The sequence below is a fragment of the Magnolia sinica genome, chromosome 4 (assembly GCF_029962835.1).
Source record: "Magnolia sinica isolate HGM2019 chromosome 4, MsV1, whole genome shotgun sequence".
NCBI classification, from domain to species: domain Eukaryota; kingdom Viridiplantae; phylum Streptophyta; class Magnoliopsida; order Magnoliales; family Magnoliaceae; genus Magnolia; species Magnolia sinica.
Genome location: NC_080576.1, coordinates 83174755 through 83246843, shown reverse-complemented (window position 1 = coordinate 83246843; position 72089 = coordinate 83174755). Strand labels below are relative to the sequence as shown.

The 72089-nt window shown below is 40.7% G+C and overlaps 1 protein-coding gene and 2 long non-coding RNA genes across 4 annotated transcripts; all 3 read right to left on the bottom strand.

Annotated features, from left to right (window-relative positions):
- Positions 1-19843: 19843 nt before the first annotated feature.
- Positions 19844-40961, bottom strand: LOC131244197 (uncharacterized). Its single transcript, XM_058243843.1, has 2 exons — positions 40446-40961; positions 19844-20614 (listed from the first exon to the last, which is right to left on the bottom strand). The coding sequence occupies exons 1-2, from the start codon at positions 40959-40961 to the stop codon at positions 19844-19846; spliced, it is 1287 nt and encodes a 428-aa protein (XP_058099826.1).
- Positions 40962-44888: 3927 nt separating this feature from the next.
- On the bottom strand, positions 44889-46292 carry LOC131244576 (uncharacterized). 2 transcript variants are annotated; one of them, XR_009170401.1, is made up of 3 exons: positions 45558-46292; positions 45352-45418; positions 44889-45172 (listed from the first exon to the last, which is right to left on the bottom strand). It is a non-coding gene; the product is annotated as an uncharacterized LOC131244576 (long non-coding RNA). The 2 variants fall into 2 exon arrangements; XR_009170402.1 differs by having other exon boundaries at positions 44889-45121.
- Positions 46293-46360: 68 nt separating this feature from the next.
- On the bottom strand, positions 46361-48555 carry LOC131244575 (uncharacterized). The gene is made up of 3 exons (XR_009170400.1): positions 48375-48555; positions 47042-47135; positions 46361-46539 (listed from the first exon to the last, which is right to left on the bottom strand). It is a non-coding gene; the product is annotated as an uncharacterized LOC131244575 (long non-coding RNA).
- Between the last annotated feature and the right edge of the window lie 23534 nt (positions 48556-72089).

Here is a 72089-nt window from a genome sequence, read left to right as displayed (position 1 = left end):
TGTATGAGGTCCAATGCGATATGCTATGAGGCCCACCCAGATGTATTTGTGGCCCATTGATATGACCCACTTGATGTATATGAGGCCTATTGGTAAGGACCATTGTGGTATATTTATGGCCCAGGTGCCGAGGCCCGTTGTGACACATATGTGGCCCATGGGATGAGGCCCATTATGATGTATACCCGGCCCATGTGTTGGGGCCTGATGTGATGTATTTATGGCCAATGTGTTGAGGCTCATTGTGATGTATATGCGACCATGAGTGAGGCCCGTAGTGATGTGTATTAGGCCCTTACATGAGGCTATAGGCCACTATATGTTTGGCTCTATTAGGCCCCTCCTTGGGATCAATGATGGTTAAATGTCCACATTGATGTGCGATGATGGTTAAACATCGACATTGTGACCCTCCCTTGGCCGAGTATCGAGGCCAATTCTGATTTGTCGAGGCTGATTGTATAGGCCGATTCTGATTATCGGGGTCAAGGCCGATTCCGATTGTCGATTCTGATTGATGTAACTGATTTGTCGATTCTGATTATCAATCGATTCTGATTGTCGTGACCGATTGTCGATTTCGATTGACATGACCGATTTATCGATTCTGATTATCAATTGATTTAGATTGTCGTGACCGATTGCTGATTCCAATTGACACGATCAATTTATCGATTCTGATTATCGATCGATTCCAATTGTGGTGACCGATTTGCCGATTCTGATTATCGAATGATTTCGATTATTGTGACCGATTTTCGATTCTGATTATCGATCGATTCCGATTGTTGTGACAAAAGTTTTGGATCTATATAAAATTTATTTTCCCTCTTAATCCAGGTCTTTGTAACCTTATGACCAGATTGTATGGAGAATATGGTGGGCCCTACCTTGATGTATTTATGGCCCATCTATGGGGCCACCCGGATGTATTTGTAGCCCACTTGTAGATGGTGCGGCCCATTGGTGTGGTCATAAATGCGGCCCACCTTGATGTATCTATGGCCTATCCATGAGGCCCACTTGATGTATTGGTGGCCCATCCATTAAGGCTCGCCTTGATGCAATTGCGGCCCATTTGATGCGGCCCATTATGATGCATTTCCGGCCCATTTGGTAAGGCCCATTGTGATGTATTCGTGGCCTATGGGCAAGGCCCATTGTGATATGTATTTGGCCCATGATGCATGGCCCATTTGATGTATTTGAGACCCATGTGTAGGGCCCACATGTCATGTATTTGAGGCCCATGAGTAGGGCCCACCTGTTGTGTACATGTGGCCCTTGAGTAGGGCCTGTTGTGTTGTATATTAGGACTTTGTGTGAGGCCGTGGGCCCATTATATGTTTGGCTCTATGTGGCTCATTCATTGGGGGCAATGTTAGTTAAATGTCCACATTGTTGAGGTCGATTGTTAATGCCAGTTATTGATACCGATTATGAGTATGTGACAGCATAGCATCATGATACATGCACATACGCATCATCTACATGTTTGTTATGAGGTGTGGTTGACCATTACATATGTCATTGGGCAGGTTGTTATGAGACTCCCTGATAGGCGAAGGTTATCTCACATGAGCGCACAGTATGCGAAGGATTGACGCATGACTAGATTGTGTGACTCATGCATCTTGCATTGTGTGTTGTGATTACTATACGCCCTAGTGACATCAGGGTCGTAGCCTCCACACGCATATCGTGGATGGCCAGATGGGACACCGAAAATATGTTATTAGTATCGAGTTACCATAGATGACCCTAGGTGAAAATCCCTAAACCTTCAGACCAGGAGACGCCCCCACGTTGAGATCGAGTGAATACATGAGCGCCCGAGTGCCGAATACTAGGAGGCCGCGTCTCCCACTATGTCGTGGTCGGTTGGGAGGGGGTGTGGCCTTACCCGCCTGAGGGTAGGGGGCATAGCTAGGCTGAGTTTGATGAGCTCATAAATGGGTCCACTATCGACGTGCCGGATAGATATTGGTAGACTATTGGCTAGGCGGATAGTGAGGTTTCTTACGCTCACTTGGACTGTGCTGCTGGGAGAGGGGCAGTGACATTTGGAGTGTACTAAACTCCGATGATGATCCCAGAGATGAACAGTACTGATATATGGACTTATTGAGCAGGAGTTGCATACTCATTCATTCATTCATTCACTATCCACTTGGGCTGGTGGTGCGCAACTATTGGTTACATGTACCTTTGCAATGGCTAGGATTTCGGTTGGGGCGCGCGACTAAGTTGAGATCAGGAGTTTACCACATTGAGTCTGACCATCTAAATTTAGGTATGAGACTGGTTTGGATAGAAGTCCCTTGTGATGGACCCCCATAGCCTGCGATACTATGTATTATCATCCCGACTTCACACTCCAGCATGGTCATTCCATTCGCACCGCATATTGCATTACATCCACGACACATGACATTTTGGGTTAACTGTCTTTCTGCATTTATATGGTTTAGATATGGCTGACGGTATTCGTGAACTCATCAGGAATTGTATATTGCATTGCATCCTTGATATTTGATATTTGGCTCATTTGTATAGTTGATCTGTATTACGTATTCTGATATTGTTTGACTGATGGACTTGTCAGTATTTTCGCTTACTCTGATAACGTATGATTCATGATCTTGCATCTATTTCGACATTATATGATTATGTCATTGCATTGAATACTTGACACTTACCTTGTGCACACACTTCACTACCCTCTAAGCTTTCTATAAGCTTATGTACGAAAAATGCGTACAAGTGATGTTAGGTTGCAGTAGTGTGGAGCTTAGAGTATGTAACTGACTTATGTAATTTTTACATATGTATTTCCCTTTCAGCATTGTATTCAAATGTTTATATTAGTGGATATGTGATGATGATGTTGCCTTTATGATTTGGGTATACTTGTGGTTATGCACATTAGGAGTTAAATGTACATTGAAAAAAAAATCCTCCTTATAGGATCCTAGGATCGGAATCTGGCGTATGGACGCTAGGAGCCGAGAATGGGTGACTATAGAGGCTGTCAGCATCCGATTCGGCGATCGAAATTCCTGTGAATCCGATTTACGGGTTAGGGGTGTGACACCAATCGTGGAGGACTCACGACCGGTCGTGAAGTGCCTACGACCAGTCGTGGAACGGTTTTATCCGATCGTGTTCACAATTTCAAAATGTTGTTGGTTCTACGACTAGTTGTAGTGTCCATAGGACCAGTTGTAGATGCGATTTCTGTAACTATAAATAGAGCACGATTTTCAGAGTTTTATATCGAATTCAAGTAAAATCAAGGCATCACTCTGAGAGATAAGTTTGTGATCTTCTTAAGCTAGATTGTGCATATTTAATATTCTCTTTTGTTAGCTTTTTATATTTGATTTTGTTTCTACATTCCAATCTGATTTGAAGGAGGAATTGTGATATTCCACATCTTGGGATCAAAATCAAATAGAGCTAGCCCAACTTGATTTAATTTAAAATCAATTAAAACCTAGAACCATTTCAAAGTGAGTATTGGACATTGAACTTCTATATTCGAACTTCTACTCCGATTTGGTTCTTCCGGGCTGCAACAAAAGGAGAAATCCAAGTATTTTACATTTGTGTAAATCTTCTATGTTTTTAGTTTCTTTGAGATTGAGCCAGAAAAATCTCTAAGTGTTGGTTATTTGAGGAGAGCCTCAAAACTCAGAGTGTGGGGTTTTTGAATTATGTAAGCCCACTAAAAAAGACACAATTGTGAGGGTTTTAGGTAAACCTGAGAAAAACCTATTTTCATAGTGAAACGCTAATATCCACTGTGTGAGGATATTAGGAGTGGAGTAGCAAGCTATGTGGCTGTTGTTTAACAGTTGGTGAACACACAGGCAAACCACTATAATTCTTTATGTCTTGTGATTTGAATGTTTGTTTATTTACTATATCTTTTATCACTCAAAGTTGTGGGAATGTATGTGTGGATGTGAATGTTGTAATATTTACATTTCAAGCATTGTGGGGAATGTTGTAATAGTTTAGACTTCCATTCTTGCTATTTACTTTTTATTCCTCTTCAGTTTGAGATATTGATACTCAAACCATTTTAGTAAAGTTGTCCTGCCATAAACTCTTGATTTTTATGGTGTAAGGTTGTCCTTAGAACTACGTTTATATTGACCTCTCAAGACTGGAATTTTGAGGTTACTTTACATTTTCGTACTGTGATTTGTTTAAATTAAGTGTTATCTTTCCTTTATTCATTTAAATTCCACTGTTAAAGTTTTAATTTGGCATAGTCCTATTCACCCCCCTTTAGGACTCATAGCTAGGCCTTTTCAAGTGGTATCAGAAGCTAATCACTTTTTCTAATTGTTATTTTTTTGGATTTAATTTCTGAGCTAATCGATCTAAGCTATTTATAAGATGCCAAATTTTGATAGCCTTTCAGTCACTAGGCCTCCACCATTTGATGGCCAATTATGCCTATTGGAAAGCCAGGATGAGAATTTTCTTAAAATCCATGGATGAGAGCGTGTGGCAGCCACAGTGACTGAATGGACCCCTCCTACCATTGAAGTAACGGTATCGATGGATCTAAATCTATGAAAATCTCACCTTATTTTTCTTGGACCACTCTTCAGAAAAATAAAAGTAGTGCCAATCCAAAAGCACTAAATGTGATCACTTATGCACTATCACCAGATGAATTTAAAAGAATTATATCCTGTGATACTGCAAAGCAAGCTTGGGATATTTTAGAAATGACACACGAGGGAACATCAATTGTCAAGAAATCTAAAGTCCAAATCCACACAACCAAATTTGAGGAAATACATATGGAGGAAAATGAAATATTCATGGACTTTTATACTAGATTAAATGACATTATGAACTCTATGTGGGGTCTTAGCAATAAAATCCCAAAAAGTAAAGTGTGTGCAAAGATACTATGCTCACTTCCTGAATAGTTCAATTTTAAGGTAACTGTGATCCAGGAACTTCGTGATATGGATAATATGAGGGTAAAAGAACTAGTTGGCTCTTTACAAACCTATGAGTTAAACTTTAAAGCTCCTAAAGGTAAATCTATTGACCTTAAATCTTTTTTAAATGTTTTTCAAGAAAATAATAGCAATTCTGATTTAGAAAACTTAGAAGATGATATGGCGAAAAAGTTTTACAAAAATTTCAAAAGTAAAAAGAGGGTTGATTTTCAAAAAGCTAGTGATAAGAAAAGATCTAATTCTAAAACTTGGAAAGCATTAAAAGACAGTCAATGTTACAACTACCAAGAATATGGGCATTTAGCAAACAAGTGTCCTAAAAAGGACAAACCCAAAAAGAAGAGTATGTTGGCTACTTGGGATGAATCTTCCAGTTCTGAAACTTCTTCTGAATCAGAAGATTCTGAAACTGAGTCAGACAATGAAGTCAAAGCCCTTATGACTCTAGCCAAGTTCACTTTTTCAGATAACAATCATTTAACTAGTGAAGAAAATCTAAACAGTAATCATGAAAATGAAAAAGATCTTCAAGATGCTTATAATGCCCTTTACAAGGAAAGTTGTAAAATTGCTGTTAAATTAGAACTTCAAAAAGAAAAGTTTTTAAAGCTTAAAGAAAATTCTCTTATTTTAGAAAAATCCTATATTTCAGATTGTTTTAAAAAATGCAAATGCGATTTAGATTTCAAAACCTCCCTTATTAAAAATCTTAAATCTGAAAATGAAAAACTTAAACTTGAAGTCTCTTCACTTTTGAGTTTAAAGGACATATGGAGGTTTGCCCAAGGTGATCCAAAGTTAGAAAAATTTTTATCTGGATCAAGAAATGTGGCGACCGATCCGGTTTGAGCTATGATAGAAATATTCATCCTAAACAGAAGAATACTCTTCCTAAGTTTGTAAAAGGATAATCCTCAAACTCAAAAGAGAAAAGTTCTAATAAAAAGTTTTCTAAAAATATCCAAATGTTTCAATCTTTTAAACCTAAAAGTAACCATATCAACTATAAAATTCAGAACCAAAACCCTTTAACTGAGAAATTAGTTGATTTACTTAAGGAGCTCTTAAAATATAACTCAGTGGGTCATTCTTACAACAACTACAAACATAAGAAGACCAACTATACTCCTAAACCCAAAACATTTATGAAATGGGTTCCTAAGGTTACTTTCTTGGTTGCCCACACGGCTTTCAAAGCTACAAGTCATTCAAAGTGGTACTTAGATAGTGGATGCTCAAGGCATATGACTGGTGATAAAGGTCTATTCACCGATCTTAAAGACATAGCTGATGGTTCAGTCACATTTGGTGATTGTAGCAACTACAGGATTATTGGCCAAGGTATGGTTCAACTTTCTAACCTCCCTGTATTTGAGAATGTTTTATATGTAGAAGGTTTAAAACATAACTTGTTAAGCATTTCTCAAATATGCGATAAAAATCACAGTGTAAAATTTTCTAACCTAGAGTGTGAAATTTTAAACAAAAATGGTTCTGTATTATTAACTGGTTGTAGAACTTCTGAAAACTGCTATATTGTTAGTAATTCTAGCTCATCTAGTCAATTGTGTTACATGGTCCATACCAATGAGACTGAGTTATGGCATAAATGCCTTGGACATGTACACTACCGCAATCTATATAGATTGAGCAAAAGAGAACTGATAAGAGGTCTACCTAAATTACAGAAAGTAGATAAAATATGTGGCAAATACCAGATTGGCAAGAAAACTAGGAGCACTCACAAAAAAGTGAACTCCAATGCCATATCAAAATCGCTCGAGCTTCTCCATATGGATCTTATAGGACCAACTAGGATGGAGAGTCGAGATGGCAAAAAAATATACTGGTTATCGTTGATGATTATACCAGATTTATCTAGGTAGCCTTCTTAAGAGATAAATCAGAAACCCTTGATGAAGTAAAATGAGTTCTCAAACGAATCTAAACAGAAAAAGGTTCTCAAGTCTGTAAGATCCATAGTGATCATGGATCAAAATTTGAGAATAACAATTTTGAGAAATTCTGTTGTGATAAGGGAATATCACATGAATTCTCTGCACTGAAAACACCACAACAAAATGAAATTATTGAAAGAAAAAATAGAGTACTTTAAGAAATGACAAATGTAATGTTGAATAGTATGAAGCTCCCTAAAAATCTTTGGGTTGAAGCTATAAATACTGCATGCTATATAATCAACCGGGTTTATATAAGTAAAATAAATAATAAAAATGCTTATGAAATGTGGTTCGATAAGAAGCCTACTGTCAAATACTCTCGAGTTTTTGGCAGCAAGTGTTATATTTTAAGTGACGTGAAAATCTGGGTAAGTTTGACACTAAAAGTGATGAAGGGATCTTTTTAGGGTATTCTTTGAACAATCGAGCTTATCAAGTACTGAATAAGAGGATCGGTGTTATTCAAGAGTCCATTAATGTGGTCATTGACAATAACTTAAATACACTTGCCTCAAGTTCTGATAATGATGAAGTTCTTTTAATTGACAAACCAAATACTTCATCAAATCAAACTAACTCTGAACTGAGGACTATTAAAGATCATCCAACCACTCAAATTCTTAGAAACCCTCTCACTGGTGTGAGCACTCGTAGACAACTAGAAGATATATGTAATTACGTGTGCTTTACATCCCAGATAGATCCGACTATCATAAAAGAAGCTCTTACTGACAAAAACTGGATAGTTGCTTTGCAAGAAGAGCTTAATCAATTTGTGAGAAATGATGTTTAGTACCTAGTTCCTAAACCTAAAGATAAACATATTATCGAAACTAAGTTAGTTTTCAAAAATAAGTCTGATGAACTTGGTAATATGATTCGAAACAAGGCTAGACTGGTTGTACAAGGGCACACTCAAATTGAAGGCATCGATTATGATGAAACCTTTGCCCCAGTAGCTCGTCTTGAATCAATCAGACTATTTATATCCATTGCTTGCTTTAGAAAATTCAAAATTTATCAAATAGATGTAAAGAGTACCTTCTTAAATGGTGATATGCATGAAGAAGTTTATGTTGAATAACCAACGGGTTTTGAAGACCCTAAGAATACTAATCATGTCCATCGCTTAAAAAAGGCTCTGTATGGTTTGAAACAAGCTCCCAGGGCATGGTACGAAAAATTGACTAAGTTTCTACTAAGTCATAATTTTCAAATGGGTAGTGTTGATAAGACTCTTTTTGTTAAGAAATATAACGATCATATCTTAATAGTGCAGATCTATGTTGATGAGATTATTTATGGGTCTACCTGTACTAACATGACTATTGAGTTTGCAGATTTAATGAAATCTAAGTTCGAAATGAGCATGGTTGGGGAATTGAATTATTTCCTAGGGTTGCAAGTAAAACAACAACCTGATGGTATTTTTATTTCTCAAACCAAATATGCTTTGAACTTAATTAAAAAGTTTGGATTTGAGAATGGAAAAAATTTTAATACTCCTATGAGTACAACACTAAGACTCTCAAAGGACTCTACATGTAAAAGTGTGGATTCTAAATTTTATCGTAGTATGATTGACAGTTTACTTTATTTAACTGCAAGTAGACCCGATATTGCTTTTAGTGTTGGTATTTGCGCCAGATATCAATCTGACCCTAAAGATTTTTAACTGTTGTTAAGCGGAATATGTGATATGTTACAAGTTCAGCTAAATTGGGTCTCTAGTATCCATATGATACTAGTGTTCAGTTGGCGGGGTACACAGATGCTGATTGGGCTGGTAATATTGATGATAGAAAATCAACCAGTGGTGGTTGTTTCTATATTGGAAATTGTTTAGTTTCTTGGTTTAGCAAGAAGCAAAGTTCTGTATCACTCTTAACTGCTGAGGCTGAATACATTGCAACTGAAAATGTATGTACTCAGCTTGTATGGATGAATAGAATGTTAAGTGATTACGAAATTCACAGGATTCAATAGTTTTATATTGTGATAATTTCAATGCGATAAATATATCTAAAAATCCAAACCAACATTTATGAACCAAGCACATTGACATTAGATATCATTACATTCGTGAATTAGTGGAAGAAAAAATAATTTCTTTGGATTACATTCCAACCGAGACTCAACTTGCTGACATTTTCACTAAACCGCTCGACAAAAGCAGGTTTAATAAATTAAAATTTGATCTTAGTATATGTAATTTAAATTGATTATTCATGCATTTCTGTATTATAGTTTCTATATTTATTAAATTATAATTTTAATTTTCAAAATTATATGAAAAATGCATGTTTTTGTATTTACACGACCAGTCGAGGATGTACTCGACCAGTCGTGGCACGACCGGTTGAGGACATCCCACGACTAGTCATGTAGCGCGCTGGATCTTTTAATTTAGGGAAAAAAACCATTCTTCCTCATTTCCTCTTTCTTCTCCAATGGGCCGTAGCATGACTAGTCGTACCCAACCGTTTGATTCATCAAGGTTAGTGCATTATTTCAGTCATTCTTGTAGATTCAAGCTCTAATTTCTTCATTTTTTTCCTTGGAGTGCTTGATTTCATGTTTCCTAGAAGATTTTGAGGTTTTCTTCTCCAAATTCTATTTCGAGAAAACCCATTCCACATCTTTTGCAACTTCTTGCTTCTTTGATTCTCTTGTTGCAAATGGATGCTAGAGAGAAAAAGAAAACTTCCCGTGGTGCTTCCTCATCTAGATCGACTCCTTTAATAAGGTGTCTTCTTCGGGTGACCGAAGATGATCCCTCGTATGTGTGGGATTTACGATTGTGCAACAGGGTTCTTCATCAAATATTTATTTCAAATCTGTATCCACATTCTGGTAACAAAACAGAACTGACTTCCTTTATGGTTTAGGTTTTCCATTCTATTATCTCTACTAATCAAGTTTATCTTCCATCTTTGATTTGTCATTCTATCTTTCAATTTCGTCTCCATCTTGGATACAGTGATATTCCATTTGCTTATCTTATGACTGTGTTAGCTAATCACATGCTAGTTGATATGCTGTTGGAGAGGCTCCTATTCATCACCTTATTTTTAACAATTCAAATATAAACAAGATAAAATTAGAATTAGCACTTGGACAAGTGGATGTGGGTGGTGGTGGAGCTGAAGCAGGGAATGTAGAAGGTGGTGATCTTCCTCCTAATGATATCAATATGGATGACATTTTTGATGAAATCGAATCAGACTCTGCAAATGATCCTGACTATGAGCCATCCGATTTTGATGCTCGTCTTCGTGCTCTTGAGGAGAAGGTAGAGAACATGAATGTTGCCCATGATTTACAATTTAAATATATGCGAAAGTATCTTAGGCACTTAAATAAGGGCCTTCATCAACTTGATCCTACTATACCTGCTCCTTCTTCAGGATCTGATTAAGTGTTTTTATCCTATGGTTGTAATAACTCTTATGCAACTTTGCTTTCTTTCAGTTGTGAGACTGACTTTGGTTGACTTTGGTTTATGTTGGTAAATGTAATGTGAACTTTGAATTTGCTTATATATCTTTCACATCTTGCCTAGTTAACTCCTTTATTACTCTCTTGTTAGTCTACCTCTTCCATTTTTTTTTGCTTCCTTTGTCATATTGTGACAAAAAGGGGGAGAATATTTCAAGTTTTAGATTGATTGCTTATGGATATGGATTGTGGGGTAGTAGTATAATTTTTATGGATTTATGTGTGCTACTCAGGGGGAGTAAGTAAGGAGGTGTTTTGCCTACTTCATGATGATGTGTGCTAAGATTCTTTAATCAGGCTATAACTGGTTTTTCTTTTATAAGTGGTGCATGATTCTTTATTGAGATGCTTCTCTTATTCTTATTGAGTATGTTTTGTCACAAATTTGACAAAGGGGGAGATTGTAAGTGTTATGGTTATTTGCGCCTTTGATTGTCAAATTTTGTGGTGCCAAAACCTTAATTTGTGTCTTGTGTAGCACAATGATATATATGTTCAAGGCACTACATCTCATGTACAAGGACTACTTCAAGTCAAGAACTAAGATCTACTTCAAGAACTACAAGATCAAGTACATTGTTCTCTTTTGTATGCTTTAGTGTTTTAAATCTACATCGAAAGATAAGATCTTGTTCAAGACTCAAGGTAAAGTACAACTCAAGAACGACAAGTTCAAGGTTCCAAAGATTTCAAGCTTCATAAACTTCAAAGATCATTAATCATCTGAAGAAAAGAATGTTCAATGTTCATACATCATGTCTCAGGTATGAAAGACCTTAGATTGACCTTAGGGTAGGTCATTTTGTATATATAATTCAAATTGAATCACTTTATATGTATTTGAACTATTCTAAGACTAGTCTTGAACCCTGTTTGACTAGTCCTAGAACTGGCTCGACCAATCTAATAAATTCCAAGACCAGTCCTAAGTTGTTACAAAATTTTAAAATTTTTTGGTTTAGCCACGACCAGTCTTGGAGTCTGCTCGACCGGTCGTGTGAACAGTGCACGACTCGTCCTCGACCAGTCCAGCAGCTACGACTCAAACTCCAGCAACTATTCCTGACTCTTCACGACTAGTTGTGGATAGGTCACGACCAGTCGTGGAGGTCTCACGACCAGTCATGGATGGCCTACGACCAGTCGTGGAACGGTTTTATCCGATCGCACTCAAAATTTCAAAACGCTGTTGGTTCTACGACCAGTCGTAGTGTCCACAGGACCAGTCGTAGATGCGATTTCTACAACTATAAATAGAGCACGATTTTCAGAGTTTTATATCGAATTCAAGTAAAATCAAGGCATCACTTTAAGAGATAAGTTTGTAATCTTCTTAAGCTAGATTGTGCATATTTAATATTCTCTTTTATTAGCTTTTTATATTTGATTTTGTTTCTGCATTCCAATCTGATTTGAAAGAGGAATTGTGATATTCCACTTCTTGGGATCAAAATCAAATAGAGCTAGCCCAACTTGATTTAATTTAAAATCAATTAGAACCTAGAACCATTTCAAAGTGAGTATTGGACATTGAACTTCTATTTCGAACTTCTACTCCGATTTGGTTCTTCGGGCTACAATAAAAGGAGAAATCTAGGTATTTTACATTTGTGTAAATCTTCTATATTTTTTAGTTTCTTTGAGATTAAGCCAGAAAAATCTCTAAGTGTTAGTTATCTGAGGAGAGCCAGAAAACTCAAAGTGTGGGGTTTTTGAATTGTGTAAGCCCACTAGAAAGACAATTGTGATGGTTTTAGGTGAACTTGAGAAAAACCTATGTTCATAGTGAAACGCTAATATCCACTGTGTGAGGATATTAGGAGTGGAGTAGCAAGCTGTGTGGCTGTTGTTTAATAGTTGGTGAACACACAGGCGAACCACTATAATTCTTTGTGTCTTGTGATTTGAATGTTTGTTTATTTGTTATATATTTTATCATTCAAAGCTGTGGGATGTATGTGTGGATGTGAATGTTGTAATATTTACATTTCAAGCATTGTGGGGAATGTTGTAATAGTTTAGACTTCCATTCTTGCTATTTACTTTTTATTCCTCTTCAGTTTGAGATATTGATACTCAAACCGTTCTAGTAAGGTTGTCCTGCCATAAACCCTTGGTTTTTATGGTTTAAGGTTATCCTTCGAACAACATTTATATCAACCTGTCAAAACTAGAATTTTAAGGTTGCTTTACATTTCCGTACTGTGAATTGTTTAAAGTTCTATCTTTCCTTTATTCATTTCAGTTACACATTTCTAAATTGGAAGGGTAGAATAATAACATGAAAGAGCACACTCAAAGCTGCACATTAGTTTTTCTGACTACTAATTTGGTAGGTCCCATCATGACCATGCCACCATCTAAAAACCCCGAGACTTGGTGATAATAGTCACTCCTACCCAGTCATGAACCAGGTGGATCCCAATAAGAAAAAAAAAAACTCAATTGTCTACAGGTGTATCTTAATAACACCAAAAACTTTATCAGATGGATTATCAGGTGAATAAAATTCTATACCTCACCATATTCTACTATAGGAAATGTTAGAGTAAGGCAAAGCCTACTGTATATGTAGGTTTGCAATCACAATAGGAAGTAAAATTTTGTAACTCATAGTTGTAGAGTCTTTAGTATCTTCTGCATGGCCAAATGAAAAGGCATTATATGCATAAGTACCCCACTTGGGAATCAACACCAAGACTTTACTTTAGTATTGAAATGAGGTTATCTTCACTCAGTCTATCACTTGAGCAATGGATCATTGTAACTTTTTTTTTTTAATTTTTAAAGAAGTGGGCTCTTGCCACAATATCATTAATCACAAAAAAATTTATAGCCCTTCGAGTGCGCCTTAACAAAAAGATAGAGGCCACACCTATCGTGTAAAAGAAGCTACAAAATGCAAATCTAAAGGTGTGCTAGGCAAAGGACCCACTTGACTAAGCTGCCACCAAATGCCCCTAGCATGACCCCATAGCACCAACTTTAATATCTCTAATCGCTCCTAGGCCCAGCTTGTCATGGAAGATCAGACCCCTAGACTAAGACAGGAGGCTATCTTTATCTACAAAGATCGAGAAGGTTTGGTTCCCACTGCCTAAGTAGGTGAAAGAATCAGCAAGCGCATTACCTTCTCTGAAGATATGGGTGATCTCCACTTGGGCTGAAGACATAAGAGACCTAATCCTGAAAAACCATGCCCTTCACTTCCAACCTAGATTTGCGACACCCGAAATGAAATTTATGACCAGTTGAGAGTCCAATTCCACAATTACCTTTTTCATACCTCTGGCCAAACATAAATAAAGACCGTTGCGAAAGGCCCGAAGCTCCGCATGGACATTAGAACCTTGGCCATATCCAGCTGCAAAAGCAAAGAGAAACTCCCCTTTCTCGTCACGACAGATGCCCCCACCCGCAGATAATCCTGGGTTCCCCATGGCCGATCCACTGACATTGATCTTCACCCATCTAGCCCTGGGCTGATTCCATCTCACTACTTTAGCGACAGTAGCGGAGGGAGGAGAAACAACAGACCTATTGAACGGATGATGGAAAATAGGGGCCGGCTAGGGCCTAACGTGAGTAGCTGCCACGTTCTGGCTTCTTGAAGGACTCTACATCCCAGTAAAAATTTACAATGAATGAGCAGCTACCCCATGGTCCAAGGAAGCTCTAGATCACTAGCAAATCCACGCAATGATGTTGGAGAGAGAGGGACGCGCACCATCAAACTTCGCTAAGTTTCTAGCTTGCCAAAGTTCCCAGATGATGAAACATGGGAGAAGCTTTTAGGCCACTGAATCGGCCTTCCTAGTCGCAGGGATCGACCACCACTGATGTAGCCTCTGCTCCACCGAGGAGATGCTCTGCACTCTGATGCTGAAATTTGTACCAAAATGAGCCCAAGTTGCTCTGGCCAAATTGCCTTCAAGAAACAGGTGGTTTACAGTCTCAAGATCATGGCTCGGATGGTCAGACGGAGGATTCATATCACAGCAATGATACCTCGAGGCCAGGTGAATACCTTTAGTTTGCACTGCATCATCAACCGGGACTGCTTTCATCAGGATTTTCCAAACTAGCTGGGACATCTTTGGGGGTATATCTGCATGCCAAATCCTCTTGGCCCATCCCATATGCTCTGATCTTATTCTGCCAAGACTCCAAGCAAATTTAATGCTGAAGAGGCTAGACGCAGTGAATGGCCAAAATTGAATATTAGGGCCCGAGCCTACACAGAGACCCGCTTGAAAGATGAAGTTAATAACTTGTGAAGGCATGTACAGTAACGCCACTAAAGGGGGAAGAGGACCTGATGGGTTCAACAATTGATTTATCTTGTACTGTTGTAGATTTTCTGGAATCTGACAGTCTTCCATAGATTGTAATGGGCCCAAACCGGTCTTATTAGAGGTCCACAGGTTGCTCTCTCCATTCCCAACTTGGATTTGAGAGGATGCCTCTATTTAGGGAAGAAGATGGAAAATTTTCTTCCACATAGGTGACACATGGGCTTGGGGGGGGATGTGTTAAAATCATATTTAGCCCACATGAACCTTTTTCAAAGGTTAGAACTCTCCTTGTTGAAAATGTTCAGGCCATCTTGAGCTGGAAAGTTTTCATAACTTTGAATAATCTTCTAATCCTGAGGCCCCCTTCCTCTTTAGACAGCGCTATTACTTTCCAACTTCTCCAATGGTGCTTACTTTTACCTTCTAACTAGCACTAGAAAAATCGAGCAAAATGATTTTCCAGTTTAACTAGCATTTACGTCAGGATGTGAACTGCCACAAGAGTGTGAACTGGAATCCTTCCTAGCACATGTTGGATGAGAACAGTTCTGCTAGCTTGGGAAAGGAGTCTCACTTGCTAGCCTGCTATTCGGGTCTCGATTTTCTCCAGGAGTGGCTGGAACAAAGTTGCTTTCTGCCGACCCATAGAAAGAGGCACACCTAAATACATGAAAGGACTAGTTGCTCTCTTAATTCTGAGAGCATTTTCGATGGCCCTAACTCTCCTAGAGGGCATATTGGAGGCACACATGAAAGAACTTTTTCTGAGATTAATGGATTACTGATTTGTCTTGGTAGGAATCAACAAAAACCTTCATGGCCTTAACTGAAGTAATTCCTCCGTTGAGGAAAATCAGCGTATCATCTGCATACAGTAGATGAGAAATCTGGAGACATCCTCTGCGCAAAGTGAAAGGGATCGTCGAACCCTTTTCCATCAGGTCTTTCATACAATGACTAAAGACCTTTGTAGAGAGGATAAATAGAGATGGGAATAGAGGGTCTCCCTAATGCAGATCCCTAGATGCTTTAAAGAATCCAGTCGCCTCCCCATTTATAAGCACCGAATACCAGACCGTTTCCCAACAGCTTTTCACCATGCACACCCACTCTTGGCTGAAGCCGAAACGAAGCAAGACGCACTTTAGAAAATCCCAGTTGACTCTATCATATGCCTTTTCCATGTCTACCTTAAGCACAATGTTCCCACTCCTAGTTTTCGTGTTTATATCTCTGAAGAGTTCCTGGGCAAGAGCTATATTTTCTACAATGGGCTGACCCTGGATGAACGCTCCCTGCTCCAGGGAGATGATGGAGGGGAGGATGGAGGCTAACCTGGTGGCGATGATTTTTGGCACTATCTTATAAAGACAGTTGCAAAGACTTATCGGTTTGAAGTTTAAGAACATATTAGGTGAGGCAGATTTTGGAATTAAGCATATGAGAGATGCATTCGCTGCTCTCGGTATAACCCCTCCCTGAAAATATAAATTGTCATTCGAAGGATGTCCTGTGCTATTGTGTCCCAACAGCCCATATAGAAAGCAGTTGAGAACCCGTCCGGGCCTGCTACCCCATCCTTCAGGATATCCAGAACTGCCTGATGGACTTCATGCACTGTCAGAGGGGACATAAGCAATTCGTTTTGTTGCTGCGTAATAAGATGGGGAATGACATCCAGTAGAATAGTCTCCGTCGTGCCTGAGGAAGCTGTGTACTGCCTAGAGAAATGCTCCATTATAGCTCTCTTAATTTCAACAGGATCCTTGGCTCTGTCCCTTGATTATAACGTAATGCTGCTAATTTCCACTCTTCTGTGTTTTTTCGAAGCGGCGGCGTGGAACAAGGTAGTGTTTCTATCATCCGCTTGCAACTAGTCGACTCTGGATTTTTGCTTCGAAAACATTTCTTTCATGAGGTCTAATTGACAGGGCTTAGATGAACCATCGTTAAATTTCCGCTGCAGATTGATGTTTAGCTCACGGTCCATAGGCCCATTTTGCATTCTAGACTTTATATCTGCCATGACTACTTCAGCCCATTTGACCTGCTCAAAAATATTTCCAAACGCCTCTTTATTCCACACCTTCAGGGCCTTCTTCATGCACTTAAGCTTGATCAGCATATTGAAGAATGCATGATCAGCCACCTCCGATTGCCAGGCATCTTTCACGACTTTCTGGAAAGAGTCGTGAAGGAGCCACATTTACTGGAAACGGAAGGGTTTTGGACCCCCGAAAAACTGAGTAGGGAAGTCCAACAATAGCGGGGCATGATCCGAGTTCAGACGCGGGATGTGATGAACCTGAAAAGAGGGGAATCAGGTCAACCACTGAGGGTTAGTGAGGACCCTATCAAGTCTAGTCCAAACATGCGTCGAGCCCCCTTGGTTGTTACACCACATGAAACGGTTACCAGAGCATCCAGCGTCAATCAGACCTGTAGCGTTAATGGCATCCGTGAATTCCCTGGAACTGTTTCTGTTTGTGGCACGCCTACTTCTTCTTTTCAACACCATCGAGGTTGCATTAAAATCCCCACATGTAGCCCACGGCCCATTGACAATAGGGGAGATGGAGTCCAAGGTGTTCCAAAGAGTTCTTCTCTGGCCTGGGTCACAGCTAGCATAGACAATTGTCAGGAAAAGGGGGTTGTTGATGTGTGGGGTAGATGCATAATGTTGGAATATCTTGTATGTATCCTCATGGTTGCAGTCGAAAGGGAGGTTTGCCACGAAAAATGTGAAACCCTTATTCGTAGTAACTGGAGTTGGGAGCTCTGTCTTCTTGCTATGCTTATTACCGTCGCCCAGTCTCCCCCAAGTGGGAGCTTCCATGATTGACGGACGGCCTCTTAGCTGGCTAGGGTTTCAATTCCATAGGACTTCACAGACGATGAGAGAAGCAGAGGTTAAGGGAGGCTTTTCAATTTCATGATCGTTGTAACTTTAGCATGACCTTATCAATAAAAAAGCATCATACGCACTTGACAAGCATGAGCCTTAAATGTTCGTTTGATTGATGATAAATAGTTGTAATCAGTGCTTGTGGATGAAGCCGTCCAAGCTCGGGGCATTCATTTAGAATCAAAATGTATGTCCTGTGTTGTGGCTCAAATCAGGGCCCCTTTGGTGAGTCAATTAATCATTTATTTCTAGAAAGTGATCTGGCTGTGACCTACTAGAATCACTTCGGGGTGGTATTTGGTATCAACGTTATGTCGGCAGCTTCAATTGAGGCGAGGCTTATGCAATGGTGGAGCTCTCCCACTGACAGGAAGAGTTTTCCACTTATCCAGAAACTGGTCCCCAGTTTGATGATATGGGAACTCTCGAAATCCATAAATGCAGTTGTTTAAGATGGAAAGATCCCTGCTCCATCTTCTCTTATTGCTCGCGTCACCTAGTGGATGTCCACAATCTACGTTTCTAATAGCGTGATCCACAAAGGAGCTGCAACTTTTCGCAATACTCTTCCGTCAGGTGGAGATTCGGCATCGACAAGGAAATCCTTTTAACCTTCAATGGTTAAATGGCCAAAACTGAATAAAGATTGGGTTAAGGTTAACGTCGACGGGTCCTCTAGAGGTAACACTGGTAAAACTGGCGGTGAAGGCGTCTGTAGAGGTGAGGAGTTGCTCTTTGCTTTCTCTGATGGTTATGGGGTGGGCTCGAATATGTATGCCGCGCTTCGAGCGATTCATGATGGGCTTTCCTATTGCTTCTCCATGGGATATTCCAAAGTGGTGGTCAAATCTGACTCTCAGCTTGTGGTGAAGGTCATGAACGAGTGCGCCCTCTTGGGGTGGAAATGGAGATACTAGCTCACCAAGATAGAGAGACTTCGACACAAAGGTCAAGTCGAGTTTCGGCATATCTTCAGGGAAGGTAACGCCCCAGCTGATGTCTTAGCGTGCCTGGGGAGCAATAGCCAATCCCCTTTTTTCTGTCTCCCTAATGCGGATCTCCCTCCCCATCTCAAAGGGCTACTCTTCCTAAACAAGGTGGGATTGGGGGCGATAAGGGAGCCTTAGTGTGGTGATTAGCTCTCTCTCAATCTTTCAGTTGCTTTTTTTTTTTCCTGTTCTTTGTTTTCTCCTTCCCGAGCTAGTCATGATAGACGTTCCCCAGGTCCTTTTTCTCTCGGGGAAGTCCGAGTGTAAATTTTGGTCTCGTCATTTTGAATAGAAATAGCAATTTCAAAAAATAAATAAATAATGGTTGTAATCGGTGGTAAATGGATGTACATACATGGACAAAAACTATAATTTGGTCCAAGGTAACCAAGAGTAATTGAAAATTAATGTGAAATGGAATGCAACAAAATTATGTAAAATGTAGTCCTCTCAAAAGCTTGAGAATTGAATGAAAATGCCAAAAGCAATTAGATTTTTGAAAGTAGGCCCACTTTGATAGCCCACCCTAGATTCATAATTTTTTATTTTTATTTTCGGCCAAAGTATATATTTGAATGGGCTTATTATAGTTATTATCTCAAATATCACATCTATTAATTTTGAATATTAAAATTAATTTACTTAATGCATTTAAATTATAAGCATCCAAACACAATTTTTTTATTTTTTATTTTTTTATTTCCAATGTACTCTAATAACAAGCATCCAAACACAATTTTTTTTTTCTTTTTTATTTCCAATGTACTCTAATAATAAGCATCCAAACACATCTGAAAATACCAATTTACATTAATTTCATTTATAATATGATTTAAATTTCAATATATTTTAATTACAAACATCCAAATGAGCATAACTATGGTAGGAATGTTTACTTTTCACAGTAATCCCAAATGTGTTACCCATTCATGATGCTTCTTCATCCATGGTAAAGAACTCTACATCGAGAGCACATTAGACGTAATCCGCATTTCCCTTCACTCCGTTACTTGCCCCTCGGTCATTGGAACTCTACCTAACATGGTACAACATGACCAAGTGTAGGATTTTTCTTCCATTCATGGTTAAGACCAAGAAAATAAGGCAGGGCATGGTCCCTCCACCTACAAAAGTTCAACCATACCCAACATATCGAAGAACCTTAACCATCTCCATCCACATTAATCTAGGACAGGAGAAGATGATTCTACCCTCCCAACCCCAACATGCAAATCTCCATGGACGGTGGAGCGTCCCACCTTTCGGTCCGTCGCCTCATCTTCTCCATATTCGCAACGCACTGTGCCATCCCCATCGCCCCGACCCGCTTCCTAACGGCCGTGAGCTTTGGACCCGCGATCCGATCGAAGATCCCCTCCCACCCTCTCTCCCACGGCCCATGCGCGTCACACAGCTCCAGGCTCCCGTTCTCCCACTCCGTCCAGCTCCACTTTCGATTCAAGCTCCCCGCAACGTCAGCAACGCAGGGCCCCACACATACAGCCGTACACGGCCGGCACTTGGCCCCGCTGAGCGGGCCCGGGCTCCCGATGGATGCCACCGGCACACCGAACTTCGCAGGAGGGAAGCCGTAAGTGCGGTCGCTGAGGACGCAGAAGGGCAACCGGGTGAACTGGTAGTGGATCCGCTGAGTGGAGAGCTGGGCCATGAAGGCGGTCTCGGAGTTGAGTTTACGGTAGCCCGCGGCGTCAAGGGAAGGGATGAGGGAGAGGCGAGAAAGGGCAGCGCGGGAGGTGGGGAGGTCGCCTATTCCTAAACGGTCGTTGAGGCCCCCGTATTGAGAGCCAGATGGAAGGATGTACTTGGAGGGGATGAAGCTGTCAGGGGAGAGGGGTGCGGACCAGTAGCCGTCTACTCTGGTGCGGACCACCCAATCGTAGGTAAAGTTGTGGCGGGTTTGGTAGGCCGTTATCATGGACAGGCAGCCTTCCACCAGGTTGAAATATTGCAGCAGCCCCTGCCACGAGAAGCAAACAACATCAGAACAAATATTCAAGTGAGCTACACCACCCAAGAATGCCTACACCGTTGAAACCTTCTCATCCTCTTTAAATGCTGGATGGAATTGCACTGGACCACCAGCATGCATTTGGAGGGAAACGGATTGGCTACTCCCCCCGCCACCAGCCAATGGCTGATGGTCGGTGCTCTGTGAGCCCCACCATGATGTATGTGTTACATCAATGCCATCCATCTATTTTTCTAGATCATTTTATGGCATTACACAAAAAAGGTGAGGTATATCCCTATCTCAAGTGGACCATATTACAGGAAACAGTGTTAAATGAATGTCAACCATTAAAAACTTTTTGGGGCCCATAAAAGTATTGGATCAAGCTGATCTTTGTTTTTTCCCTTCATCTGGGTCTTTATGACCTAATCAACAGCTTGGATGTCAAATAAACGGTAAAGTGGGCCTTAGTAGGATTTAAATGATGGGTATCCAATCGCTATTGTTTTCCTGTGGTGTGGTCCACTTGATATTGATATTCCTCTCATTTTTGGGATAAAGCCCTAAAATGATCTTTAAAAATAGATGAATGGAATGGATGAAATACATATATCATTGTGGGGCCATAGAGCACCGACCACCAGCCACGGGGATGGTGTCAGGGGAGTAGCCAATCCGTTTCCCATACGGAGAGAATGGGAAAGATTGGGATTAGGTGGGGATAGAATTGCGTTTAGTCCCATGGAATTCCAGTTGGTCCCTGTAGGATTTATGTGAATTTTGAAATCTACTACACATGTGGCCCCCACATTGATGCATGGGTTTATCCATGCCGGCCTTCCATATACACCATTTACACGTAACATCTGGTTATATATGTGTACAAGTTAACGACATCTTTTTTTGAATGTAGTCCGTTGACTACAATTTTATACTCCACCAAACATGATTTTGCTTAATCCGGTGTTTTGCATACCAAAATTTTTATGGCTAGAATGCCATGGCAACAATGATGTTAATCCCATCTAATACAATTCAATACCATTCATTCAACTCCAAGGACCAAAAACGCCCTTTTGTGTCGTCTAACCTGTTCCTAAGTTGACTCCCACCATGACAAAGGGAATTCACAAATATCAGCCTAATCAAGATGCTCTTTGTATCCCGTGAAGGTATTAATAATAGGCATTCAATCGGTTTTGTGTCTAAGGGTGTAAATTTCTATAAGCTTTAACCTGAGTTGATACAATAAATGAGAAAGAAAAACTGAGCATACACGGGCTTTGTACTACGAGTTTTAAGAAATCTGCGTCCATCTCTCCACCATTGATAGGAGGTTGATATATCATGAGCTCCTGCACTTTGGTGGGGATGGATTAGATATCTTTGTTGCTTTGAGGGCCACTGACAGATGAATGAATGGATTAAATATCTTTATCAAACTATAAGTCATCGAAGTTTGGGCCTGGTAGATGGATGGACAAGGCCCGGTCGACGACAGAAGTAATCCGGATCATCGGACCTTAGATCGGGCATATCTGACGTAAAATATATGATTTTGGGGTAGAACGAGCTACTTTAGCCAACCAACCCTGCTACGCCGGGTTGCGCAGCCCGGAATTGCGAAAAACCCCTTGATCGACGGTCGTTTTCCTGTTTTAATTTCGTTTTTACTATAAATAGTAAGTTTTAGTTTGATTATAACTCTTCATCCGTCGGGCTTTAGGAGTTGCGCCCAACGTGAAAAGAGCTTAGAATAATTAGGAGAACGGTTTGGTGAAGCCAAATAGGACACTTACTATTTTTGGCTAAAAACCTTGCGCACTAGTAGACTCATGATCGTCTATAAATAGTAAGTTTACTATTTATAGTAAGTCGCGAATTCTAGGAGTTTTAGTTGTAGTTTGATTCTGATTTCTTTGTCATTGCTTAGTACACCTATTTAAAGGATTGTGAACTCATTTTTATTCATTCATCAATTAAATTTCGAATTATTAAAATTTATTTCTATTTTCTTGCTTTCTTGCCTCTTGGATTCGAGAAGTCTCTGTGAGGAGTCCAGAGAAGCTCCGTAGATTCAGAGTAGTTATTCCCTTGAGGAAGATGGTGCTCGACCTCACGTCCTCCCCTGCGTCATTTATCAAACTATAAGTCATCGAAGTTTGGGCCTGGTAGATGGATGGACCTGATTGACGTATCATCATTGCATGTGTAGTGTTGAGAGATTGTTTTTAAATATTTTGATTCTTTCATTCCCCTGTTTAATTTTAAAATCAGAAAGAGTTTCGGGCTGTGATTATTTCAGAGCGCAAGTGTTCTCTCTATCCAAGCTAGCTGAATCATGATCCCTGCTTTAGGAAATTCGGCCCACTGATATATGGACGGTGAAGTGAAGGGTCTATATATAAAAGGAAGCTCACCATGCAGACTTCCTTGCCCACAGCATCGATGATAAGAAATGTACAAAAAAAAACAAAAAAAAAAAAAAAAACAAAAAAAAAAACAAAAAAAAACCAAAAACAAAACAAAACAAAACAAAACAGAAGGAAAGTAAAGAAAGCAGCGATGGCCCACAAACCTCTTATAAAATGGTACGATTAACACTTGTCAAGCAGATAGGGGCATTCACTCACTTTTTAAACTGTGGCCTACCTATGCGATGATCAGGTGTCGTTTCGCAGAATGGTTTCAAATCCTAAATTTTAGACCTTGGATATTAAGTTATATTTAGTAGCCTACATTTTTGAAATTTTGAAATTTAAAAATTAGGTTTGGAAACTTTTATTTTGACTTTAGAAATTATTGAATTTATTTTGTATATATTCATAAAATAATAAATTTAATAAGGTAAATTATTTAAAATAATTAGAATTATTTTGTATATATTCATAAGATAATAAATTTAATGAAGTAAATTATTTAAAAAAATTTAATATCACATGCTATTTACAATACGTAAGATACTCATTCTATTGAGCCCATTGTAAGATTTTGTTATAACTTGAAAATAAGGCAATTCTAAGCACCAAGTTTCCCCCAACAGTGACTCACTATTTTCATAATTGAAGTAAAAGTTCATATTTCTTTTTAGGTAATTGTCATTTTTTAGTAAAATATTAATGATTGCATGTGAAAATATTTAATGATTTGAATGAGTGTGAATGCATTAAAAAAAAAAAAAAAAGGAGAGGATAATTATGATATTCTGATATGATTTGAAATGCTAAATTTTATAACAAATGGTTCTTTTTTTTTTCTTTTTCTTTTTTTTTTTTTTTAAGATTTAAAAAAGGTTCTTTTTATGAATTTGAAATTTGGTTGAAATTGAAATCTAAGATTTTCAGGAGTGCCTATGATTAGGTTAGAAAACCAAGGATGCAAATTCATGCTCTCAAAATTCAAGAGTCGTTTAGCTGGGAATTGTAATCCAGGGATCGTGGGCCAAACCAAGCAGGGCTTTTAATGGGAAGACCATTGTGACCCAGTAAAGAGTTAGCAAACAAAATTCGATAAACAAAAATCAACTGAAGAAGTAAGCTCCTCGGAATTATCCAATAAATAGTTTTTATAGTAAGTGATGATGGTGTGGAAGTCCCTTGGAAAGGCTTTAGCAAAATAAAATATCCGCCTCACAGTGGTAATGGGTGCTGATTATTTCTTTGCCTCATAGTGGTAATGGGTGCCGATTAATTTTCACCTAATGCCGGTTTCTCCGGTTTCCTTCTTTATTTCAACTATCGTAATTTATTTTTAAAAAATATTTATCATCTAACGGATGATGAGAAAACACGACTCACCTTATTATAAGGGTTGTATGCAGTAGAGGGCATAGTACCATTTCCATATACAGTAGTGTCAATGCACCCCAGAAACCTTACAAGTCCAATTTTCAGCCTGATCTATAACCCTGGTGGGCCATGGCAAAGGAAAATGCAAAACCAATGGAGAAAACTATTTCCTTTTTCAAGACCCACTAGAGTTTTGTATCGGGCTGAAAATTGGGCTTGTGAGGTTTCTGGGGTGCCACATAACATGGTCTGTTGAAATTTTGTGCCCATGACACGTGTACTACAGTGCGCATGGGTGCTCACATAAGAAGGTGTGTCGCTGATAATATATATATATATATATATATATATATATATATATGGGAAAAAAGGTTTTATATGGTCGAGCTCATGAGAACCCCCCATGAGGTTGAGTTGTGTGGGCCCCACCATGATGTATGTCGAACATCAACACCATGCATTTGATGGGTCCCCTTTAAATTATGAGATATCCCAAAAATCAACTGTATACGGAACTTCGGTGGGCTATACCATTTAAAATCATAGGAAGACATGCCTAAAACATATAAAAGCACTTGGTGGGGCCCACCTGAAATTTGGATGTGTCTAAAACTTGGTCTGACCCCTCATCCAAGTGGAACACACATAATGGATGAGCCGGATTTGTGAACCACATCTCGGTGGGCCCAAAAAATGATTATGAATGTTTTAATGGAGGGTAACCACTCTCAACATTTGTATGTGGTGTGGCCCACACAAGTCACAGATTGACTTAATTTTTAAGCCTGAGGCCCACTATAGAATGGTTTATCTCACTGATGGGGTAGATGTTCGACACACGTCATGATGGGGCCCACACAGCTCAACCTCATGGGGAGTTCCAATGAGCTTGACCAAATAGAACTTTTCCATATATATATATATATATATATATATATATATATATAGAGAGAGAGAGAGAGAGAGAGAGAGAGAGAGAGAGGAATGCTGAGTTGCACACCAGTTCTCATGAGCTCTCCTTAGAACTTATTTTGGGGGATATGAATCGAAAATCTGAGCCGTCCACCTGATGCACCACCCCATGAAACTCCTAGGGCTCAACTTTTACCTTGATCTAAAACTTTGGTGGTCCATGGCAAAAGGAAATAGTTTCCTCCCTTGATTTTTCTCTCTTTCATCATGGCCTACCAAAGTTTTGGATCAGAATAAAAGTTAGATCCTAGGGGTTTCATGGGGTGGTGCATCAGGTGGACGGCTCAAATTTTGGGCTCACATCTCCAAAAATAAGTTCTAAAGAGAGCTCATGAAAATTGGTGCGCAGCTGAGCATTCCCCTCTCTCTCTCTCTATATATATAGTTCTTATGAGAACCTTTTCAGAACTCATCTCCGTGATAGCACCCAATGAAAATTTCGGAGCCAACTTTTACCCTTATCCAAAACTTTGGTGGGCTATGGAAAAAGAGAGACAAACCAAGGGAAGAAATTGTTTCCCTTTACCATGGGCTATCAAAGTTTTAGATCGGATGAAAGTCATGCTCCAAGGATTTCATGGTGTGCTACATCACGTGCAAGGTTCAGATTTTGCGCTCGTAGTGAGAGATGATTCTAAAAAGGTTCTCACGAGTTCTCGTGAAATCTCATGCACTGGTGAGCATTCCTCTATGTATGTGTGTCATATGTAGCATGTTATATATATACAAAGGTAAGCCATACAATCATGGTCATAGACATGAAAGTTAAGATGTTCCTTCCATAGGAGGATAAAACATCAATGTTATGACTTAGTGTATTAATGTGGCCAACTTAATGAGTGGATTGTCCTAATTTTCATGTGTGATCATCCTCATGTAGTTCAACTTTTTTACATGTGTGTGTGGGGACCGAAAATTGGGCTGTCTCTAGTAAGGTCAAGCTTGTTATTCATGTGTCAAACTCTCAAATGGACGTACATTCACAAAGTGAATTCCCTAATGACTGAATCACTAGTGACCTATTTTGGTGGAATTTGATTTAGCCATGTGTTGCTATGAGAGTCCATCTTTAGCACATTGCCCAATCAAAGGATTAGTCTATAGCAAAATATGCACCAATCAATTCCCACCATGATGGTCCCAGGATGTCTCCAGCCAATCAACTTCCCTTGTTTGGATTGAGCAGGCTCAATCTTAGCAGGGCTATGTGAAGCCCACCGTGATGTATGTGCTTTATCTACGCTGTCTATCATTTTGCCCAATCATTTTAAAGTAAGAGCCAATAATATAATGAAGTAGATATAAGGCTCACGTGGACCAAGTAGTTGGGGATTAAACACCCACCATTTAAAACTTATCGAGAGTTGTACAAGTTGGGATCAATCTGATATTTGGGTTTTCCCTCCATCCAAGTCTTTGTGATCTTAATGAACACATTGGATTACAAATAAATATTATTATGGCAGGTCGTAGGAAGATTTTGACATTAGGCATCATTACCACCGCTGCTTCCCTTGGTGTGCTCTACTTGAGCCTTGGATGAGACTCATTTTTGGCCTATGCATTAACATCATCTGACCAAAATAGATGGGCTGCATGGATAAAAGACATAACTCAAAGTGGACCCACATACATCACCTGCCAACCCAATCCGGGTCAGTTATCCCAGTGATTGCTGAGACAGCCCTGGCGCAATGCATGCTCCGTGGCAGAGACGCATGCAGCGAGACATCTGCCACGCCGCCCATCTTTGAGAAAATTTTCAATACTTCGGCAGCCCTTTAATGGTTAAGAAGCATCAAGCATAAAGGCTTCTGAAGTGACGTGGACTTCGGGAGTGGCTTGGATACTGAACGCTTCAGTAGCCTCTTGGCTACTAAAGTTACCTGGCAGAATGGGATCGGTGGATGCCAATAAGCTGTTTCCTTCTAATAAATGCTCTTCCAACGGAGAGATCCGTTAGTGGATGCTTTTCCGTTTAGGCCGCTAACGTACTTGGCCACACACGGGTAACTGTTTATCTTGAGAAAAAAAGGACGTGGATTTCCTGCCAAAGACTTTCACAGTAAGTTACACCGCGAACCCAGGTGAGGCCAGCCGTGATGTTTGTCAAAAACCCTCTGTCCAATCCTTTTTTTTAGTTCAATTCAGAACATGAAGCTAAAAATGAACCGTTTCTAGAGCTCAAGGAGGCCAAAAACAAGATAATTGAGCCTCGACGGTTAAAATATTCATGGGCCACAGAAGTTTTGAGTCATGCTAATATTTTTTTATTTTAGTTCATCCCAATAGAAATGAAGTTATTAACAGTACGGATGGCTTGTGAACATCATTGTCGAACCCAGATAGATTTTAACGGTAGGAATTTCCCTGACCACATTTTCCTTTAGAACGGCGCACTTGAGCTTTGGATATGGTTTATTTTTGGCATCATGTCTTGAAATGAAATCAAAAAACGGATGGAATGGGAGAGTTTCTCAAAAACATCACAGTGGGCCCCACCTGGGTTCCAGGAACTTCCCCGTCTAGATAAAATGTACGTGTAGTTTACCTAGCGAAGGGAAGGGGATTGCGTACTGAGTAAACTACGTGGACGGACCCCACCGTGATTTATGTATTTTATCTGGTCTGTCCATCCATTTTAAAAGATAATTTCAGGGCCTTAGCTCAAAACCTAAGCATATAAAAGGCTAAAATCAACCACACCTAAGGAAACAGTGTGAATTGAATTTATACTGTTGAAAAATTCTTGGGAGCCACAGAAGTTATCGATCAAGATTATATATTTTTTTTTACCTTCATCCATGTTTTTTGATCCTTTGAACAGTTTGGATGAAAAATAAACATCACTGTGGGGCCTGGAAAGGTTTCAACGGTGGAAAACATTATTTCCACAGTTTCCTTTGGTATGGTTCACTTGAGATTTTTATAAGCTCCAATTTTGGGCTCAATGCCTAAAATTAGATGGAAAAATAGATGAAAGGTGTGGATAAATCACATAAATGCACGGTGGGTCCAACTGAATTTTCTCAGTATGACAATCCGATTTCACGGCCGAGTGGGTGCACGGCGGAGACGGAGAAAAATCCGTTAACGGATATAACGGAGTAGCATTTATACATAGGGAATATGCCATTAGTATCTAACCAATGGCGTTTTGCCACATCACTTCAGTAGCGTTTTGGCCACTGAAGCGTTCAGTATCCAATCCGCTCCCCCAAACGCTTCCTTGTGTGTAATTTTCGAGATGTACTTAGTACCACTGGGTTTAACGATTTGGACGTTCTGGATTGCCATAAATGTACGAGGAATGTTCAAGGCTTGGTAGAATTGTGGAAGTCCACAAGGTCGATGCATGGCTTTGTCTCTTAAATGAGGCTGTTCTAATAATCAGGTGGGCCAATGGACAGTGATGCTAAATTGATGCACTATAATATGGTCCATAATTTCCGACTGCTGGGCCAATGGACGGTCGATTGCGTCCTACCCTGCTTGGACAGAAATCGGTCTACACAGGTGCTATATGGGCCACCATGATGCATGGGTTTATCCACTCAACTCATCTGTTTTAGCATATCAATTTTAGCATTTTAGGGTATGAAACCACAAGTGAGTAGATCAAAGGTTCAATTGGACCACACCAAAAGGAAGCAACCATAACAATGACACCCATGGTTGAAACCTTCCTAAGGCTCACCTCAATATTTATTTGCCATCCAACCTGTTCACAAGGTCACATAGACCTACACCAAGGGAAAACACAAATGTCAGCTTGATTCAAAACTTCTTCCCCAAGATGAGTTTTTATATGGTCAACTTAAGTCTTTGATCTACCTCATTTTTGAAATCATACCCTAAAATAATTACACACACACACACACACACACACACACACACACACACGAACTATGAGGTCCGTCTCATAGAAACTTCCCATGGGGTTGAGCTATGTGGGCCCCACCGTGATGTGTGTCGAACATCAAGACCATTAGTCGGATATGCCATTCCATGGTGGACCATGGGCTTAAACATCAAATCAATCCATGACTCGGGTGGGCCACATCTCATGCAACAGTTGAGAGGGGTTATCCTCCCATTAAAACATTCATAATAATTTATTGGCCCCACAGAGATGCGGTTCAAAATCCAATCCATTCATTGTGTGTGTCCCACTTGGATGAGGGGTCAGACTAAGTTTCAGGGCATCCAAAATTCAAGTGGCCTCCACCAAGTGCTTTTTTATGTTTTAGGCATGTCTTCATATGGTTTTAGATGGTATGACTAACTTAAGTTCCCCATTAAATGCACAGTATTGATGTTTGACCCACATCATGGTGGGGCCCACACACACACACATATATATAAATGGGAAATGGTACTATAAGGTCGACCTCATGGAAACTTCCCAAGAGATCAAGCTTTGTGGGCCCATCGTGATGTATGTTGAACATCTACCCCATCAGTCAGATGCACCATTCCATGGTGGGCCTAGGGCTTAAAAATGAAGTCAATCCATGACTTGTGTGGGCCACACCACATATAAAAGTTGAGAGGGGTTACCCTCCCATTAAAACATTCATAATCATTTGTTGGGCCCATTGAGATGTGGTTCACAAATCCAAGCCATCCATTATGTGTGTCCCACTTGGATGAGGGGTCAGACCAAGTTTCAGACACATCCAAATTTTAGGTGGGCGTCACCAAGTGCTTTTATATGTTTTAGGCATGTCTTCACATTATTTTAGACGATACAGCCTACCTAAGTTTCACATATTACTAATTTTTGGGATATCTCATAATTTAAAGGGGACCCATCAAATGCACGATGTTGATGATCGACACACATCACAGTGGGGATAAAACCATTTCCAACACACACATTACATTTTCGTCCAACTAGCTATGCATTTAATGAAAAATTTCTTCTTGATTAATGTAAGTACATGCTTCCATTTAGGGCTGTACATCGAGCCGAGTCGAGTCAAGGTGGGTCAAACTTGGCTTGGCTTGTCCGTGCTCTCCTCGAGTTCGAGCTCAAGCCCAAACTAGGCCTCGAGCTTACCATTGGACATTGGCTTGTTTGCCAAACCTTTCGAGTCAAAATCGAGGCGAGCTAGTAGATTAAGTTGAGGTGAGCTTACCTCGAGTCAAGTCGAGCTCGAGGCGAGCTAGTGGATTAAGTTGAGGTGAGCTTACCTCGAGTCAAGTCGAGCTCGAGGCGAGCTAGTGGATTAAGTTGAGGCGAGCTTACCATGAGTCGAGTCGAGCCTGCTCCCAACCCGAGCCAACCTAACACCCAACCTGCACCTGACACAACTCAACAACTTGACCGAACTAACCCAAACCCCAAATCAAATATTCAATTACTAATATATATATATATATATATATATATATATATATATATATATATATATATATATATATATATATATATATATATAGAGTCATGCTCCCCTGCGCACCTACACACGTGCGCACCTTTGTACACGTGTCATGTGTGTCTAATCTGAACAGTTCATGTGATGCGGAATCCCATGAAACCTCATGTGACAAATTTTCACCCTTATCTAAAATTCTGGTGGGCCATAGCAAAGAGAAACGCAAATCAAGGGAGGAAACTGTTTTCATTTTTCATGGGCCATCAAAGTTTTAGATCAAAGTAAAAGTTGGACGCGGGGGTTTCACGAGGTGCTGCTTCACATGAACGGTTCAGATTTTGGATCCACATCACGTAGGATGGGTTCTCAAAAAAGTTCGTACGTAGTACGTACGAATTGGTTTGCAGGTGAGCATTTCCGTATATATATATATATATATATATATATATATATATATATATATTATATATATATATATATATATATATATATATATATAGTCCATCGGTTTTAAGTTGGGCAGACGTTGAGTCAAGCTCGGGCGAGTAACAGAGAGAGAGAGAGAGAGAGAGAGGAGCTCAAGCCCGATGAGTTAGGTAAGGAAGGAAAATGGTAAGAAAGGGACGGACTGGTAGACTATGGTTTAAGTTTTAATTTTTAAATATAATATATATTAATATAATATAATATAATATATATTTGAGTTGAGCCGAGCTCGAGCTTCAAGCCAAGTCGGGTTCGAATCGAGTCGAGTCAAGCTCTACTATGTTCAAACTTGGCTTGTTTTCAAAACGAGCTGCGTTATATGAAGCTTGGCTTTCCTTGAGTCATCATTCGAGTCGAATCACGTCAAGCTAGATCGAGCCAAGCCGAGCGAGCTTTTCGAGCTAACTTGACTTGTGTACAGCCCTACTTTTATTACAGACTAATTTCATTTTAGCATGGAAAAGCAGCCATGGCTTGGGTGGGCCCATCATAGTGTTAATGTAAAATCAACCCCAATCATTAAGTATGTCACTCCGTGTTAGATCAAGGTCTCAAAATTTATCTGCATAGTTAGTTCAAGAGGACCACACGATTGGAATCAGTGTACATGGAAAGGTTCACCCTCCAAACAGTTTCTCTTAATGTGGCTCACATGAAACATGTATGATCTGAGACTTAGGCTTACTTTTGGTGTGGCATCTAATGGTTGGAATAGATTTCACAGTTTCGTCATGATGGGCTTGTAAAAATCAAGGGTGCATGTCTCCCTCTTAGTTATTCTCATTGGTGTGGTCCATCTGAATTACGTATTATCTTGATTTATTGGCACTATACCTATTACTTGATTATACATCTAATGCTCCGAGTGGATCCCACGTATATATATACCAGGTTAGGCATATAAAAAAATTGAAGGTGGGAATACATGTAGTATCACAAACTACTATTAGGCTTAATTTAAGGCGGTAGTTAATGCTTATAATGCTGGCAGTCGCGGATTAACCGCTGAAATAATGTCACCACATTCTGTGAGCCCTACCATGATGTATGTGTTGTATCCACACCATTCATCCGTTTGGAGAGATCATTTTAAGGCATGAGTCAAAGAATGAAGTATATCCAAAGCTCAAGTGAACCCCCCACATAAAACAGTGGGAACGATGACGCCCATTGTTGAAACCTTTATACAGCTCACCATGATGAGTTAACGCAGATATGGAGTAAGGTAAAACACAAATATCAGCTTCATCAAAAACTTTTGTGGCCTCGAGATGTTTTCAAGCGTAGGCGTTCCCATTGTTTTTTGTAGTGGGGTGCACTTGAGCTTTGGATCTGCCTCATTCTTTGTCTCATGTTATAAAACGTTCTCTTCAAATGAACGGACTGTGTAGATACAACACATACATCATGGTGGGACCTACAAAACATTATGATAGGCCCTGGGAAGTTTTTAATGGTGGGTATTCAATGTCTACTCTTTTCCTTGGTGGGATCCACTTAAAATTTGGATCTACTTCATTTTTAAAATCATACACTGAAATGATGTGTAAAAACTGTTGGATGGCGTGGATATACAGCGCATACACGAAGGTGGGCACCACAGTCAGGCAAGCACCCTCGTTACCAGGTAACACTGATCCAATTCCCGCACCAATCTCGGGAATGTCGGACATTTTTGGGAACCAACCGTCCAAAAGGTCCACCCTTTATATTTGCACAGGGCCTACCGTGATGCGTACCACGAAATATACTCCAATCATTCGATGTGTAATCCTGTGCTGGGTCCATGTAAAAAAATCAGGCCGTGGCCATACTAGAAACAGTTGGGAGAGACACCCACCCTTGATTGTTACCAGGCTCACCGTGATAAGCATGTGAAATCTATTCCAACCATTGGATTCCACACCAGATTCTAGGCCTGATGACTAAAACGAAGGCTTATAAATGATTCAAGTGGGGCCATATCAAGAGAAACAGTTTTCAGGAAAAGCATTCCTTCTAGATTGTTTTTAATCGTGTGGTATATCTGAACGGTCGAACTAGTTGATATATATATATATATATATATATATATATATATATATATATATATATATAACACACACACACACACGGTAATAGTCTCCTGCGCACCCTACCGCAGAGACCTCTTACACACCAAATTACCACCGGTTATGCCAACTTCAACAAGTATGCTGTAAGTGAGCCTCATCATGATGTGTTCATGTGATCCACTCCGACAATTCGGTCCATGATATCAATTGAATCGTACGGTACAAAAAATCTGACTGATTTGTGATTTGCTAGGCCACAAAAAGGAAAACAGTGGGAGAGGAGAATATAAGGTTTTATGGGATTACGCATCACATGGACCGTTCGATTAGACACCCATGGCACGTGTGTAAAGGTGCGTACGTGCGTAGGTGCGTAGGGGAGCATGACTCTCTCTCTCTCTCTCTCTCTCTCTCTCTCTCTCTCTATATATATATATGGGAAATGGTACTATGAGATCGACCTCATGGGAACTTCCCATGAGGTCGAGCTGTGTGGACCCCACCGTGATGTGTGTCGAACATCAGCACCGTGCATTTGACAGGTTTCCTTTAGGTTATAGGATATACCAAAAATCTGCCGTATACGGAACTTAGGTGGGCCATACCATCTAAAACTATGTCAAGACATATATAAAATATATAAAATCACTTGGTGGGGCCCACTTGAATTTTGGATGGAGTTGAAACTTTGTATGAGCCCTCATCCTAATGGGACACACACAATTGATGGGCTGGATTTGTAAACCACATCTCGGTGGGTCCAATAAATAATTATGAATATTTTAATGGAAAGATAACCCCTCTCAACTAGGGCCGTACACGAATTGAGTTAGTTTGGTTAGCTTGCTTGACTTGACTCGAAAAGGTGCAATTCAACTCGGTCTGAGTCAAGTTGAGTTTTTCAGCTCGAAAAATTTTTGAACCGAGTTCGAACTTGCCTGAGCTCGACTTGACTCCATTTGAACCCAACTCGAATCGAACTCGGATCAAACCAGTTCAGTAACTCAGTTACTTTGATATTAATGTTGTTCACCGAGTGTTTGATGAAATGACTCAACGAAGTATGGGTGGTGGTAAGGAAGGTATGTATATGAAACAAATACCATTTTTTTTTCTTGATTTTTATGTTGCTTAAAAGGTGTTTGATGAAATACCTGCAAAACCACTGATGTTGTTTTGCATACAGTGAGATTTTGAAGGCGTAGTCCATGTGTTTGTGAAAATGTTGCACAGGTGAACTCGGCTCGATCTTGGCTTGAACTTGGCTCGAACTGGCCCGAGTTGTTGACCAAACCGAGCCGAGCTAGCTAGTCAGGCTCGAGGACCGAGCCGAGCCGAGTTTGAGCTGGGGTTAGCAAGTGACTGAGCCGAGTTGAGTTGTGCCCAGCTCGACTCGGTTCAACTCGTGTACACCTCTACTCTCAACTGTTGTATGTGGTGTGGCCCACCCAAGCCATGGATTGACTTGATTTTTAATGTGGGCCACCATGGAATGTTGCATCTGACTCATGATGCTGATGTTCGACACACATCATGGTGGGGCCCACACAACTCCCATGGGGTTGACCTCATAGTACCTTTTCATATATATATATATATATATATATATATATATAAGAGAGAGAGAGAGAGAGAGAGAGAGAGAGAGAGAGAGAGAGAGAGAGGATTGGTCTCTTGCGCACCAGACCGTAAATAAGCTATCTAGGGTCAGGTTTGTTAACCCATTCAGGTGGGCCCCACCACGATGTGTATGTAAAATCTACTCCGGGCATCAGATGCAGCATCCCGCATTAGACATAGGGTCCAAAAATCTACACTATCATGATTCAGGTGGGCTCCACCTTGATCTATTTTCCAAACAAACACATAGCTTTAAGCTAGTTCATTGATTGTGTGGTGAGGCACTCACCACCCTTTACAGAGTGTGAAAACTTTATAGTGTCCACCATGATGTATATGTTTTATCCATGCCATACACCTATTTTTCCATATCATTTTAGGTTTAAGACCAAAATTGAAGTATATCCAAAGTTCAAGTGGACTACCCCACAGTAGACAATGGGAATTGATCATGACTACAGTTGAAAACTTCTCGGGGTCTACGGAAGTATTGATTTAAGCTGATATTTGTGTTTTCCATTTATCCAGTTCCATGTGACCTTATTAACAAGGTGGATGAGAAATAAACAAGTGTGGGCCCTAGAAAATTTTCAACAGTGGACTCATTATCCTCGTTACATTCTTTGGTATGGTCCACTTGAGCTTTGGATATCCTTCAATTTTAGGTTCATGTCCTAAAATGTGCTGAAAAATGGATGGATGGTGTTGATAAATCACATATATCAAGATGGCCCCCATAGAATCTTCACATCACGTGGTGAAAGGTTCGTGGAGCCTCACTGTGGTAGGCTTCCTATCTGGTTACTGAATATTAGTCAAATTTTTTGACAGGTGGTGTGTGTTGCCATTGTCATGCATTTCCAAAATCCCTGACTATAAGGTGAATGACTTAAATTTAGGTTTAGAGCTGAAAAAGCGGTTTGAAAAATTCCACAACATTAAAAATAGTGTATGAAATGGCGATTACCCTCCAAACTATTTTCCTTTAGTATGGCCCACCTATATAATGGATGTGGCTGAGTTTTGGGCTCGTGCCCTAAATTTTAGTGTGGTATCTATCGGCTTGGATGGATGCAAAATAAACATTATGATGGGCCCTAGGAAGTTTTTAATGGCTGGAGTATAATCACCATTGTTTCCTGTGATGTGGTACTCAAAAAATTTGGAGTTGGGTCATTTTTTGGGCAATGTGGTGAAATGAGCCGGCAAAATGGACGGTTGGGGTGAATATTTAACACATATCGTGGTGGGTCCACGTTTACGGCTGACTTTAAATGGACTACTAAACAAAGGCATTGATGACAGAGAACTTTTAGCCAGTTGTTTTGAAAACGTGACTTTATCCTTGAAAGGACGGCAACCATGCTTAAGATCACCTAATTTCCTTTGAATGGCCAAACGAAATCGCAGGTGACGCTAAATTTTGGACTCGTATGGTTAAAATGGAGCAACTCATTTGGTGAGCGAGTTGGATTTCACTTAAACATCACCATAAGGCCCACTTCAACTGGCCACACATTAAGACCAGACTAGTTCGCAAGTAGAGGTGGGCATCGAGTCTAGTCGGACAGGATTGGACTCAACTCGACTCGGTCCAAAATTTTCAATGCCTGGCCCGAACTTGATCCGATCCAGGACCGAGTTCGGGTCCTCTGACTCAATCCGATCCTTTATACTACTGGCCTGACCCGAACCGAGTCTGACTCGGTCAGGGAAACCGAGTTGGATCGGATTGGGTATGGTTCGGATTGAATCTTCTGTGACCCTAAAAGCGTTTTAATGGTAGACATTCAACCCCCACTGCTTTTTGTAGTGTGGTCCACTTGATCTTTAGATCTATCTTATTTTTCATCTCAAGCCTGAAGATGAGCCTGCCAAATGGATGGACGGTTTGGATATAACACATACCTCATGATGGGACCCATGGAACTTCTTGACGTCAATCCACCAGAATGGCTGGCCTTGTGCGTGGTACACCTGCCCATCCACGTTCGGCTTTATTATTATTATTATTATTATTAGGAAGAGGATTTCCTGCAAGGGCTGCATTAGGATGCTATGTGGGCTCACATGATATTTGTAAGAATTCCACGCCGTCCATCAGCTGTGAAAGCTCATTTTAGGATAAGATACCAAAAAATAGGTGGATCCAAAGCTGTTTTTAAACTCTGTGTCCGTGCGAATGTTTCAAACGGTGGTCACTGAATCTACACTGTTTCCTCTTGTAAGGGTCACTTGAGTTTTGGATACACTTCATTTTTAGCCGCATGTCCTAAAATGAGCTCCTAAAACGGATGGATGGTGTGGATTTATCACAAACATCATGGTGGGACCCACCTAGCATCCCACGCAAGAACTTCTTGTGTATGGCTTTCAGTTGAAATCTGCGTCCGTTAAAGCTCGGTGCTCGATGCACCTTGAGCCACGGGTGAGAGGACGGATTGCTTACTCCCCCTGCCACCAGCCAGTCGGTGCTCTGTGGACCCCACCATGATGTATTTATTTTATCCATGCCGTCCATCTATTTTTCTAGATCATTTTATGGTATTAAACCAAAATTGAGGTATATCCCAATCTCAAGTGGACAACATTACAGGAAACAGTGTTGAATGAACATTGCGCGGATCGAATCAGATCAGATTGGATTCCAGATCGGATCGGTCTGGATTGACCATTGATCCAAACTCGATCTGATTTATGATCAGATCTGACTGGGTCAACTCGATCCGACTCGATTCTGGCCTTCGGTTCGAATCGGATCGGGTCGGATTCATCAGATCGGGTTGGATCCACACACACACACACGACCTCATGGGAACTTCCCATGAGGTCGAGCTGAGTGGGCCCCATCGTGATGCGTGTCGAACATCAACACCATGCATTTGATGAGTCCCTTTTAAATTATGGGATTTCCCAAAAATCATCCATATACGGAACTCAGTGGGCCATACTATCTAAAATCACGTGAAGACATGCCTAAAACATATAAAAGCACTTGGAGGGGCCCATCTAAAATTTGGATGCATTTGAAACTTGGTCTGACCCCTCATCCAAGTGAGACACACATAGTGGATGGGCTGGATTTGTGAACCACAACTCGGTGGGCCCAACATATGATTATGAATGTTTTAATGGGAGGGTATCCCCTCTCAACTTTTGTATGTGGTGTGGCCCACATGAGTCATGGATTGACTTGATTTTTAAGCCCGAGGCCCATCATGGAATGTTGCATATAACTGGTGGGATAGATGTTTGACATGCATCATAGTGGGCCCCACACAGCTCGACTTCATGCGAAGTTCCCATGATGTGGACCACATAGTACCATTTCACACACACATACATGTGTGTGTGGGAAATGGTACTTAGAGGTTGACCTTATGGGAACTTCCCATGAGTTCGAGCTGTGTGGGGCCCACCGTGATGTGTGTCAAACATCAACACCATGCATTTGATGGATCACCTTTAGGTTATGGGATATCCCAAAAATCAGCCTTATACAGAAGAACTCAGGTGGTTCAATATATTTAAAACAATGTGAAGACATGCCTGAAACATATAAAAGCACTTGGTGGGGCTTACATGAGTTTTGAATGTGACTCAAACTTTGTATGACCTCTCATCCTAGTGGGACACACATAATGGATGGGCTGGATTTGTGAGCCACATCTCTGTGGGCCCAATAAATGATTATCAAGATTTTAATGGGAGGATAACCCCTCTCAACTGTTGTATGTGGTGTGGCCCACCCAAATCATGGATTGTCTGTATTTTTAAGAATGTGAGCCACCATGGAATGGTACATCTGATTGATGGTGTTGATGTTCAACACATGTCACGGTGGGCCCTATACAACTCGGCTTCATGGGAAGTTCCCATGAGGTCACCTCATATTATCATTCCTCTCTCTCTCTCTCTCTCTCTCTCTCTCTCTCTCTCTCTCTCTCTCTCTCTCTCTATATATATATATATATATATATATATGAACGAATAGATAAAACATGGTGGCCCCATAGAACGCTTCTATGGTGAGGTCACATGATGCTTAGATTGCATCAGGGTCTCATACGTAACATGTACAACATCCAGTGGGCCTGACGATACATACAGCGACTTTCCGATTTTACAAGTGGAGCCCATGGTCATGTGGGACGCAGATTGCATACTGTGTAACTCGTAACTCGTACATCAATGCAGGGCTCACATATTTATTAGATTTCAAAATCCACGAAAATCCAACATAGTATCAAATGCAATTCCATCCCACCTAATTAATCTCGACCTTTCCCGTCCTCTCCAAATGTTGAATGGAATTGTGCTGAACGAAATGCAATTCTATCCCACCTAATCTCATTTAATACCATGCCCCAAACGCCCCCTAACCATCTATTCAGAGCCCACGCGTCCTAGGATATGATTTCCTATTAATAAGATTAGTTAGGCACGATCCATAAATGGCAAGATGCAGCGAAACAATGGCTGGAGAAGGAACCATAAACCTCCCTTACACGAACTGAAAACCCAAGTATTCAGTCCGTTAACGGTCCACCTTTCCCACGGCTCGGACGTGCTAGACAAATTACAGGCGCGAGTGAATATTTCGTATTTCTAGCTTTAAATAGTTTGATATTATGATAGAGTATGACTAATGATACGCAGGCGGTAAGAAGTTACAGACTTGGGCATCCAAATAATTTAAACTAAACCGTCCAAATTATAGGTGAGAATTTTGATGTATCATTTAAAAAATAATAATAATAATAATAAATCGTTACTCAAGTGGTAATCTAATGATTAGATTTCTGGATAGTTACTGTACGGTTAAAAAGAAGTAGATTGGGTGGCGACCAACACCAGCGCCTTGGGGCCCACCGTAATGTATATGTTTTATCCATACCGTTCATCTGTTTTTACAGTTCATTTTAATGCATTGGCCCAAAAAAAGAAGATATCGAAAGCTCAGGTGGACCACACGTAGGAAGCTTTAGTGATTGAACAGGCAACATTAGAACTTTTTTGGGCCACAAAAGTTTTGGATCAAGATGATATATGTAGCTTTCTTTCGTTGCTGTGACCTTATCAACAGGTTAGATGGAAAATAAACATTCCAGCCGGCCCTAGGAAGGTTTCAATGGTGGGAGTCATTATCTTCCCTGTTTCCTTTGGTGTGGCCCACTTCAGCTTGGATCTACTTCATTTTTTAGCTCATGCCTTAAAATAAGCTGGAAAAGCAGATGAACAGCATAGATATAAAACAGATACATCAAAGTGGGGACCAGGGCATCCAGTCCCATCCCTACCGATTAGTGTTTAGGATTATTCAACCAATCCTAGTTTTTGACGGTAACTTAGCGCCAGATGGTTCTACAATTTACTCAATCTAATTTGAGTTAATATATGCCACGTGCACCATTTCTATGTACCTGCGTATCAAGCGTTATACGCAGCCAGAGTATCAAAGAAACTCCCCATTCTCGAGCGGGAGAAGCACCGCATTTAATTGGAAGAAAATGAAACGCTTGAAATGGAACCGCACCTGGATGCCGTTGGGGGAGCCGCTCGCGGTTAGGACCCTGGCTTGCGCATCCGTCTCGTTCACGTGCTCGGGCACGAAGATCCGAACCGCTGCAATCCTCGGCGTGTCCTCGAGGATCGAGAACTTGTAGGCCCCACCATCCAGCGGGCTGTGCAAGAACAGATCCGAATTGCTATAAACCTTGAGGAGGTTCTCCACGATGGATGGCCCAGTAAGCTCGAACCGCCGTGCCCCACCGACGAGGCAGATAGCAATTCGGGAGCGATCCAACTCGGCCTTCCTCTTCTTGAGTCGGACGAGTTGGAGATGGTCGGGTCGTGCATGGGGATGAGGGAAAGGGGGGAGAGAAGGGCGAGGAGAAGGGAATGGGTGGGATTTGTTCTGGAAGATGGTTTTGAGAGAAGAAGAGGAGAAGGGGTTGGCGATGGAGGAGAGGAAGAGGAGGAGGAGAGGGAGAGGGATGAAGAGAAGGAAAGATAGGCGCCAGCCAACTTCCGTAGTCCATCGTAAGGACATCTTTTTTCCATTGTTGTTCTGTGTCTTCTCCTCATCCTGCGCTTCTTCTTTCCTCTTCCTGCTCTTCTTCTTCTTCTTCATGGGTGCTTTTTAGAGAGAGAGAGAGAGAGAGAGAGAGAGAGAGAGAGAGTCGAATGAAGCGACGAGTTTTGCGTGAGGAGGGTGGTTTTGATGCGAGGATGAATGGTGGAGTTATTAGCCACTCTGGCCGCTTGAGAGAAACGGAAACGGATTGGCTATTCGCCCTGCCAACAGCCAATGGCTGATGGTCGGTGCTCTGTGGGCCCCGCCATGATGTATTTATTTCATCCATTCCGTCCATATATTTTTATAGATCATTTTATGGTATCAGACAAAAAATGAGTATATCCCACTGTCAAGTGGACCATATTACAGTAAACAGTGTTAAATGAACGTCGACCATTAAAAACTTTTTGGGGGCCGTAAAAGTTTTGAATCGATTTGATCTTTGTTTTTTACATTCATCTGTATCTTTATCACCTAATCAACAGATTGGATGTCAAATAAACAGTACAGTGGGCCTTAAGAGTATTTTAATGGTGGATATCCAATAACTATTGTTTCCTGTGGTGTGGTCCACCTGAGATATATATCCGTCTCATTTTTGGGATCAAGCTGTAAAAATGGATGCACGGAATGGATGAAACACATATATCATGGTGGGGCCCATAGAACACCGAACATCAGCCACCGGGGTGGTGGCAGGGGAGTAGCCAATCCGTTTCCGAGATAAACGGTACACGTGGAATACATTTACTCGAATTAAACCGGAGGCGCATTGACCTCCCTCGATGTGGCCGAGTGAAAACGGGGTGCGTGCGCGTGTAAGCTGAGATCTTCGTTGCCCACAAAAGGTTTGGTCTGATTCATATCTCGGTGGAACCACGGTATGAACGGTAAGCTATCGTATAATCACTACAAGAAAACTGGCAATTACCGGCGCTCAAAACCGCCGGCAAAGACCCATAAAACCGCCCACAAATTCTTTGCCCGCGGTCAGTTAACAGCCGGTAAAGCCTCAGTCGGTAAAGGCTTTACCAGCGGTCAGGACATTTACTGACGGTTGTGCTGGCCGCCGCTACGTTGTCAAAAGCTACGGATATAATCCGTAGCTGAAGATGACTAGCCCAGTACTGGCAATTGGTACCGTATCAACTCTTTAAAATTTTGCTATGGGTTAAATCCGTAGCTATAGAGATTATGGCCACCGACAATCCGTAGCCATAGAGAAAATCTTTCTTATCAAAAAGTTTTTTTTTTTTTTTTAAAAAGAGAGAGAAGAAAAGAAAAGGTAACCCACATGTATGCTAGTTTTTTTTTTTTCACACCAGTCTAAACAGCTAACATACCTTGGTTAATGTCAATGATCTCCTTGTTGCCAATGATTGCCATTGTTTCCAACAGACTAGTTTCTTCTGTTGATCTTTGGTGAACTGTGTAGCATTAAAAGGCTTCGGCACCAGTTAGTTAGCAATTAAAATTAGCTCACACTCCAAATCACCATTCATTGTGTTCTAAGTGGCTGTGACATGTAAAACACAGATCTGTTTTGAATTTACCTTGACATAATATAATAATGGCAGAGAAGAGGAAGTGTGCTAGTGTCACCTGTTTGAAAATAAAGCAGGGAATTTGTAAGACAATTAGAGACACTACATACACACACAAAAACAAAAAAGATAAGATTCAAGGTCTAAATCAGAAAATAGACAAAAAACAAAACAAAAATATAAATTATTTTTAGAGTAATACTATGACCATTGATTTTGGAGAAGTGGGGCCCATGTAGATAATCCAAACTGCTGATCTAATGGACCAATAGTGGATGGGACCGGACCAAACTCACTTTTTGCTATTCTAGGGGAAAATAAACTAGGTTACCTTTAAAACATCCATTGTTAATCCTTATAGATGCCTAAAGCCAAGAACACGAACTCGAACATGACTCCCTTGAACTTTTCATCCAGCTTGCAGACTTCCTCATCAACCACATCAGATATCTGTGACCCACAAAAGAAGAATCTTTACATTTTCAGCTTGGGTTGTAACAACAACACCAGAAGGATCTTTAAATATGAACCAATCACAATAAAAGAAGGCAATGCCTTCATCAGTATATTAAGAAAAGCTAGAGAGGAAAGAATTCAAAATTAATGCATGAATTGGTATGTAAATGTTATATCTACTTTTGTAATTGATGCAATATTTGAATATGGCCCATTATTTATATGATCTGGAATACACAAAGGGTGTAGCAATCAGACAGTAATGACAGTTGTAGAGTGAATATGGGTGTTTTATCTAGTGACTTAAAAGAGCAAACCTGGCATTATTGATGATGAGATGAAGCCTCAAATCACAGAAGGTGCCCCTGTTTACAACCAGATAGAATGTCACTAAGAAGTCTAAGATTGGTCTGTATTTTCCCAATTCCTTATAGGATTCTATGCATGTTCAAAAAGCAAAAGACAAACAAAATTTTAGAAAATGAAAATGAAGACAACCAGCTTCCTCCAGCTGTCCGTCCATTTCAGTCATATTAAAATTTCATTGGTCTAAAATATTTCTGCAAAATGATAATAGCCTGGCAACAAATGTAACTATATCAGCAACTTGATGAAGACCTAAATCATGCTGTTTAATATACTTCATCAACAGAAAAATAAAAAATAAAAAAAAAATCAGCAACTTACCTCAGTAATTAAGTAAAGGTTTTCTTCTTGCAACACATCCTCAAAATTTGAAGACATATATCCCATAAATTAGATATACCCTTTCATTTTTTGATTTTTTATACACGCGCACACACCCCACACACTCACGCTAGTGGAATTTCACCACCTATAGGTGCTCAAACCCTTGACGCGTGCTGAAACTCCTGAGAGTATACCACCCGAGAAATCAAAGCTTAAAAGAAAATACAGATTGGTAAAAATATAAATATACTAATGAAAACATGTGCACTTAGAAAATAACACAGGTTATAACAAAACCTCAATTATGAGATGGCTTCTTGATGGCTTCTTCTGTTTGAGTCACCAAAAGAGGGGGAAATTGATTTCCTTTTAACAGTTACATAGAAAACTACACTCATAACCAACTCCAGATGGAAATTTATTTCCTTTTAACAGTTAGAGAATGATTGAAAGATTAGACCAAAACCAATCTAATGAAAGAGATGATATGACATTCAACCAAAAAAATAAAGTGCTAGAAGTGAAATTTCTTTTATTAGAATAATAAATGCATACAAAAAATATATAATTTACTATTAAAACCACCTAGACCCAAACTGGACAGTACCTAGACCTGATTTTTAATCAGGTCCTAAAGTTGAGACCTGAACCAGTCCCAATTGCTTAATGGGTCCCATAAATGAGACCCAGATGTATTAACATTGAGTTGGATTCATCAAATACCCATTGACAGCCACACATGCAATTGAGTGCAATATGAGCCACATACCAAGTTGGTGCAAAAACTCTCTTGATTGTACTCATGTCTGGTCTTCTCTAAGCCTAACCATGGAGATGTTTGCATACGTCCCCTTGGTGTGCAATCTCAATTCGCAGATATGGTGGTCCACAGCATTGATTTTGATGGCTTGCATTTTTTGACAAGAACCTTACTATGGACCACCTTCAGCATAGAGGTATGGTGATCCCCACTTGGTGCATCATGTGCACATTAGCAGAAAAGAGTTGGTTGCTTATTCACAGTGCGTATGTTCAGAAAGTATGGAACGTTGTTTTAGCAAAATATTTCCAGTCAAGAAATTCAAGAAAGAAAAGAAAAAAAGAAAAAATTAGGAAATTTCATACCTTGATAAGAGAAGGTTCATGGCCATTCCAAAAAATATGTCTGGATAACATCCAAGCCTCCATCTTTGGTCATCTCATGGCTGCTATGGAGTTCTACACTAAAAAACAAGCACACATGTGTAAAGAAGCACACAAGTACAAAAGTACAAGTTCATGTTTCATCTCGTGGCTGCTACGGAGTTCTACACTCCAAAACACGTGCAGAATATGTGTAAAGAAGCACACAAGTACAAAAGTCTTAAGGAAATGCTAGGATCTCTAACCTTGGGAGATATTATGAAATGGTCCATCCACAGTGGAGCCCAATAGACCAATGTTCTGGATAAAAGAACTATCAGCATGATCCTCTAGGCAGATTGAATTCCTAAACTAAAAAGAGAGACACATCCGCACTCTCAAACACATAGGAGAATGCAGCTATAGCTTAATGACTGAACAAGATATTGTTAGAGCAATGGATGAGTAATTAATTGCACAAGTAATTAAATGATCACATTGTTAATAGAAGAGCATAATTTAAAATTTCTTTTCCTCAAGCTAATACCTACATGTCATCGCTAGTTGAAAACATGAAGGAATCATTTGAAGAAAACTAAGGAAATCCATCTCTTCAAGCTGATAAGAATCAGATTGTGAGAACCAGAATATCTCATTTATACCAAAACCCTACCAGCATTTCAAAATCTAACAATAGGGAAAGAGCATATTCAGTTAGAATGGTGCAGGTCTGAACAAGCTAGGGGATTACACTTACAATTATCAGGATAAGATTCGGAAATTATGGTACACCTTGGGTTCTTGCCAAATAAATGCTTTTGTGATAGGTATTTCACAAGCCGAATCACACCTGCAAGTGAAAAGTCAAAAATCATAATTTTTAGTAATGAAATGGTTCCCTCTGCAGGCAAATCCTGCCTAAAAATCACATGGCTGCTAGTTTTTCAGGAGATAAGAGACCAGCCAGCTAAAAGATGAAGCTGCAAACAGTAGACAGAGGGAGTGGACAAAGAAACTGTAGCATTAAAATAATAGTTTCTCCAAAACTTCGAAAGGAAACAGATTACCAAAGCCTTGTATGGACTTGCCACTACCTAAAGAAAACACTTGATTCTGGAAGATAATTCTAAGCAGCAGCATAAGACTTGCAGGAAAGATGGTGGGAGGAAATAGCAATGGATTTCTAATGATGTCAAAGCCTTGAGTCATATTGGTTCACAACAGTGAGTTAAACAATGAACAATAGCAACCTTTAACATATACAAGAATGTGTAATAAGTTTCTGACCGATGAATATAAAGACTGTTGCTGGAGTTGTATCAGTTGTTGCTGCCTGAGCTGAGTCTCAACCTACTAGGTTTGAGAAATTTGTTGGGCAGACTAAATTTGTGTATGTGACTCAGATTGAGGCTGAGGAACTGCAAGTTTCTGTTTGGACAATTTAAAATACATTTTCAATCCATTCATCAGGAAAAAAGCTCCATAAAAAAATAATAAGAAAAAAAGAAGAATAAGAGCAGACCATCTTTCTCATTTCTTGACAGAAACTGTTGTCCTTGAGCGTACATGGAATGGCTGCCTCTATGTTCTGCTCTTTAGTTCCACATTGCATTTTAAACTTTTTTGTACTACAAGTAGAGTTCACTAGACCTGGAATATGCCATGGGTTTGCACTTTGGATTGATTAGGTGATGGATGCGAAGAATGAAGTCATTATATCAACAGGGCCAGGTAAGCATCTGCAATAAATAGATGGTGTCTTACTCCCACAAACTTCTCAGCATTAAGCTTAAAACTTCAAGAATTCAAAGCTTAAAACTTTAAGTGATACAGCTCCATAAATGCAAATGGGCCATTAGCAGTGTGGATGATCAAATATAAAATAGATAACACATACAAGTAGATGTATGCCTATGATTGTGCTCTCTTGCACAAGGAGCAAATTAGGATGCAGATTTCATACTACTTGTATCGTTCCCGTGCAGCAAAAAGCTCTGTGGAGCCTACTGTGCTGTGTATGTGATATCTACTATGCTGTGTATTAGCAAAAAACTCTGTGGAGCTCTGTGGAGCATATCACTAAATTGCATGGCATGCACACAGGAAGGCTAACGAAGAAGAATGATTTATTTTCCAGAATGGACTATCTGCTGGTGATTCGTCTCAAATCCCAGAACAGTTTCAACAAAAATGATGGACAAGATACAGACAACATCAATATATGAAGGTTTTAGCTAATACCTTTGAACTTGTGAATCAGATCAACACCATCAACAACCCTGATTTGAGAATCTGCAGATGTAATAAGCACTTCTGACGAACTCCCTAGGGCAAACTGTATAATGAAACCAATCAGTCAAATGACAAAACATTGCATGCTCAAATTCTGCGCAAACACAAAATCTTGATTAAAAAATTTGTGTAGCTACTAATGCTGAAAAAGACAGCACATAGAATACATAAGATGCAACTATTCATTTATGTGCAAGAGTTAGTTAAATCCAATGACTTTTCTAATGCATATGGTGAAATCAATATATCAGACAACTGAAAAAATAAAAACCCGCATCAACACAAATTTAAACATGCATAGAGATATTTGTAGTTAGATACCCATATGAAATCATTGATAAATTTAAACTTATTTTCGTTATAATTGATCAATAAACTAGTAAACAGATGGAAATGGAAGCATGCAAAATGTACACAACTTAGGCTAACATAAGTAAAAAATTTAAACAACTTCGTTGAACATATATGGTACAATGTAACTATATAGTTTATGCCTATGGTGTTCTATTCTCCAACTGACAACAGTGTAAATCAAGACTGGAAGGAGTTGTGTACTTGCTGAAACTCATTCCTATTTCTGTTTGTATCTCCGTGATATGGATAAAGATGCTATCGTCCCTATCCATAACTAAAATCATATAAAGCAGGTATGTATTTATTTAACAAATGTTGCTTTGTCCATCAGTATATTTGAGATTGGCTTCTAACTAGGTTTAATTACTTGATAAACTATTATTATTTTTCAGGAGTGGAATCCAAGTTTGGGTAACTGTTGGCGTGGATATAGTCACATAATCACAGGGGCCCCACAGTCAGGGTCCCAACCACATGGCCCAATAAAATCTGGAGCGGATTAGGTGCCACTGCAGCCTCACCCAAGAGGGTGCAGCCCTTACCATGTGGCCCACCTTGATGTATATATTCTACATCTACTCTGTCCATCTGTTTTACTGCTACAGGCATGTGAGCTTGACAGTGTAATACGAACATTGTAGAAGTAATTACCAGATGAGATAAAGAAGAAAAATAAGAAATAAACAAATCAAAATGGCAAATCCATATGGAATCAATAAACAACTACAATCAGTACAAGACATTAACCCTTGACAATATGAAAACAAATGCAGCAAAAAATCAGCCCAACACAAGATAAGAAATCAGTAATTGATATGTGAAATAAATGAGATGAAAAAAAAAGACGGGGAATTGACAATGCAAATTCCTAAAAATGGATTCGACAACGCAAATCCCTAATTAGGGATTTGTATTCGACAAAGCATACCTGAGATGGATGAGAATCCGAGATTCACGAGCAGCAGAAGACCGAACTGCAGCAGAGGGCCGAGGAGAGAGAGAGAGAGAGAGAGAGAGAGAGAGAGAGAGAGAGAGAGAGAGAGAGAGGAGAGCGAGCGGAGAGGGAGAGGGAGAGGGAAAGGGAGAGCGTGCGAGGGGGAGAGGGAGAGGCAGAGGGAGGGAGAGGGAGAGGGAGATTAAGAGCATGCGAGAATGAGAGAGAGGGAGAGAGAGGGAGAGAGAGGGAGAAGGAGAGTGCGCGAGAGGGAGAGGTAGAGAGAGGGAGGGAGAGCACGCGACAGTGAGAGGGAGAGGGAGAGAGAGGGAGAAGGAGAGTGCTTGACAGGGAGATGGAGGGAGAGCAAGAGCGAGAGGGAGAGGGAGAGAGAGTCGGCGTTGAAATGGACCAGGGCTCTTTTTTTCATTTTTTTTTTAAATTTTATAGGGTGTACCCTTTTCCTGTGGCCTGTAAAACTGGCTGCAGGTAAAGGGTTCTGCCATCGGTCGGCTTAGGTCGCTTTTCTTATAGTGAATGTAGGAGGGTAGGATTCAGCAGATAGTGAAAAAAGAAAAAAAAAGAAAGAAAAGAAATTTAAAATGAGAAAAAATTAAATTTGTAAATTAAGTATCAATTTGAATATTTCAACCTAGATTTATAGTCATTTTTTGATATTTCACTAGGAGTGAAAAAAAAGAAATAATAAATTGTATTAAAGATATAGTGAATTCATCGATTCAAAATTCAACAGTAGTGAAGACGAGTATATTTGAACCAAGGTTCCTATATAGAAAACTTATAAAAGTCTTCACATATAATATAGTTATTTAGTTTGTAGAATTTATAAGACACCCCATTCAAAAACGAATTAGAAATGTTCTCCAACTTCAGTCAAAAACTAAAAGTATTTGTATAGCTCAACACTGGTCATCCGATTGTATAACTTAAACATGAAATGGCTCAAGAAGTCCTGGGAATAGATGATGGATTGGGTAACCTATTTGATTCCAACCAAATTGTCAAGGTACTTCGCAAACTCAAAATGTACTCTACATAATAAATCTACCCTTGTCTAGTCTGAAAAGCCTTAAAACCTTGGATTAACCGGCTACTAAGGGTCCTTAACAAGATCTGGGAAAATTAACAGAACAGATTAGTTAGTCCGCAGCCCATTTGGATCGAATGTCGATTGATCATCCGATATGTCCATGAGTTACAAATCAACCAGAACATATTTCCTACCACTTATTTGCATCATAGCTTGTACACTATGTGTACAAAATCCGTCCATTATATATTTACACGGAGCTATAAGTCAGACATTGTTAATGTAAAATCTAAATTCCATACAAACACAAATACATTTTACACAACCAAAACTAGCAATCATTCAAGCTTATCTATTTAAGTTTCGGCTAAAGACCCACCCGGGGTCTTATTTACATGTTTAAATCAAGTCAATTAAATATAACCATAACTAATGCCTAAAATCTTAAAATCAGTACTAACATCTCAAGCAACACATATTAATCAACCTAGTTTCCATGAGTGACAAATGAGATCCAAAATGAATGGTTAAGAATGGTCCAAAGTAGCCAATTCCTCTTCTGCCAGGTACGACCCCATCTCACATGGGTCGTTCATTTGTTTAGTAGCACCCTTCTACTCATGGCCAGCTCATTAGCCACCATTAATTATATCTACATGGGTTTTCCATCAATGAAACATAAGCTGTCCAGGCTTAGTGACAAAATCCAACATGGTTCATGCACATCAAAATCAAATAGCGCGGAAGACATAAAATACAGTGATATGAATGCATATGATGTATGAACGCATCAAATAAAATGATTGTCAATCTGCATGAGTTAGATAGTCGTCAACCCACATCTAACACTTGGGTAGGCTTCCACCATTCTGTAGACATGGGCGTGGCCTACATTTGGTAACGATTATACCAAGATTGACATTTCTTCCAGTGAGGTCCCCTAGGATTGACTATGCATATGCAATGAAATGTACGATGATTATGCTTCTCCATTTTTTAATGATTCACAATACAATATATTTTCAGCATGTATATAAATAGAAATCAACCTACAAAACCATAATAAGTTGAGCATCTATACGTGTGGTCATGCATTAACAAATTATCATGTAAACATACACTAACAGATTAGCTTTAAAACTAAATCAATCATAAAACAATATATATAAAACCAATTAGACAAATAACAATCAATCTATTTTAATTTTAATGGAAGAAAACACGTTGAGATCACTTACCTAGATTCGGTAAAAATGATTGGATTGAATCAAATTAGAAACCCCTATTACAATCATATAATGAAATCGTTTATTGAACGTATAAATTCACATGGTGGGCCCACCTTGATTGATTAAGTTCCCATAGTGGGGTCCACGCAAAGGATCATATGCTGATCAACTGAATCCCTTTGGATCCAACCTTAACAAGACGTTCGTAAGTATTATAGGTTAATGTGGGGCCCACTTGATCAGCTTAATTAAATTAAATCTAAAATTTTTAATGATGCACAATTTCATATTCCCAATCCTAGAGTCAAACAAACCTGTTTTAGGTGTTTATTGATTGAATTGACAACATTGTCAATCGGATCAATGCATTGTCAATCGATTCGACTCTGATCGATGGTCTGTCGATCGAATCGACAACCCGTCAATCTAATCGACAAAAATAAAATTTTGGAGTTTTAGTCTCTAGACAGATTTCATCCCTTTCAATCGAAGTAACTCCAATCGAAAGTCGAATTGATAGAAGTTAGATTTGATCTTCTTTGGCAAATCGAATCGAAAAATTGGGAATTTTTCTTCATTCATTATCTAAGGCCCAATTATACATGTTGGAGAGATCCCAACCAATCATTGGCCCTCTCTTGATCAACAAAGAGAGAGTGGGGTCCATTGAATAGTTGATCTGACTCATGTTTCACATTATTCAAAACAACATAATTTAATAACCATTGTTCGATTAGTATGGCCCACTAGACGGTTAGATCGATATGATTGTTTGGGATCCCAATGTAGTTTAACCCCATAAATGAGATAGACTATTTAGATCTAATTAGAATCCATGCATCCGATGATTCTCATGATCAACAATGCATGATTGATCTAGAGTATTAATGGGATTGATGTAGCCCACCTAATGATCATATCATCCTGATATTTGGGATCCTTGCATGTATTGACCTTATAAGTTAGATGATCGGTGTGTATCTAACCACACACATCTTGGTGGCCCATCTCGATCCTCTGCACCAAGTAGCAAAACATTTGCATAGAAATTTGGGTTCTTTTTATTAGATGTTCCAGATTCCACAATGCAATGAACATACGGCTAACTAGATTGACTTGATCTTAGAGATATGGATTGAATCACCAATGTCCATATGAAATGAATAATTCTTCATGTTGAAAGCCCAATGCTATTATGTAGAGAATCAGATGTTTCTAATTAGACTACGTAGATGTGTATGATGGACGGATGGCTAATCTAAGCTTGTCCATCACATAGATTTATACTACATGAAAAAGAATCAAGGGAAGAGACTAACACATGACGCATTTACCACAATTATTCTCTCTCTCTTTCCGGTTCCTTTTTTTTTTTTTTTTCAAAGTACGTTGGGTTTTGTTTCATTTTTTTAAGGTAGAGTAGGATTCTTTCCTCGCACATCTTCTTTCATAAGAAGGAGAAGTTGGAAGGGTGAGAGATACAAGGGAGACATAGGGGATAAGAGGGAGATGAGAGATACGTAATCTCTCTCTCAAATTCAAAAGTTATTTTTTTAAAAAAATTATGGGTGTTACATCTACCCCTTAAAAGAAAATTTTCTTCCTCAAAATTTACCTGAGATTACTCCTTAAAGAGTTAAGGATACTTCTCACAATTTCCCTTTCATGCTTGTAACACCCCGTACTTTTCTGTACTCAAGTGTTACCATGAGAACCTAATTTAATATAAATGCAAACCCAATTTATGTGAACATTCACATACTCCAGCCTAAATCCAACCGTTAAGAATAACCTTTATCTGTAGATCGAGCCATCTCACCATTTAGTTTCAAGTTGGACTATCTCATCATCCAGGGATTCACATTTAACCGCAAATGACTTAATTCTATTGAGGGTCAAATATTACATATTAGACCCTAGTTATTACCTGCTTTTATGAACATGATACTATTTAATGTCCTATTTTAATCATGTTTGTGACGCATGGTGTATTTAGGAGCGTGTATTGAAAAAGGATACTAAAAGTATGGATTTGACGTTCATAAATCACCAAGGCAAGGGAAAGACTCTAGGGGACCAAGATCGACGAATTTACAAGGCCAAAATCTGAGAAAATCAGGCCACTCACATTAAACAGGCCCGAAAATCATCCAGAATGCAAGATCACAAGGTTCTCACCATCCGTTCTGCTCGAAACTTCAGATATGGACTAAGGGCCATAAATTAACCGTACAAGTAAAATTTCAGCCATTAGATCCTTGTAAAATGGCCCAAACGATAGATCAGCCCACAAATCATCAATCTGGGGCCCACCTGATATCTGAATATGCTTTAATTTTGGTTGAAACACCTTAAATGAGGTGGTAAAATATATAGACGGAGAAGATTTCTCATAAGAATCAAGGTGGGACCCATTTGTGTGAGAGAGAGTACACACTGGCTGTGCACTCACATCGCACCGAGCCAACAAGCAGTTTGATTGCGTTTGACCCGCACCCGCCCGCTTTCCTAATAGAGAACAGAAGTCTCTGTTATGCAGGGCCATCTGCTGATAATGTCATGGCTTACCATCATCATCCGTTTTGATGATCCGAGTCGTCCATCGTGAGTAGACCACGATTTCATCTGGAGCCTTGTTTCTTCAATGTTTCTATGTATGCACACATAGACGGATTATATTCGCTTGTAAGATGAACGGTAGAGTAAAAGATCCTGTGGACCTCATCAACAGAAGGCCAAAAATACACATTTCCAAACGTTAGCTGAAGTAGGCCCCACTAAGCATCAGCGCAGCTCCTTGCGTTAAGATACGTGCGTTCGAGAGAAGACCGGACTTTCGTCCATTGCACGATCATGGAGGTGATCGGACCGTCCATTTGGACCATCCAAAACCTTCCCAGGGCCAGCCGTCCGTCACCAAGGAGTCTGAACGGCTCAAATTCTGAAAGTAGCCACTCCTCCGTCCCAAAAAGGGATCAAACGCAAGGTTTTTTTTTTTTTTTTTTTACATTTTTTGCTGACGTAAGCTTTTACGCACGCCACTGACTTTAGCAGCCATCGCCTCTTGTGCGTGAAAGCTCTCCACCGCCTCCATCAGCTTATAAAAGAGGACATGAAGGAAAGTACAAGGGCATTCAAATCAAAGCTTGGATGTTTGGAAGGAGAGAGAGAGAGAGAGAGAGAGAGAGAGAGAGAGAGAGAGAGAGAGAGAGTTTAGAGTTCTTAGGATTTTAATGTTTTTGTTGTTTTCTTATGATTTTTGAGAATTAGCCCAATCATGGTTTGCTAAACCTCTTAGATAGGGCTAAGAGGTGAAGCTTGTGGCGTGATGGAATGATTCTACGACTCTGATTTATGTTAGATTGAATTGATTTTGATTCTGGTTTAATTATAGGAATACTTCTAGTTCTTAATGGTTTGTTATGACTAAAATTACAATAAGTCTACGATAGCTCTGAGTATTTCCTTGCCATTATTTGATTGTGAAGTTAAGAAGCTCTGTTGTTCATCATTGCCCCCTGGACATGGTTGGATGATGAAATCCTTCCTAACATTCATACATCTTCCTAATTGGTTGTGGATTAGTTTAATTATGTTGTTTACTCTGTCTCATGGGCATGGTTTTGTGATGGAATCATCTCTAATTCTAATACTTTTCATCTCTTTAAAAACTAGATCAAAGGAAGTTCAGATTGTGCTTTAGGAAGTTCAGATTACACACTCATCAGTCATAATCCAGGATAGATCGCAAGCCATGACCATAGATATATTAAACGGCACAATTCATAATTATGATCACATACTCAAAATTAAGCCAATCAACATAATCTCATCATTAACAAAATATAATAACAATCACAATGCAAGTGACTATGTCTAGATAGCCAAATAATTAATCATACAATTTCTTATTACACTCGAAAATCACATTGTATGTGAACACTGCAAGATGGCTAGAAAATCGATAAATGAACTCCTGCTGCACCCGGAAATCACAATACAAGTGAACTCGGCAAAGTGAATAGAAAATTAAGCTTTAAACCTCTACTTCACTTAGAGATCATATCATACGTGAACTTCACAAGATATCTAGAAAATCGATAAGTGAACTCCCACTCCACCCGAAAATCATGGTACGGCTGAACACCGCAAGATGAAGAGAGAACAATATACAAACATCTACTTCACCAGGAAATCATATCGTATGTGAACACCGCAAGATGGCTAGAAAATTGATAAGCAAACTCCCGCTCCACCTAAAAAATCACAGTACGACTAAACACTGCAAGATAGCTACGAAAATAATATACAAACATCTACTTCACTTGGAAATCATATCGTACGTGAACACCATAAGATGGCTAGAAAATCGATAAGCGAACTCCCACTCCATCCGAAAATCACAGTATAACTGAACACCACAAGATGAAGAGATAACAACATACAAACTCTAAATCACCCAGAAATCATATCATATGTGAACACCACAAGATGGCTAGAAAATCGATAAGCAAACTCCCGCTCCACCCGGAAATCACAATATGACTGAACACCTCAAGATGGCTAGAAAACCAACAAGATAAGTGAATATCACTAATATGCCACAAAAGGGTGCCAATGTTCTATCAAAGCCACAAAAGGTAAATAAGCGATCCAAGCTACGTAAGGCAAATATGCGGTTCATGCCACGTAAGTCAAATATAGACCACAAGATGGTAAGTTCATGACAGGTTCCATTCAATACATCACATAAGTGCAAGCAACAAGCATACAGTTAATTAACAAATGTACAACTAAAGATATCATGTTATCATCAAATCATTTATGCTTGCTATATTTAAAAAGACATGTTCATTATCTAACACAGGAATCAAGTACGCAATAGATTAGCATATTCATATAGAAGATAAATAATTCAATGAGAAAAATCAAGGCATTATATTTGTCTAGATTAATAAATTTAAGTGGGAAGCTCAAAGGGTGAGTCCTCACCTTAAGTTGTAATTATTCACTTCTTTGTAGGGTTTAAAGGTGTGAAGTAGCTTGAATCAAATTAGTCCCATGTTCGAAAATTTTCCAATATACAATAAAAATACTAACCAATCTTTTTAATAATAGTTTCTAATCTAAACAGTTGCCTTGAACTTACCCGATTGAGCCGATCTGATTTAGTCCTGGTTGCTTGTCTTGACTTGAACTAACCCAACCTGAGCTTGGTTTGTTATTGGTTTGGAGCTCAACTCAGCTAACTCGACCCGCACCTGAATCGAATCCAGCCTGACCGAATTTACGTGACTCGACAACAAGTCGACTCACTCCCTCTCTCTCTTTTCTCTACCCTCTTTTACTCTCCTTCTCCCTTCCTTTCTTTCTTTTTTTTCTTTTCTTCTTCCCTCCACTCCCTCTCTCTTATCCCATGTTGGACAACTAGACCTAGAACAGGCCTAAACCCAGCTTGACTTAGTTGAACTCGGTTTCAGCCAAGTTGACTCGACAGCCAACAAACCCAACTCCCCCTCTTTCTCTCTTATTTTTCTTCTTTTCTACTGCTGGACCAAACTGCACCCAACTCGATCTGGCAACGACCTGGTGTTGCAGTGAACAGAAAGGAGGAGGAGGACAGCGTCCTCTCCTTTTCTCTCATGTCTTCTTTATCTCTTTCTTCCTCGTTTCTCTCCTACTACAATGACCAGCAAGGATTGAGCTGGAGGCAAGGTTTGAACTCGGCAGCAACTCCGCTGGGCCAGCTTGGTGCGGCAGCAACAGCAAGGAGGAGGACAGCGTCCTCCTCTTTCTCGTTTCTATCTTCTTTCTATCTTTGTCTCCATTTTCTTCTTCATTCAAGATTTTTTTTTTTCTCTTTAGACAAGGGAGGAACCCCGACTCGAACCACAGCTCGACCCAAACTTAGTCGGGGTGCGGCAAGGGAGAAATGGTGCTCACGTCCCTCTCTTTGGCCTTCCTTCTTTGGATAAGATCTGCCTTAAAAGGGTGGATTTTATAAGCCACTCTAATCCCATCCATGACATTTTGACTCCAATTAATCATTTGATTAGTTATGCTAAGCCAGTTCTGGACCCGGACGTAATGCGAATGGAAATCTCGCAGATTTAATTCAGGCTGCCTTGAATGGCTTACATGGCCCTTTTCAGACACTAGGGGTGGATCTCTGGGACCCTGGTACACCTAATGGACAGTTCAGATCGACGAATGGGCCCCGTCATTGGGTGATGGGTCCTTTGAACCGACGAAGAAGATGATCTCCTCGCCAATGGCAGAATGCCATTGGACGGTTGAACCTATGATCTAAGGCATTCGGACGGTGTTTATAGGTCCCATGATCACTGTGGGACCCACAAAAGGGACGGTGATTGGCGGTTTTGCTTAATGGACTTAGGTTTCGAGTTGCAGCGGCAGGTGAGAAAGTTCAAGCCATAGCTGAGGAAGCCCTACTTTGAAGGGATGGGATTTGTTGAGGTGGAGGGCTGGGATCTCATGGGGAGGTTTCACGCGGATTTCCAACGTGAAAAGGCAAGAAAAACGGATTCTTTCCATTTTCGGAAAGATCGGCCGCACACAGCTGTTTTGTGATTGAGATTGTGTGCACATCTGTGCGATCCAACAGGTGAAACCGGGCAAGGATGGGACGTATTTGAGTCCTATATAATATGGATGGTTTGGATTGATTGAGACAATCACAGAGGTGGGCCACAGATCAACGCATGAGGATAGTTGTTTTAAACGAGCATGGGCGAGAAAGGTCCCTGCCTCTTGCCATTTTCATCGGGTCAAACCCGATTGACCGGGTTTCCTTGGTCCAGTGTGGCGCAGGTGCATGAGCACCACATGCACATGCACCTCAGAGTGGGGCCCACAATGATATTATGTAGAATCTAATCTGTATATCAGGTCCCCTGGGTCCATCTATGACCTCTAACCAAAGATCAGGCTGATCAAAGGTCCAGGTGGGCCACGCCTTAGAATCTTTGACTTAAATTGTAAATTTTCTCTGATCCGGTCAGATTCCTTCCGGATTTGATCATCAACATGCTTACTAGTTTGTAACCCGATTTAGGGCAAGGCCAACAATCATTTATACACCTAATCATTCACACCTCTCAATTGGATGAACAATCATGTGTTTGAACGGATTGATTATTTAGAACGGTTCATCGATGGTCCAGGAGTCTCTTGAATGGATTCAATGACTAGTTTTGATGATCAGATCCATCCTTGTATGATGTGAGGCCTAAATCGAATGATCTACCTTGAATCCCATAGTTGATCTATAATTCTAACGATCAGATCTTGTGATCCAGAAGCGCAAGCATTTCAGACTCCCTCCTCACTAGTTCTAGGTGTCCTAAATTTAATATAAGTAGAGATCTAACCACTGATCCTATACTTAGAGGGCCAGATGGCTCGATTTACGGATGAGGATCCTCCTAATGGTCGGGTTTAAGCTGGATCTTGTGGTTTAAATATGGTTTGATCGTCACATTGTTAAGAACATGATGAACGGTGGATCTTATGATCCAGAGATTAACGTCGACAATGGATGGTTTGATTTTTTTATCAAGGAGATTAAAAAACCCCAAGAGTAGGTCTATCTGGTGGTGTAACGGTCCATATCGAAAATCAATGAATGGATGCATTAATTTATGGTCCTAAATCACTCCCAATGGTCAAATTTAGGCTACGATGTGTGAATGTTCATGTAAATCTAGTTCGAGTCTATACCAGGTTAGGTCCTCATGGGAACACCCGAGTACTAAAAAGTACGGGGTGTTACAACTGGTGTGGTTTAAATCGGGTCGAGCTCAGTCATCTGGTGGCGCTGGAACTTTGGTAGATGAAAATAAAGACAGAGAAGAAACAAAAGAGAAGAGAGAAAGGGTGAAGGAGAAGAAGGTGAGGAGATCGAGTCACTGGTCACGGTGTAATGTCGCACCCCTCGCGTTGTGTTGCACTAGCCCAAACCAAGTCGAGTCTGGTTTGAGCTAAGGGCTCTATTGTGACTCCACAGAAGTAGAGAAGAAGAGGAAGAGAAGAAGGTAGAGAAGAAGACAAGATGGGGGGCCCTGTCCTCATCCTTCATGCCATCCGCACCACCAACAGTGGTGCTGCTGGTTTGGGCTAAGTCCAGACTGAGTTGGGTGCGGTCTGGTCGAGTCTGGACACTGTCTGGGCCAGCAGAGGAAAAGGGAAGAAGAGAGAGAGAGAGAGAGAGAGAGAGAGAGAGAGAGAGAGAGAGAGAGAGAGAGAGCTTGGGCCTGCTGTCTAGTCAAAATCGAGTCAACTCGGTTGAAACCGAGTCTGACTGGGTCTCGAGTTAGGCCTAGTCTAGCCGAGTCCTAGCAGAAAAGAAGGGAAAAGAGAGGAGAGAGTGGGTCTAATGAGCTATCTTGGTTGAAACTCGTCAAGCCCAAGTGAGTTAATCCAGGTTGAGGTGAGTCAACTCAGCTTCTTGAAATGATTAACCCTGATTTAATGTAATTAAATATTTAGTCAGTTTCTTAGTTGCAAGTATGTGAATGATATTGGTGCAGATTATTTTCGTTGAGAAGGACAGATCATTTCGAGCCGGGCTAGATCTAAGTTGACTCGGATTTTTTGGTAAGCAGCCCATACTCTATCTAGAATGTTCATTATAACTAATTAGTGACTAATTTAGGATTTGAGATTACACATTTCTTGGATTTAAATTACGCTTTAGCTTATCTAGTTGTGTCAATTTGAATCTAACCTGAATACACATTGGGAACCTTAATCATTTGGGTGCATTCAAATCTATTCTACCCTAACCATTGACATGTGATATTTTAGGTTAATCAAGTGTTTTGAGTCCTTTAATAATCTTCAACAAAGCAAGAAATAAATCTACGCTCTAAGGTGAGGACTCACCCTTTGAGCTTCCTACTTAAATTCATCAATCTGGACATAAATGATGCTTTAATTCCATGCAGTTAGTATCTCTAAGTTATTTCATAGTTTACTTATCTCATTATATGAATATGCCAATATGTTGTGGACTGACTCATGTAATGTATAGTTGCTATGTTTCTTTAATGTTAACAAACACAAATGATTTGGTTGGCACGTACTATCTTAAGTTGTAGAGTTTGTTAATTAATTAGATATTGTCGTTTGTGATTATCTTATGGACTGAACGGAACATGTTAAGGACTTACCATCTTGGGGTCCCTATTTGACTTACGCAGTCTTGATCGCACATTTCTTACATGGCTTGGATCGCTCATTTGCCATTTGTGGCTTTGATGGAACATTGGTGCCCTTTTGTGGCTTGTTGATTCTCTCTTCATCTTGCAGTGTTCAGTCATATGGTGATTTTCGGCTGGAGCTGAAGTTCGCCTATCAATTTTCTAGCCATCTTAAGGTGTTCACATATAATATGACTTCTGGGTGAAGTAGAGTTTTGTATGTTGGTTTTCTAGCCATCTTACAGTGTTCAGTTGTATTGTGATTTCTAGGTGGAGTAGGAGTTCACTTATCAATTTTCTAGCCATCTTGCGGTGTTCACGTATGATATGATTTTCAGGTGGTCTAGAGTTTGTATGTTGATTCTCTCTTCATCTTATGGTGTTCAGTCATAATGTGATTTCCCGGTAGAGCGGGAGTTCGCTTATCGATTTTCTAGTTATCTTGTGGTGTTCACGTACGATATGATTTTCAGGTGAAGTAGATGTTTGTATGTTAATTCTCTCATCATCTTGCAGTATTCAGTCGTATTATGATTTCTGGGTAGAGCTGAAGTTCGCTTATCGATTTTCTAACCATCTTGTGGTGTTCACATATGATATGATTTTCGGGTGAAGTAAAGGTTTAAAGCTTGATTTTCTAGCCATTTTAAGGAGTTTTTATGATTGATTATTTGACTATTTGAACATGTCCACTTGCATTGCGATTTCTGTTACATTTCCTTAATGTTGAAATTATGTTAATTAGTTTATTTCTGTATATATGATCATGATTTTAATTTGCGTTGATTAATATGTCTCTTCTCATATATTGTGATTTATGCTGGTGTGAACACTGAATATCGGCACCCACGCTAATTTGTATATTTTTGCTTTGATGGTGGAGGTGACCAGGCTGATTCATGGATGTTGGAGTCGCCACTAACTGATGAATCTTAGAATCCGGCAGTCGGCTAGAACTGCAGAATATGTAAGGTTGTTGAAATCCAAAGACTCTCTTACCTTAGGTTGACTCTTAGTCTGCGATCCGGGATATTGAATAAGAGACCTCAGTTACAAAGAGGGAAGGTGTTAGGCACCCTCTCTGTCCGTAAAAATGTACGGTCTCTACTTCGTGTAATAGAATACTCACAAGGGAAGATGGATGCTATGGTCGGGATAGGACTAGGCACACGCGCAGATTTCTGATGTGACAAGATCCGAAGTTTTGGCAAGCCACAGAGTATACGTCCAATAGCGTGTCTAGAAGGTGGATGTGATGATGTTTATGTAAAGTGATAAAGGAAATCGAACTAGACTACTAGGAATTTCTGATGTGACAGGATCCATAGTACGGCAAGTCACAAAGCATACGTTTGCTAGAAGTTTAGAGGAGTAGGGGGTTTAGGAAGGGAGTAAATGTCATGATGGTGTATGAGATGAGTGGATCTTTGGCTTTAGACTTGGATAAGCTAGAACATGGATTGAATCATGACCAACATGGTCTAGGCTAGAAGAGTCAAGAAGAAAGGCTAGGGGGTGGCTAAAGGATCAAATCTTGGGGGCTTGGGAGCTCCTTCCCTCTCCTTCCCTCTCTTCTTCTCCCTCTTTCTCTCACTCTCTTGGATGTGGAGACGGTTAATGTGTTGTTGTTGTTGAAAATGAGAGGAGGGGAGGGCTATTTATAGCCTTCTCCAATGGCATTGCGGTAATTGCGAGGTTTAGAAGAGGTAAAAGCTGAGATGGCAAATGGTGATTGGTTGAGGAGAGAGAAACGCCACATGGCGCACTCTTATTGGCTCTTAGGCTTGGTAAAATGGTAAATAGGGTCAGATAAGGGGGTAATTCCTTGAGAAAGTTGACTTTCGGACGCTGTGTCAGCTGTTGCTCGGAGGACACACGCGTTCGACGAGTGGAGGTAATCGGAGTACTGATGGCGGTAGTTAAACTACCGCCTAGGCAGGGCTTGGGCCAGGCCCAAACATGTGGTCCTTGTATGGCGCGTTGATTTTTTCAGTGGTCCTTTTTTGGGTTTTCAGCTCGGCCAGGTAGATCTCTAGGCTGACTTGGCTCGAATAGGTCCTAGATTTGGGACTTTGGGTTGGGTTTGGGAGGCTCTAAGGGTTAGGATTAGGGTTTTGAGTTCAGGTATGGTTAGGATTAGGGTTTCGGGTTCGGGTAGGGGTTGGATTATAGTTTCGAGTTCAGGTAGGGGTTGGATTAGGGTTTCGGGTTTGGGTAGGGGTTGGATTACGGTTTCGAGTTTGGGTAGGGGTTGGATTAGGGTTTCGAGTTCGGGTAAGGTTTGGATTAGGGTTTCAGGTTCGGGTTGTTGATCATGGTCCAGATTATCCTTGCCTTTTCAAGATATTAGCTTAGGTGTGGTGTCTACAGATAACCCTCTTTAGCTGAGGTTGCAAGCAACCGAAGGCCAAAGCGAGTGGACACCCTACCCTTCTGGTAAGAAAGGATAGTGATTTGAATATATTGCTTGCCATTGTATTATTGTTAGTTGACTGTTTGGAAAAGAGGTGACTTGCACATATCATGAGGGTTGAAGAAACTGTTGTGATTGTCCCTGCACGTTGGTGCGGTATTATGGGTCATCAATCACAACCCTTTCACGTCAGATTGTTAATAGCAATGGAGGGTTAGTTTGAAGAGTAGGGCCCTCTGCGCGTTGGTGCAGCTTTACAAGGATTCCCGTACTATTTGATCTGTCGTTCCTTTGCTATGTAATCACCTTAGAAGTATTCGATCCATTTGATCGTCAAAGTGGTTAGCTGCCCTACGCGTTGGTACGGCCATATGGGGAACTCGCTACGCTGACTTGGACTCGATCAAATTTTGTGAACATCCTAGACTAGGTATGTGCAGGTAATCTTTTGCCATGCAATCTTCTGATTCTGATACTTTGGTTACAATGGATTGTTGTCACTTTGAGTTTGATTATTCTTCCCAGAGATGGATCCACTCATTTCTACTAACACTTGTATAACTGTCCAGATATAAAGATCAGGCCAATCATACATGTATCATGTACGAATTCGATCATCCTTCGAGGAAACTAGAAAAGATTGAATCTTATTTAGCTATTTGCACTGACCGCAACTGGAGAATATAGAAGATTCCTCAGTATACTACACGTCGCGTGCATTTTTTTTTAAACTTTTAATATTTGAAAACTAATATCTTTAAAACTAGAATCCTTGGAGATTTTATTTGAAGTATTTTAAGATTTTTGTAAAATGTCCGTTTGATCTTGTGGGTGGGTGTCGTCGTTCAGTTTTATTTGAGGAAATTAACGATCGCCTCCACTAATTAGCTGATGGGGCTTATCATTTGAAATATATATATATATTGGATTTTTGAAAGATCTGTTCGATCCCGGGGGTGGTCGTGATCATTCGGTTTTTATTGTACAACTTAGACAGCCAAATGCCTCCACTAATAAATAAATAGGGCATTTTATTGTATTATATTTGTATTTTCTGACATTTTTTCTTTTTCTTTTTTTTTTCTTTTTTTCTTTTTGTGTATTTTGCATTTTCCTAGCAATTTTCAAGATGCTCTTCATTAAAATTCTCGATTTCTCGCGAGATTTTGAATTTCTCATGAGATTTTGAGATGAAATCATGAGGGTTGAGAGAATCTTTCTTTTTTACTTTTCTATCTTTTCATAAGCTTTTATCCATTGGACCAAGGGAAGATCCGAAGTCCCATCCTATCAAAGGGGATAAGCCCACTGTCCCATGTACTTCCGGTTAGGGGCAGCAGTCCGATTACCGCCGGTCACCGATTTTATCCGATGGTCCGCCGTGTGCGCTGGTCCGGTTGTTGCACCCCTTTCTCCTATATCATCTCACCTTGACTCGATCTGGGAAGCCATTGTTACTTCCTAGAAGACCTTGGGTGTGGATTTTGTCTCTTTTTAGGCCTCTCATTGCCTTTCTTACTTCTCCATTTTTCAGGTGCTTGATCAATGGACTTTGCTGGATTTTTTTGCTGGACCATTTTTGTGGGTTTTTTGGAGGAACTGTTGATGGATTTGGATCTTCTTTTTGGGACCCTTGATCATTCCGGCCGAATTTCATGCTAGATCCTTTGTTTTGGGCCAAAGAGTTGGCTGGATTTTTCTTATGTATATATATATTTTTTTTCTGTCGTTTTGTTAGAGTGGGGTGTGATAAAAAGGGGTCCCCACTCTTTTATTTCTTTTTCATTATTTCTGTTTTTTGTGGGATGATCTGGACCATAGGATGGGTGATTTGGGCCCCACTTGAGTGCTTTGATGGCATAGATTTTGATGGTGGGCCATATTTTATCATGATATACGGATGAGATTTCTCAAGTGGGCCTCACATCATGATCCTGATGTGGTTAGATGTGTTTTGACTTTGATATGTAGTCTCAGAGATGGACTTGTGAAAGTATGGATTTGTGAAAGTGGGCCTGAGTTATGGACGTGTGGGCCGAGAGAATGGGCCTTTGAGAAGTGGGCTTGTTCCCTAGGAATATGGGCTTTTGGAAGTAGGCTTTGAGCATTTAAGCTTTTAATGGGCCTTAAGGAAATGGGCTTTTGATGGGCCTTGAGGAAGTGGGCTTTTGATGGGCCTTAAGGAAGTGGGCTTTTGATGGGCTTTGAGGAAGTGGGCTTTGAACATTGACCATGGACTTAGACTCTTGACCTTTAGTTTTGACCGATGACTTTGACTGTTAACTTGGGCTTGATCCTTTGACCTTGAATCATGGACTTAGGGCTTTTTTGACTTGGGCTTTAACCATGGATTTGGGCCCTTTTGATTTGGACTTTTAAGCTTAACGGCAAGAGTAATACTTACATGTTAATCTTGCTTACGCAGTATGCCTCGTCGTGGTAAAGGTGATGCAGGCTCTTCTCATCAGTTAGCTGATCCTTGTTTCGTGCCCCATGAGGGTCATCATTTATCTGATGTGGCTCATTAGGGTGGTGCTCCTGCGATCTTGAGGGGTCGGGGAGTCAGGACCCACTGGCCAAATCGGTTCCATGACCCTTTAGCCTCTATTTTTTTTTTATGTTGGAGTGCACTCCATTCGCCAATCTGTTCCAGGTTCGTCTGAGCAAGACGAACATGTCCTTCCTGTTGGCTTTGACCGAGCGATGGCACGCTGAGACTCAAACCTTTCATCTACCCTTTGGAGATTGGGGGATCACCCCATATGATATCTATATGCAGCTAGGCCTTAGGTATGACAGGGGATCTGTCCCTTTTGAGGATGACCTCTCGATACCTTCTGAGGATGATTAGATGAGTCTATTGGGGATGATGCCAGATGTTTCAGATTTTTTCGGCCATCGGTTCGGGTTGCTCTAGCTATCGTTGAACTTTGCCCGACGTATCCCTGAGACTGAGGCCACAACCATCGTGAAGGCTCGCGCCCTGATACTGTACACTATGGGGGCGATAATCTTCTGTCACAGGAATGAGCTGGTGAGTTCCCGTCTGTTGATACTGGTGGCAGATATCACCTTCCCCACACCATACAATTGGAATGCGGCTCTCCTCGCCCATCTGTATGAAGGACTGGACAAGGCCAGCCACTACATCAGCAGGTCTTTGACTGGCTTTTATCCAGTCATTGAGGTATCCTTTGAATCTGCTGCTTCACATTTTTTTTGTTTGGGGATGATTGGGATCGACTTCTAATTGTGATTGCATGCAGGTGTGCTTCTTCGACCATTTTCCTCACTTGGCGCCCACTCTGATCTATCATTCACCTCCTTTTCCTGGCATGATGCTATGGTACAAGGATAACCGCAACCTCACGCGTATGTTTTTTGATCTCGCTTGGAGGTTAAACATAGATGCCCCTGGTCCCTGATGACGTAAGGAACTGCCCCGTCCTGTGTCACCATGTGTTGATTTGCCCTGTATTGTTTGATTTATGTGCACCCCTCTATTTTTATAGTTTCGTACTCGACCGTACCTTCGGTTGAACGCGGCCCTTGCTCCTGCGGCCCAGGAGGCTTTCCAAGCTTTGAGGTGGCATCATATCTTGGAAGACCCTCGAGTGACGAAGTGGTACCTCGGCGAGAGGCTTTTTTGGCAGTTAGATGGGAATCCGCTCATTCCGTTCAGTCCCCCATCTGATCCATCTGACTGGAGGGTGGTGCCTGAGAGGGACCTGGCTGCTTCTTTGGAGGGTTTTGATGTTAACGCCTTTGTCAACCCAGCGAGGGAGTACAACTCCTGGTGCGAGCAGTATGATATCGGCCCCATACGGCAGCCTGCTTATGCTCCCGGTGATGGTGTGCGCTTCGCCGATGGAGGTCTTGTAGGGCCGCATGTCCGTCGAAAGGGTAGGGATGAATATATACCCAACGAGGATGACTAGTTTCTGTTGTATCATGTGATCCATATACTTATTTTGTACAACCTTTTCTTAGATATATAAAAAACTTTCTCGCCCACCTTCTCTGCCCCTGGACTCTGAAACATTGTTATTGATAGCCCAAGCAGTTTTTCCAGAGATGTAATGGGGCTCCAGAGTTTCAAAACTGGACCCCTCGTTTGATTGTGCGATAGTGGGCCAGGGCAATAGTCCGACTATCGCCCGCTGACTTTTTGCCCGTTCCCGTCTTGTCAGGTGCAACATTGATACAGGGTTGTCAGTACCTGCAACGCTACTCCGAGTACCACTAGCGGTAATTTGATTACCGCCTCCGTCCATTTTTTCTTCCAGTAAGTCTTCTTCTTCTCTGTACATTCTCTAGCACCTTTCTGGACATTCTTTCTCCATCATGACCTTTGAATCCATCTCTTTTGTTCCCTTCTTCTTTCCTTTGTCTTTTCTCCTTTTGTTTCCTTCTCCTCTTTGTCTTTTCCTCCTTGCCCTTTATGGCTGGTCATGATGAGAATGTTGGTGGGTCCATGAATGAGGGGCAGATGGGTGGGGGTTTTGGAATTGGAGGCTCTTTTATGGATGGGTTGATGGAGGTTGGAGAGGTTAATGTCATTTATGGCATGACTCCTACCACCATCATCGGAGGGTATGAGGTTGGATTGGACGAGATGGATGAGTTTGATGGGTTTGTTGGTGTGGATGGATTTAATGTTTCCATGCCTAGTGGGCTATCGGGTGTTGGGATTGTGGGACCATTGGATGGTGCGGATGGTGTTAGAGGGGTGGTGGACGGTCCGGACCTTGGTGGGTCGCTTTTGGGTGTCGAAGATGCTGTATTGTTGGGAGTGGATGGTGCGGATGGGATGGATCGGGTCTGATTGGGTGGCAGGCCCCACTTTAGTGGTTCGAGCGGTTTAGATCTGGCAGGCTATGGACTTCTTGCAGATGGCCTGGGTCAGATATTCAGTGCGAACTTTGAGGTAGTGATGGGACAGGCTGTTGTCGGGGATCAGGGCACTGGTCCAGTCAGCTACTGGGATACTTTAAGCGTTGCATCTCTTGGGGCATATGCTGTCCAGACTGCTCCTGATGTGGCGATCATTGGCAGCTCGGGCCCACCTGTTGCAGCTTTTCAGGACACTCTGTGGGACACGATGGGTGAGTCTGGTTTCTTTCGTCACCATGAGATAGATCTGTTAAACGAGGGGATGCCCATCTTCGATGATTCTCTTGTTGACCCGGGGTTCCAGATTGTAGAGGGTGTGCTTGTTTGGACTTGCCAATTGTAACCATGTGGCACCTGTTCTGAGCAGTTGCATATCTGGATTGAGAGCTTGATCGAGTTTGAGATCTTTAAGCTGGGCTCCTTAGGTTTCCGAGAGGTTCTTCACTTCCACTGAGTTTGCCTAGATTGACGAATGTTGAGTGCGGCTTCGTGTGACTGGGTTCCAGCGTTGAACCTATTTTCCTTTAATGATTTAGAGCTGGGCCCATCTTTGGAGGAGTTTGCGCGCATGTCTGGGCTTCCTCTCACTCGGGAGCCTTATGTTCCTTCATCTGAGCCGGTTTGTCCAGCTGATCTGATTCCTTGGTTTGGGTTTCCAGCTGCTTTTCCCACTACAGAGGGTAGGGCTGGTAAGCTTTCGCTTGAGCTCCTGTACGATTGCTGTTCTACTGCCCGAGGAGGCCCTAGATTGGACCTCCAGCTTCACTGCCTGAATGCATTGATATTCTATGTCTTGGCTGAGCTACTTTTCTTAGGCTAGCCACAGTCATCGCTAGTGGTTTTACTGGATGTATTCCACTACGTTCTTGTCCATAGAAGTATTGTTTCTTTGGTGCTGGCAGAGCTCTTTCTGGGTTTAACCGATTGCTCTCTTGGTCACACACATATCCTCCAGGGCTGTTGTTCCTTCCTCCAGGTATCTTTCCATTTTTCTTTTCTTCTACTTTGATACCTGTTTGTGCCTTTGAACATGACTCATACCTTCATCCAGGTATAGCTGTGGGAACACCTTCATATGACTCCTCTGCTTGTGTGGCCTGAGTCCTGCCACAATGATGTGTTATCTCTGTTGCTTGATGGCCTTCCTTCTGGTGTTGAGGTCATTGAGTCGCTGTACCATCATATGCTTTCTCATCTCTGGGGATGGGAAGTTAGCTGGGAGGCTCCATGGCTCTGCCGCTCGCCTTTGATTTATTACACAGCTCGCACTCCTTTGTTGTTGCTGGGTCTTTAAGGGTACTGCTCTTACCATCCTGTGAGATTTCTTCATCAGTTTGGCTTTTGGCAGGATGTCTCAGACTTCATCTTTTCGGGATTTGGACATGCTCCTCTTCATTCTGATTTGATATCTTTATATCGGTGAGTCTGAATATCTTGGTAGGGTTGCTTGGATGCAGCGGCTCTGGAGTTTAAGTTTAGGGCTCCTCCTTTACCAACAGTGCCATATCAGCGATGCATGGTAGAGCAGTCGCTTTATCAACAGGTCCTAGGTTGGCACTCGGCGGATGAGGCCACTGATCGGGATATGGTCGGTGATACCACTCCGTCTTCCTCGTGTGTTGATGACTCACTGGAGGCATTCGAGGAGTGACCATTCATTGATCTGTCATTTCTTCTTGTGACACACGGCCACTTGATATCAGAGATTGCTGTCCTTCGTCACTCTTGTGAGGACATGGCTCATCGGTTAGCAGTGGGGAGGCGGTATGATGAGAGCATGTTCGCTGTGCATCATCTAAAGCAAGATGAGGTCTTTTACATGTGCATGGAGGTAGAGAGGCTCAGGCAGAGATTGTCGATGTATGAGTGATAGGGACTTACCTGGTGTGTTTGATTTGATTGGCTGCTTTTCTTGTATGGATGGATATATATATATATATTGTTTTCTTGTTATTTTTGCAAGTAAAGGAAAGATAAGTGATGTAAAAGACTTTTGATAAGAAAAAGATTTTTTGTGTGTGCCAAAACTTGTGAGTGCTAACTCATGTTTGGATTTGTGCTTTGGATGATTGGGATCAGAATCTTAGGCTCAGCCCACGTGGTGTGCAGTAGTCTAGGTTGTGTACTTGGGATCTTGGTTCCCTAAGAGTGTGTCTAGGATCGTGTCCTTTGGATTTGAGCAAAGTTTGATAGAACATTGATCCAAAGTTGGTCCTTTCCTTGTATCTCTTCGTTGTACTGTCGCTTTGGCCTCTTCTGTACCTACATTTTTATTTTTTTGTTTTCATTTTTTTTTGTCAGCCATTTTCGCCTGTAGTGCCCTTTCATGTTTTCACTACGACCGGCTTTTGCAGCCATTTTTACCCGTTGTGTCTTTTCAGATTTTCACTATGTCCCGAATTTTTGATCTTGCTTGTCCCTTGGTAGTTGTGTTGTTTTTACCCTTGGCGCCTTTTCAAGTTTTCACCAAGTCCGCTAATGCCCGCTGTTTTTACTCGATCTGCACTTTCGGGTTTTCAGCTCGCCCTTTTTGCTTAGGCATATTTTTCTTTCTCTTTTTTTTTGTGGCGGAAGAGACAGAGAGACTTCCTTCATAGCCGGCCAACTAGTTACCTTCCTGTCCTTGTCTTTGATCAAAATCGTAAGTTATTTTTTGGTTAGATTATTTAGGGATGTGGGATTGTCTTATTTTATTCTCCTTCTCAGTCTTCTTTTTGAGATTTTGTCTTTTTCTTCTTTTTTCTCTTATTTTGTTATTTTTTGGTGGGTACTAGTCTTTTCTTTGATGGGAGAAATGATGAGTACTCTTCTTTTTGTTATTTTTGTACTTGGCGGGAGGAAAGATGGATATCTTTTGGTGGGACGAGTGAGGGGGATTTTTGGTTTTTTTTTTTTCGTTAGGCGAAGTGATGAAGATTTTTCTTTGTTTTTGTGGGAGGGGTTATGAATACAGCTTTGCGATTCTACACATTAACAAGGTTAGGTATAATTACCTGTGATAGATTTTCACGTTGTCAGCGTTGATGGGTTCGGGAAGATCTTCTCCTCTCAGACTGGTGAGCCGAAGAGCACCTCCTGGGAGTACCTCTCGAATGATAAGTGGTCTGTCTCATGAGGGTTTGAACTTTCCTATGGGATCCGACAGATGAGGTGGTAAGATGCGCTTCATGACCATGTCATTGAATTTGAAGCTCCTCTTTCGGATCCTCTTGTTGTAGGCTCGTGCAATCCTTCTTTAGTAGCATTGCGAGTGGCTCAGCGCATGCATGCGCTTTTCGTCTGTCAGGTTCAGTTGATCGTATCTTTCTTCTTGCCACTTGCCTTCCTTGACTTCGCTTTCCAACAATACTCGGAGTGATGGGATTTCGATTTCGACCAGTAGCACTGCTTTCATTCCGTATGTAAGTTCTTATGGAGTTGCGCCTGTAGTAGACCGTACGGACGTCCGATAGGCCCAGAGTGCGTATGGGAGCATTTTCGACCAATCGTGATATGTCTTGACCATGTTTTCCAGTATGCGAATGATGGTTTTGTTTGCAGCTTCGACCCCACCATTCATCTGAGGACGGTAGGGACTTAACCAATGACGTTGAATCTTGAATTTGTTGAGGAAGTTGCCCATCCTTTTATTGACGAACAGAGTTCCGTTGTCTATAATAATGGCCTGAGGAATCTCATATCGGTTGATGATATTATTTTTTATAAACTTGACCACGTGAGATGTTGCGATGGTGGTGTAGGATGCTACCTCTATCCACTTGGTGAAGTAATATACTGCCACCAGGATGTATTCATGCCTATTTGAAGCTTTGGGATTGACTTTGCTGATGATGTCAAGTCCCCATATAGAGAATGATCATGGTGTCATCAGGTTGTAAAGTTTGGAAGCAGGCGCATGGATTTAGTTCGCATGTTCCTGACACTTGAAGTATTTCCTGACATGTTTACAGCAATCGGTCTCCATCGTGAGCCAGTAGTAGCCGAGCCATAGGATCTTCTTTACCATCATATGTCCATTCATGTGTGGGCCACATAGTCCTTCGTGGATTTCTGACATGATCTGGGCGGCTTTTGTTTCATCCACGCAGCGGAGAAGGACTTGGTTGAAGGATCGCTTGTAGAGGATCTCTTGGTGATCGTGAACTGGGCTACTAGCCGCTGGATTGTGCGACGATCGGTTGATGTCACTCCTTCCGGGTACTTTTGATGCTTGAGATATTCCTTGATGTCTGTATACTACGGCTGATCATTCGAGGAGGTTTCAGCTTTGTCTATCTGTAAGCAGAACGTGGGTTCACCCTAAAGCTTGACAGTGAGCTCTCATTCAGGAACTCCTTTTGGGATCTCCAGCATTGAGGCGAGGGTAGCCAGAGCGTCTGCAAACTGGTTCTTGGCTCTGGGCATGTAAGAGAATGTGATCTCTTCGAATTCCTCGGTTAGATTCTTCAGATAGACGTGATAAGGGATCAACTTTTCATCATTAGTCTTCTAATCGCCATTTGTCTGATTGATGATGAGTTGTGAATCTCCGAAGACTCGTAACTTCTTCACATTGAGGATGATGGCTTCTCTCAGACCAGCAATACACACTTTATATTCAGCTACGTTGTTGGTGCATTGGAATGACAATCGCTTGGATATGAGAATTGGGACATAATTGGGAGAGTAGAATATGGCGCCTACTCCACTTCCTTTTGAGTTTGTGGCTTTGTCGAAGAAGAGTGTCCACTCTCCTGCCTTTCTTTCTTCTTCTTCCTCAATCAAGAGGATGTCCTCGTTAGGGAAGAAGGTCTTCAGTGGTTGGTAATTAGGCAGAGAGTGTGCTGCCAGGTGGTCGGCTAGTGCTTGCCCCTTGATTGCCTTCTAAGTGACATAGGTGATGCCGAACTTGGAAAGCAGTAG

Coding starts and splice junctions, on each gene's coding strand:
- LOC131244197 (XM_058243843.1), bottom strand. CDS start 40,961: ATGTCCTTACGATGGACTACGGAAGTTGGCTGGCGCCTATCTTTCCTT. Junction 20,615..40,445: donor GCTCCCCCAACGGCATCCAG/GTGCGGTTCCAT, acceptor TTCTCGTGGCAG/GGGCTGCTGCAATATTTCAA.